Source organism: Rhinoderma darwinii, chromosome 10 (assembly GCF_050947455.1).
Source record: "Rhinoderma darwinii isolate aRhiDar2 chromosome 10, aRhiDar2.hap1, whole genome shotgun sequence".
Lineage (NCBI taxonomy): Eukaryota > Metazoa > Chordata > Amphibia > Anura > Rhinodermatidae > Rhinoderma > Rhinoderma darwinii.
This window is the reverse complement of record NC_134696.1, coordinates 99628185-99699581: the sequence shown is the minus strand read 5'-3', so window position 1 is coordinate 99699581 and position 71397 is coordinate 99628185. Positions and strand designations below refer to the sequence as shown.

At 39.9% G+C, this 71397-nt stretch overlaps 2 protein-coding genes across 2 annotated transcripts; both read right to left on the bottom strand.

Moving 5' to 3' along the window:
* Window positions 1-13724: 13724 nt before the first annotated feature.
* LOC142662689 (myelin-associated glycoprotein-like) lies at window positions 13725-27358 on the bottom strand. Its single transcript, XM_075840900.1, has 5 exons — window positions 27316-27358; window positions 26868-27233; window positions 24820-25107; window positions 16478-16644; window positions 13725-13754 (listed from the first exon to the last, which is right to left on the bottom strand). The coding sequence occupies exons 1-5, from the start codon at window positions 27356-27358 to the stop codon at window positions 13725-13727; spliced, it is 894 nt and encodes a 297-aa protein (XP_075697015.1).
* A 6993-nt stretch (window positions 27359-34351) lies between these two features.
* LOC142662688 (Schwann cell myelin protein-like) lies at window positions 34352-55796 on the bottom strand. The gene is made up of 6 exons (XM_075840899.1): window positions 55754-55796; window positions 55314-55679; window positions 51886-52173; window positions 50399-50611; window positions 42491-42560; window positions 34352-34559 (listed from the first exon to the last, which is right to left on the bottom strand). Exons 1-6 carry the CDS (start codon window positions 55794-55796, stop codon window positions 34352-34354), a joined length of 1188 nt encoding a protein of 395 aa, XP_075697014.1.
* Window positions 55797-71397: the final 15601 nt, after the last annotated feature.

The following is a 71397-nucleotide window of genomic DNA, read 5'->3' as shown; positions in this document are numbered from 1 at the left end:
TATGTCACAGGTGTGTCTGGTCTTGATGTGACAACTTAGACATTGAAGCAGTTGTTTGGTTTACAAAACCTATTTTCAAATACCCTATTAGAGAAATCTGAGTTATTAGCGGAGGGTCGTCTGTTCAGGAACCTCATTTAGCAGCCAGAACAGAGAGCGTCTGAAAAGAACATCTATCACTCTGGAGGATCATGTTTTTTCCATCCACATGGGCACTGTGTAATACTTTATCTGACCTGTGGTGGTGCTGCAGAGAATTTGAACACTTGCCACCAGATTCTCCCAACAGATTACAGCTGATCGCTGGGAAACCTATTATCAGATTTTGCTCAGAAAATGGGATGGTTCAAAATCCTTTAAAGGGGTTGTCTTGTCTTTTCATATATCCTATTAGGGTACTGTGAGATAATAGAGGAGGGTCATTTATTTAGGACCTTCATCTGTTAACCTGAGCAGGGAGTGGTTATAAATAGTATCTCTCTCTCTCTCTGGAGGACCCTGCATGCCCACACATAAAATAAATGACCCATTAATTTCAATGGCTACTTTGTAATGCTTCATTCCCTCCGTGGTGGCGCTGCAGGGAAATTCAACACTTGCCACTGGGTTCCCCCATAGGCTACAACAAAGGAATAATAAATTATCAGATTATCATCAGAAGAACATTTTAACAAAAAGGGATTACCAAAAGTCGACATCTCCTATAAGCTCTGTACATAGAAACACTTAATTAGTTTCTGATCAATAACAGCCTGGTATAGATAAACTTTAGTATTATGGTTATATACATTACAGTTGTAGCAGAGCTAAAATGTCAGATATACAGTGTAGTAGAGCGAAATTTCCAGATGTAGAAGAGCTCAGAGTTTGGTCAATTAATTATTGTCACATCTCATTGTGAGATCATAGATACATCTACTACATTAGTGTTCAGCTCTGCTACATCTGCACAATATTTTCATAGTATATGCCAATAGTCCCCAACCTGTGGCTCTCCAGCTGGGGAAAAACTGCAATGCCCAGCATGCCCTGACAGCCTGCAGAGTTCAGGGTATGCTGAGAGTTGTGGTTTGCATCAGCTGGAGGACCACAAGTTGGAAATCACTGGTATATACTGTTTTAATCCATATCATCGATGTGTTTATATCTCACAATGCAACAGAACAAAATAACAGCAAAATATTTACATTACCTTGCAAAAAAATGGAAACTAGAAGCGCACATCTTTGTCTCATGATTACGGATTTAGGTGAAATTCTGAGGGTCAGCTGCCACGATTCTCTAATGACGTAATAATTGACTTAAAACATGTGAAACAATATAAACAACAGTCTCCAAGTCTTGTACATTCTTATAACAAGTGATTAAAACATACTAACAAACATAAAATATAATAAAAAGCAGGAATACACAATAAAAACAAACACTCTGGATAAATAGAAAGAGACGTAGCAGAGCCTAGTTGATTTTGAACAGCTCAGTGTTATCATGATATATTATTTGGATTTAGATAGATAGATAGATAGATAGATAGATAGATAGATAGATAGATAGATAGATAGATAGATAGATAGATAGATATGAGATAGATAGATAGATAGATAGATAGATAGATAGATAGATAGATAGATAGATAGATAGATAGATAGATAGATAGATAGATAGATAGATAGATAGATAGATAGATGATAGATAGATATGAGATAGATAGATATGAGATAGATAGATAGATATGAGATAGATAGATAGATAGATAGATAGATAGATAGATAGATAGATAGATAGATAGATAGATAGATAGATAGATAGATAGATATGAGATAGATAGATAGATAGATAGATAGATAGATAGATAGATAGATAGATAGATAGATAGATAGATGGATAGATATGAGATAGATAGATAGATAGATAGATAGATAGATAGATAGATAGATAGATAGATAGATAGATAGATAGATAGATAGATAGATAGATGATAGATAGATATGAGATAGATAGATATGAGATAGATAGATAGATATGAGATAGATAGATAGATAGATAGATAGATATGAGATAGATAGATATGAGATAGATAGATAGATATGAGATAGATAGATAGATAGATAGATAGATAGATAGATAGATAGATAGATAGATAGATAGATAGATAGATAGATATGAGATAGATAGATATGAGATAGATAGATAGATATGAGATAGATAGATAGATAGATAGATAGATAGATAGATAGATAGATAGATAGATAGATAGATAGATAGATAGATAGGTAGATAGATAGATAGATAGATAGATAGATAGATAGATAGATAGATAGATAGATAGATATGAGATAGATAGATATGAGATAGATAGATAGATATGAGATAGATAGATAGATAGATAGATAGATAGATAGATAGATAGATAGATAGATAGATAGATAGATAGATAGATAGATAGATAGATAGATAGGTAGATAGATAGATAGATAGATAGATAGATAGATAGATAGATAGATAGATAGATAGATAGATAGATAGATAGATAGATATGTGATAGATAGATAGATATGTGATAGATAGATAGATAGATAGATAGATAGATAGATAGATAGATAGATAGATAGATAGATAGATAGATAGATAGATGATAGATAGATAGATAGATAGATAGATAGATAGATAGATAGATAGATAGATAGATAGATAGATAGATAGATGGATAGATATGAGATAGATAGATAGATAGATAGATAGATAGATAGATAGATAGATAGATAGATAGATAGATAGATAGATAGATAGATAGATAGATATGTGATAGATAGATAGATAGATAGATAGATAGATAGATAGATAGATAGATAGATAGATAGATGATAGATAGATAGATAGATAGATAGATAGATAGATAGATAGATAGATAGATAGATATGAGATAGATAGATATGAGATAGATATGAGATAGATAGATAGATAGATATGAGATAGATAGATATGAGATAGATAGATAGATATGAGATAGATAGATAGATAGATAGATAGATAGATAGATAGATAGATAGATAGATAGATAGATAGATGATAGATAGATAGATAGATAGATAGATAGATAGATAGATAGATGGATAGATATGAGATAGATAGATAGATAGATAGATAGATAGATAGATAGATAGATAGATAGATAGATAGATAGATAGATAGATAGATAGATGATAGATAGATATGAGATAGATAGATATGAGATAGATAGATAGATATGAGATAGATAGATAGATAGATATGAGATAGATAGATATGAGATAGATAGATAGATATGAGATAGATAGATAGATAGATAGATAGATAGATAGATAGATAGATAGATAGATAGATAGATAGATAGATAGATAGATAGATAGATAGATAGATAGATAGATATGTGATAGATAGATAGATAGATATGTGATAGATAGATAGATAGATAGATAGATAGATATGAGATAGATAGATATGAGATAGATAGATATGAGATAGATAGATAGATAGATAGATAGATAGATAGATAGATAGATAGATAGATAGATAGATAGATAGATAGATAGATAGATAGATAGATAGATATGTGATAGATAGATAGATATGTGATAGATAGATAGATAGATAGATAGATAGATAGATAGATAGATAGATAGATATGTGATAGATAGATAGATAGATAGATAGATAGATAGATAGATAGATAGATAGATAGATAGATAGATAGATAGATGGATAGATATGAGATAGATAGATAGATAGATAGATAGATAGATAGATAGATAGATAGATAGATAGATAGATAGATAGATAGATATGTGATAGATAGATAGATAGATAGATAGATAGATAGATAGATAGATAGATAGATAGATAGATAGATAGATAGATAGATAGATAGATAGATATGAGATAGATAGATATGAGATAGATAGATAGATAGATATGAGATAGATAGATAGATAGATATGAGATAGATAGATATGAGATAGATAGATAGATATGAGATAGATAGATAGATAGATAGATAGATAGATAGATAGATAGATAGATAGATAGATAGATAGATAGATAGATAGATAGATAGATAGATAGATAGGTAGATAGATAGATAGATAGATAGATAGATAGATAGATAGATAGATAGATAGATAGATAGATAGATAGATAGATATGTGATAGATAGATAGATATGTGATAGATAGATAGATAGATAGATAGATAGATAGATAGATAGATAGATAGATAGATAGATAGATAGATAGATAGATAGATAGATAGATAGATAGATAGATAGATAGATATGAGATAGATAGATATGAGATAGATAGATAGATATGAGATAGATAGATAGATAGATAGATAGATAGATAGATAGATAGATAGATAGATAGATAGATAGATAGATAGATAGATAGATAGATAGATATGTGATAGATAGATAGATAGATAGATAGATAGATAGATAGATAGATAGATAGATAGATAGATAGATAGATAGATAGATAGAGTTACTTTGGATTCAATAATATATAAATAACAAAACATACTGCAAGCTACAACCATTGGACTATTGAAGAATAGAAGATGCACTTACCGGGTTTTGTTGGGTATGCGTCTGTGGATCCCTACAGCCTGATGAAATACCTCTGCTGCCGGCTCTGCTCTTGCCTCACTTCATTTCCCCTGTGTCTTCATACTGTATAGATGATGCACTAGGGTAATTTTTATTGGGCTGTGCAATACATAGAAAATAAAATCAAGAAGCAGTTTGTGGAATTTAGGGGAAGATAATTAAATACAATTTGAAAATATTTTTTGGTCAAGTGTTAAGGTCCTTTGCACAGGCCAATGACTGGGTGAATGATTGTATGATCCCTTGCTCCCGATCATTGTCCTGTGTAAACAGAGCAGCGATCAGCCAACAAAGAGTGGAAAAATATATGTCATTTGAGAGGTTTAGACCAGTCAATAAGACACTATTTCTCTCATATAGAGGCACCTGAAGAGTCTGAGTTCTGTACGTTCAAGTTAAGAGTTTTAATTTAACACAGGGGAGTGCATACAAACCATGGAAGAGGAAAATAGCTGCTGCTATTAGACTATTATTGCTTCTATATACAAGACTATAACCACTATAATACTGCCCCCTATATACAAGAATATAACTACTATTATACTGCCCCTATATACAAGAATATAATTACTATAATACTGCCCCTATATACAAGAATATAACTACTATAATACTGCCCCCTATATACAAGAATATAACTACTATAATACTGCCCCCTATATACAAGAATATAACTACTATAATACTGCCCCTATATAAAAGAATATAACTACTATAATACTGCCCCCTATATACAAGAATATAACTACTATAATACTGCCCCCTATATACAAGAATATAACTACTATTATACTGCCCCTGTATACAAGAATATAACTACTATAATACTGCCCCTATATACAAGAATACAACTACTATAATACTGCCCCTATATACAAGAATATAACTACTATAATACTGCTCCTATATACAAGAATATATCTACTATAATACTGCCCCTACATACAAGAATATAACTACTATAATACTGCCCCCTATATACAGGAATATAACTACTATAATACTGCCCCTGTATACAAGAATACAACTACTATAATACTGCCCCTATATACAAGAATACAACTACTATAATACTGCCCCTATATACAAGAATATAACTACTATAATACTGCTCCTATATACAAGAATATAACGACTATAATACTGCCCCCTATATACAAGAATATAACTACTATAATACTGCTTCCTATATACAAGAATATAACTACTATAATACTGCTCCTATATACAAGAATATAACTACTATAATACTGCTCCCTATATGCAAGAATATAACTACTATAATACTGCTCCTATATACAAGAATATAACTACTATAATACTGCTCCCTATATACAAGAATATAACTACTATAATACTGCTCCTATATACAAGAATATAACTACTATAATACTGCTCCTATATACAAAAATATAACGACTATAATACTGCCCCCTATATACAAGAATATAACTACTATAATACTGCTCCTATATACAAGAATATAACGACTATAATACTGCCCCCTATATACAAGAATATAACTACTATAATACTGCTCCTATATACAAGAATATAACTACTATAATACTGCCCCCTATATACAAGAATATAACTACTATAATACTGCCCCCTATATACAAGAATATAACTACTATAATACTGCCACTATATACAAGAATATAACTACTATAATACTGCCCCTATATACAAGAATATAACTACTATAATACTGCTCCCTATATACAAGAATATAACTACTATAATACTGCCCCCTATATACAAGAATATAACTACTATAATACTGCCCCCTATATACAAGAATATAACTACTATAATACTGCCACTATATACAAGAATATAACTACTATAATACTGCCCCTATATACAAGAATATAACTACTATAATACTGCTCCCTATATACAAGAATATAACTACTATAATACTGCCCCCTATATACAAGAATATAACTACTATAATACTGCCTCCTATATACAAGAATATAACTACTATAATACTGCCCCTATATACAAGAATATAACTACTATAATACTGCCCCTATATACAAGAATATAACTACTATAATACTGCTCCTATATACAAGAATATAAGTACTATAATACTGCCCCCTATATACAAGAATATAACTACTATAATACTGCTCCTATATACAAGAATATAACTATAAATCTGTGTTCACACCTTTTTTTTTTTTCCATTAGGCATATACAATGGGAGATTCTCCTGACATATCCCGCCGATGTAGGATTGCAATATATCCCACTGTATAGGCATACAGTGGGATAAATCGCTAATAGGCTACTATATTTTAAGGACTTCTACCGCACGATAAACATTTTTTACTGTCAAACTTTGCATACAACTATACTACACTATGCCATACATAAAAAAAAAAACTATGCCGTGACATACTGGCCTGGCATATCCCAAAAGGACACTCTTTTGGCATACGACGGCTTATACGTCGGGATCATTCTTAGCACATGCATTGAACATAGGGCTAAAACATGATAGAAAATAGTCTAGTGCTGCCCCTATAATTATATATTAGACTCATTCACATACTGTTCTTATTTAAAATATTTATTTTATTGTCAACCTCCAATATCAGCCACCAAATGTAAAATTGTATAAAGTTTGATATATTATTGCAGGTACATAAATAAAGCAAAAGAAACGGAATATGTGGTAAATACAACAAGCGATGCTAATATTGAGAAATTGTACCAGCATCGCCCTCCGTATTACTTGAATTCCGATCAGAACCCATGGCCAATATCATCCTAAGTGTGTAGCCATCATTCCACCACTACAGTCATGTGGACTATCAGTCAAGAAAGTCAAATTCTTCGATCGAAAACAAATACCAACACGTATAACCATAGTAAATTCACAAAATAGTGTACAGACTTGAGAAACAATGGTATGCTGTATCTGTAAAGGGGTTGTCCGTTATGGACAATACACATTTTGGTAGAAGTTTCCACTGAAATTAAGATGATGACACTGATGGAACCCCAATGATCAGCTGTAATCTGTGGAGGTAGCAAGTGTCTAATTTCCCTGGAGCGCAACTACAGGAAAAATGAAGAATTACAAATTTTCATTGAATGTATAGACTTGTTGGGTCCTCCAAAGAGAAAGATGCTGTTTGTAGCTGCTCTCCACTCAGACTAGTTGATGAAAGTTCCAAATTAGTTTTCAAAGCCAGAAAATCTCTTTAATGTCTCAATGTTGCGTACTCCACATCTGCTGCCTGGCTGTCTCTGAAATTAGTTAGTCGATACGGGTTATGTTGTATATGGGAGATAGCAGAATATTCAATTTCATTCGATGGCTGCATGACCTGCAATATAATAATAATAAATAAATAAGTTGTCGTACACTATGTAGTTTTCCTGTCTCCAAAAGCAAAAAATAGTCAAAAGAGCTTTACAGTAGGTACACCAATGATTTGGGGCTTTGGGGCACCACTGGCACAAGCAGCAAGAGTTCCTAAAATAAAGTGCTAATCTTGGCTACCCATTGAGACGGAGAGTGGTTATGCCATCTTGACAACCTCTGTATAAATTAATGCGACCCTCTGGTCTCAGGACCAAATGATAAATGTGATGAAGTATATGGAGTAATATTACTTGGTGCTTTCTAGTTATACCTCTCTGCCGTAGATCTGCCATTAGGGTCCCCTCTGTGTTGTCAAAATGGCCACAGCACATCTTAGACTGAGTCTAAGACACTACCTCTATTCTCAGATTGGGCATCGCTCACGTGAGCAGCTCGAGCCAATCTGAAAACACAGAGAGGACCCTAACGGTGGATCCATGGCAGCTGGAGGGTGCCAGGTAATATTATTCCATATTCCGCATTGTATCTGAAATGTCGCAGGATCAGGCAACCTCTCTGTCTAGCGACTCTCTGCTTTGGCCCTCTCTGACGTCCATATAACTTAAAGTGAGCCTGCTAAGTTATATGGACGTCAGAGAGGGCCAAATCAGAGAGCGGCTCGACAGAGATGTTGCCTGATTCATCGGAACCTTTTATTATATGGTCGCCTATTCACTTGAATGGTGCAATGTAATAATCCAGCTGCTACAGGCGAAATGAGTGACTACCCATAGCTTCCCATGGCAATAACTGCTATTCGTCAGGAGAGCTTCCTTCTGAGAAGTGCCAACAGATTGGGGGAACCCTTTTAAGTGAAATTGAACTCTTTTGTAGAATTACTTACTTCACTATTGCTGTAAATCACATAGCTTTCGTCAAATTTCACATCCACTGATGGCCTAAAATTAATATAACAAAAACTTGTTAAAAAATCTCATTCAATATATACCTAGACATGGTATTGTAAGAACAATTGATTAACTGTCTTAGAATAGTGTGCCTGTGATTCTCCTTTTATTTATAGGGGTTATGACTTCAACATATCATCTGTGTGGGTCCACCGGCTGGGACCAATACAGATCATGAGAACGAAGGTACCGCTGAAATACCAGACATGGCACATGAACGAAGGTGGGACTGTGGCTAGTATTGCAGCCAGTCCACTTCAAGTGAATGGGACTACGCTTCAACTAAGCTGCAATACCAGACAGAGCTCAAGGGTGGAGTTGTGAATTATAAAAGCCAACAGAGCCACTGGGCGCGTGATTCCTGGTACTCCCAGCGGTTAGAACCCCAATGATAGCATATCGATGGCATATCTGAGCGATATACCATCAATAACTACTACCTTTTAAGTGTACTATGAGATAAACACTGACTCACGAGACTTTATCGTGACTCAACTTGTTTTTTGACCATTCTCAAGCTTCTGTGCCCCAATGCAAAATTGGTTACAGAGCCCCCACCTAACATGTGCCATTTATAATACTGGTGTCTTCTTATGTGACCGAGGGGTCTGTGGAGCCCTCAAGTATTAGGGCCTGGATGTCATTGGTACCTCTGCACCATCTACGCTTACACCCCATCTCTGGTAAGCCATCTTTGTCCAGTACTTGGTTTAATTATTACCAACCAGTTAACTTATTTTTGTTTTCTGAACTTCTGCTATGGCTTTCACTACTGATCTATAGCTTACCCTGTAGCCAATACACACATAGGCAGTACCCACTGTAGATAGTGCCGCAGTGCCTGCTGTAGATAGTGCCCATATAGATAGTGCCAGGCTTACATATATAATGTCCACTGTAGAAAGTGCCACAGTGCCCACATAGTGCCACAGTGCCCACTGTAGATAGGGCCCACATATAAAGTGCCAATGCCCAAAGGGTGCCACACACACACAGTGCTCATGTAAATAGTGCTGGTGTCCCCTGTTGATAGTACCCATATAGTGCCACAGTTCCCATGTAGATAGTGCCACCCCCCTGTAGATAGCACCCCACACCTCTTTCTGTAGGTGGCACTACACACCCCCGGTAGAAAACAGCACACACCAACTGTCAGTGACGTCAGGGGTTCAAAGAAGAAGAAGAAGAAGACTATTCATCTAGGCCACGTTTTCCATGAGGCATTGTGAATACTCCCTACATTTCATGCTGCACTTTTTCATGGAGACAAGTAAAATTTTTGGAAACATAATGAAATTAAATAAAAAGATTTATACATGCCAACAGAAACTCACTCTGATCTCATCGGAGGCAGTTGAGTGTGGCGATTAGTCTGGATATTTCCATACTGGTTTTCCTCCTTAGCTATCGTGTTCTAGAAAAAAAACCTTACAATATCAGAAGATTTCTTTTTGAAAAATGTTTTGGATAAAGAACATAGAAGTATTTTGCATTGGATTTGCTGGGCATGAGCACAGTTTACACAAGTTGACCAGATACTTTTAGACAATTAGTTTAGAATGACATACAGGGTAATAAGAAGGGTAATACAGGGACCTAGGCATTGGTCATGCAAAAACACTCACATTAAAAGTAATCCTGGCAGGTGCAGTTCCGTGAATTGGAGAAGTTGGGAGAGCGGACTTCTTCTTTTGTCTATTAAGAAACAATAAGATTAAAAAAATTTGGTGATTGTTTTTTTTAATATCCTGCAGAAGTAGAGGGCATCTTTAAAAATAAAAAGTCCTTAAGTTTATGTTTAGTTAATTAAGCTGGGACCTTTTCTGTCCCTTGTCCTCATATGGGAATGTCATGAAAAATACACACCTGTTTGTACAATTTTTTCTTACACTGGCTGAGAGGGATCATCTGATAGACCACATCACTCTACAGAACCAGGTAGTGTTCTTTTTTCAACTCTTCCTCATATAAATTCGGGTGGCTTTTTAAATGAATGTAATTACACTCATAATCGTGGTATTTCCATTAAAGGGGTTCTCCATTTTGAAAAATCCACACTCATTAGAAGGGTACAATGACAATTAGCAGATCACAAGACCCCCAGCGATCAACTGTCATCTGTGGGGAAACCTGGCAGTAACTATTTAATTTCTCTGCATTGCCACCACAGGGGAAATTAGGCATTACACAGCTCATTCACATCAATGACCTGCCAGTGTAATGGAGCACAGAATAGGTCCTCCAGAGCAAGAGATGCTCATTGAAACTACTTTCCACTCTGGCCAAAGTCTAGGCTTTTGTACAGGGGACCTCAGAGTTCTCTAATAGGGCATATAAAATGAGTGGTAAACCCCTTTACAGAATCACATTGATGCCCTAATTTAAGAAGTCTGTAATATGTTCCCTTTATTGTCAACTGCACCCTGGAAAAACTGCCTCTAATTACATGTATTTATTACAACAAACTTGTCGCAATTGTGAAAAAAAATGTGACATTTTGTTTCTAAGAAAAAAAAATAATTAAACCCTAACGTACTAACATATAACCAATTGTTATAAAAATTGTAAATGTAGACTTGGCCATGCAACGTGAATAATCGTTTTTAGAGATGATTCAGAAGAAGACAAATTTGAGATGATTTGCCAACCTCAGATCTCCTCTTGTTTTTTTTTACAATTCCAGAACCATATTTCAAAGTATGACGATGGAGGCCATTTATTTATTTCTGTTACTTAAATAGCAACAACGTATTCTGCCGGGCTGTACAGAGATTGTTACTTACTGTCCCATTGGTGATCACAATTTAAAATCCCTATTGATATGTTTTTGGGAGGAAACTCGAATACTTGGAAGAACCCACACCAACAAATGGAGAACACACAAACTCCAAGAAAATGTAGTCCTTGGTTGGAGTTGAACTCAAGCCACCAGAAATGCAAGACAATAGTGCTAACCACTGAACCACTGTGCTACCCATAATCACCATGCTGCCCAATATGGACCCATGGTTCAGCCTCCATCGTCTTATAAGGGGAAAATAAAGTCAATCAGCTGGCCAATCAACCATTCATATTATTGCAGACTGTTCCCCCAACCGTATCACAAAAAGGGAGTGGTATATGCAAATCTTGCATTAAAAGGGGCATTTTCAAAAATGTTAGGAGCATTCCTGATTTGGGATTTAAACATTGATAAGTATGTTCTTACTGTTACTTATTATTACCTGAGGTAAAAGATTATGACCAACAGAATAAAAAAAATTAGAAAGAAAACTCCAGCGAGTGTCCCCAAGATCAGAGGTAAATCCACTGTCTCACCTGTAAGAAAGTAGAAAAGATAAGGAGGCTGGTTGTAGAAAAACACATATTTTTTGAATAGTGGGTTATTATATATCTGCGAGCCTTCCTATATTAATTTCAACCTCAAATATTTTAGTTTTTTGGACTCATGTCATTTAATATGAGACACTAATTTATATATGTGGGAAGTCCTCTTGTGGATTCCATCATGCTAAATTGAGGCCTGTGGGCCACTTTCACTGGGAAAACAATATACAAATCCGTATGTTTTTGGAAAGTGGGAGCAAACCAAACAAAGTCAAAACCCATGTGAACTTGGGAGGAAAAATATATTAATCTTCTGAATGGATATAAAACCAAACGCATGCACTACAAGGCAGTAATGCTAAAGATTTGTAGAGATGCCAGGGCGAGATATCAAGGCCGGTGGAGTTCCATGGGCGAGTTTCCTGGGCAAAAAAAATCCCACTCCCCGGTAGCGGGACCTGACCACAATCTATTATGCATGATGGCAACCAACCTGTCCCTCAGTAGCTTGGGGAACTGGGTGATAGAGGCCCTTGAGCAATTGCCCCTTATGGTTTCCCTATAATCTGGGCCTGGGTCATACCAAAAAAGGAGACAAGATAAAAACATATCTTGATTTATTTTTGTTTTTTTAAGTAGATAAAGAATAAATGATTTACAGAATTAAAGAACCTTTCAGCCTCTTCAGATTCTATCAGGGTTTATATTGTAGACATAGAATTCTCTACTTCAACTTCATTTATCTTACCACCTTATCGTACGATTCTCCATGTTGAACCACTAAATTGCAGTGGCGTTATGTCCAAAACTCAGATGACGTGGTCGTTGTATGCAGGGTCGGACTGGCCCGCCAGAGAACCAGAGGATCCTGTGGTGGGCCCAGGCTCTAAAACAATAATGGACCCTAAAGGTCCAGCAGAAGACAAGCCCATTTGGAGGTGACTTTGGAGCTAATAACTTGCCACTAGGGTTTACTTCTTTTTGGAGGATTCACAAATAACCTATTAGACCTTATTGATGATATATCCCATGAGGACAATTATAACAACAAGGACTATGATATATATTATTGACATATAATTGTTCTATATAGGTGGCGAGTGGGCCCTCAGAATCATCTCCTCTGGTGGGCCCAAGGAACCCCAGTCCGACGCTTGTTGTATGTACTAATAACAGGTGCCAAATGCCAATGAAAGGCAAGGTACCATTTTTACAGTTATGGACTACCGTAATTCTCATCATCACTAACGTTTCATGTGGATCTCTTCCGAGGAGGCGTCCCCAGCACGGTTGTGAGCGATACATGAATACTGCCCGTAGCGCTCTTCATTGTTGTATACAGTCAGAGTTTTTTCTGTGTTATTGTATATCACAGATCCATCCTTCATCCAGGTGTAGTGAGATACATCAGGCCGGCTGCTTAAGAAATTGCATGTCATTTCAGTGGATTTACGTCCATTTTTCACTCTGATTTGAACTCCAGTTGCTGCATCTGCAGAAGGATAAAAACTTTTTAATGAAATATCGGAAATGACAACATACGGTAGGTACAAGCAATGAAAAACAGAACTATTAAATCCATGACCCACCGTAGTGTTGATCCAGAAGAAGGCAAAAACGAAACCCCTATGAGATTTTAGCCAGCTGCTTGCACTTTTAGGCTACATGCACACCTTGCGTATTTTGCTGCGGAAAATATGCAGGAAATTTGCAGGTAAAAACCGCACCTAATTGCACATTTTTTGATTCGTTTTTTTTTAATGCGTTTTTTACGTTTTGATGCATTTTTCGGCCCGTTTTCATGCTGCGGGTTTTGGTGCGATTTTCCACAGCACTAGGCAGATACAAATTGACTTACTGTAGATTCTAAAAGCTGCATTGCAGGTCAATTTCCGTCCTGAAAAATACTGCAGCGTCTACATGAGATTCCCTGACTGTGCTGGTACCGTATTACGCTGTGGATTTGCCGCACGCAAATCCGCACAGCAAAACCGCACGTAATACACATCATGTACATTGAGCCTAAGGTTAAAAAAAAATCCTTGGTGCAATGACCCATCTCCAGCCCTTTACTGCAATTTCCCTTAAAGGGGTCTTTCAGCAGTCAACATATGACCGGGGGGTTCTTGACGCCGCTGTAAAATGCCACTTTTTGGAATTCCACATTCTAAACGTAAATTTTATTTTTATTCCATTAGCTACTCCAACTTTTTTTTAAAACTTTTTTACAGGACAGAAAGGAATTTCTTATTGTACCAAATTAGCAGCTTCCGCATGAAATGAACACAGATCTCGCTTTTGGCCCTGTGTTCAGAATCTCTAGTAACAGGGAACTGATATTTTCAGTTCCTTTTCACACTACAAGGATTAGGCTGTTACAGATCCTTCTGATCTGGTTATTGACTACGCTTCTCCGTTCTCACGTGTCCTTTTGTCTAAGAAAGAGGGAAAGAAATCAAGACAGTGCAGCTTGGAGAGTCAGGGTATTGTATAGCACACAGGACTTCCTATAACCAATTCTGTACATGTCTTTATATGGCGGCCATTTAAACAGGAAGTCAAAAAGTTTCCAGGCAGCATAAAGCACCTGCATAAAAAATAAATATCCTTCTGGAAATGCTTGTAGTGAATGGGGCCGTGCTGCACTTCCCTACACAGCCGGTGGCTAAACATAGATATGCTTTCACTTGTGTGATGGGAATACCCCGTTAACTGCAAACTCACTAGGGGAATTATGTAAAGACTGGCGTGCCAAACAACTTATTCAAGTCTTAAACTAAATTACTGGAGATCGGGGGAAAAGGCATCAAATATATTAAGAGCTCCACACTTCGTAATATATTTGGCAAATCTTTTGCTGTCCATGCAACAGAAATGCAAATCTACCTCCACCATTAAGTAGGTGTAGAATTGTAGTTTAATTTACGCCAGTTCCTGGCATAAATTATGATAAATCTCCCGCTGTGGCGTAGGCCACACCCCCTTTAGCTAAACCACCCCCTTTTCAAGCCACTTTTAAAAGTGGCAAAAAAAGGAAGAAGTTGCAAATTTAAGTGCAACTACGACGTGCACCAAAGTATAAACATAGTGAGTCTCTCTTCACACTGGCATCTTGGCTTCTATTTATACGGATCTAAATGGCGACTGATGGTCCTCATTGACTTATACTTGTTGGGGTTCCCCAACAGAATTCCTGACAGTGGCACTTTGTGTGATAGGAATAAACCTTTGAGTGTTGTTAAGGTCGGGTTCCCATGGGATGCATACGCTGCTTAAAAAATCACGAAGTGTGTCCAACCTGGAACCCACAGGACATTCCGTCTGAAAAATCGCACCACATTGCGGTGCGATTTTTCAGACGGAAATTCCGCTTCGGAAGAAAACCGTCCATACTTACCTTCTCCCTCCTCTGATATCCGATCCGGCCTCCCTGGATGACATTGCAGGCCATGTGACGCTGCAGCCTGTAATTGGCTGCAGCAGTCACATGGGATGCAACGTAATCCCAGGAGGCTGGACTGCAGGAAGGAAGGCGTTCTGGGTAAGTATGATCTTTTTTTTCTAACGGTGTTGCGACTTCTGCAGTGTAAACGTTGTGATTACACTGCAAAAGTCGCAACACTTGGCTTTCTGTTCCAGGTTTTGCATCCCCATTGAATTCAATGGGGAAAACTCGCAAAGGAAAATCAACAAAAACACGGCATAAATTGACATTCTGCGGAATTAAATTCTGCACCGCAGGTAAAGTTATTACCGTTTACGCTGCAGTTTATTCCGCAGCGTGGGCATGAGATTTACTACATCTCAATCACTTTGCTGCTACTGTAAACGCTGTGGAATTTTCCTACACAATTCCGTTGGGGAAATTGCGCAGCATTTCCGCTACGTGGGAACCCGGCCTTAGAGGGTTTCACGTCCAAAATATGTGATCCTCCGGCTTCTCAGGCTTCCATTCCCATTTCTTAGTGCTTAATATGAGTTGGCCAAATCACAAGAAGCAGAGGGAGTAAAAGATCATCAATAATATATCAGCAATTATTATTTATGTTATATTCACAGATTTATATGATATCAAATATACATTGAATATCAGTTGTTGCTCCTGGCTGTATACATACATAGTACCGGTATCTCTGTCAGGGCGGATTCTCCTCTACCCACACGATTTATTACAGCACAGGAATAGGGGTCCGTGTCCCTGGTCACATTCTGTACTGTCATCTCCCGGCCGGTGTCTGGTAATTTGGTTTTGTCTTTCCCTTTGTACCATTCATACTCATATACACCAGGATTGGAGAAGCTGTTACATTGTAAAGTCACCTCTCTTCCTTCCATCACTTCATCAATCCCAATGACGGTGACGGACACGTTTTTTGGTGCATCTGTGGTAGAAAAATATTAGTTTTACAAAATTAAAACTACAAATACTTGACATCCCTGGTTAATTTTTTACAGGAAATGATTCATTACATTTGTGTAGAGAATTACATTAACCCTGCAGATAACAAATAATAACAAATTGGAAGAAAAAAATGGAAACATTTAAAAAAAAATCAGAAGAATAACAGCTCCTAAGCTCTTCTAGTGATGGCAGCATAAAGAGTTTTATCACTGGAGGTTTGTATCGGAAAAACGGACCTCTGACTGCTATAAAGATATACAATGTATTTGGAAAGTCTTCAGACCCTTTCACTTTTTTCACATGTAGTTATTTCGAGACTTTGTGCTAAAGTAAAAAAAAAAAAAATATTAAAATCCCCATCATTCTGAACTCAATAATATCCTATTGTATGTCCTTTATGTAAGGTTTGAGTCCTGAGTGAGCCCTCAATATATTTTCCTACCCCAGAAAGACAATGTACAGAGGCAGAAAATAAAGGCTCTTTGACATGGGCCAATAATCGGGCAAATGAGCGTTAATATGAACGCTTGGTCCTGATCATTGCCCTGAGGTTGCATCCATAGAATCTCAACTATCCTCGACATTACCCATTGAAACATTTACTATCCTTAAAGAGAAAGTGCAGACGAATCTGATTAACCATCGTAAGAGTCTGAAAAAAAGAAAAGAATAAAGTTTGTACGGGATACAGAAGATTATCAACCAAAACGTGTTATAGATGAGAAGATTATTTTCCAAGAGACTTCTTCTGATGTCGCTTTGTATCCCCAGATTCCAACCAATCCAGCTCAGACAGTAACAGAAGGAGAAAAACAGTTCCTTTTTTAGGGTCACAGAGAAGATTTCCATGAAGAAGAAGACAAGATGAGGGGGACAGTGCAATAGGAACCAATCGATCCAACATGACAACCAGATCTCAGGTATGGATTTACTATTGATAGTCAATATTTCTTCAAAGACTTTAAGTCTAGCACAAAAACACTAGAAAAGAAGGGACTTTCATGTTGCCCTACTTATTAGTTTGATACTTTTAAGTTGGGCATGGACTTACATCGATTTTACATTAATGTACTTCTTAAAACTTTTTTTGCTGATAGAATTTTGTTACCAGTATCTAAACCAATATCAACATTGATAGATTTATACAAATTTGCACTCAGAACTTAAAGTAGTTTCATACCTCTGAAAGAGAGTCCATTTATATCATTAGTTCAGATAGACATAGTCAAAGTCAATCTCAGAACTAAAGTTGATAGAGGTCTATTACATTGTCCAAATAATTTCTCTAATTTGGATCAGCAGGCCCTATTATCCTTAATGAATGATAGAAGCACGATTATTAAACCTGCAGATAAAGGGGGAGCAGTTGTGGTCATGGACAGATGGGAATGTCTAGAGGAAATAACCTTACAGTTGGATAATGGCACAGTATATCAAAAGTTACCCTCTGACCCCTCTAGGAATATAATGATCACAATTAAAACAGTCTTAGAATGTCATTTAAATCTACAAGTTATAGATCAGAAGGTAGTAGATTAAATCCAAGACCTATCACTCCAGAATTTTACACACTGCCAAAAATCCACTAAAGTTTAACAAATCCCCCAGGTAGACCAATTGTTGCATTCACCGACTCTATATTGTCTCCCTTATCCATCTTGTTGAAAAAGATCCTGACCCCTTTGGAGAAACTATCAAGTAATTTCCATTGGACACAAATTAATTTTTGAATGTAATACGAATTGTAAAAAAAAGTTAACAGAGATGCTATATTGGTGACTTGAGATGTTAATAGCCTTTACACATCAATAGAACATGACAAAGGATAAAAAGCACTTCATGATCTATTGAGCCATTGAGACAATGATGACAGTAACTGATTTTTGTATGGACCTGCTAACTTTGATTCAAGACTCCTATTAATTACAAATACAGGGGACTGCAATGGGGTCAAATGTCCCCCCAATATGCAAATTGTTACATGTCATATTTTGAAGATCATTTCATTTACAAAAGTCCCAACTTCCTTGAGAATGTTATCGTATAGAAAAGATATATTGATGACGTTTTTTAAACATGGTGGGCACATTGGACACCCTCAAAGAGTTCCAATTTGAATATAATTTGGCCAAAACTTCGATTTACAATGCACCACAATTTTTCTAAAATAGACTTCCTTGATACCACCATCATTACCTATGAAGGGGGATCTTTATCCGCAGATCTCTTTGTCAAACAATCTGACCGTAATAATCTCCTGCACTTTTCTATCTGTCACACAACAGCCACAAAAAAAATCACTTCCAACCTCCCAATTTAGAAGAATAGAACATATAGTTAGTGACAACACAATTAAAGACCAACGTTTCCAGGAGATGCACCAACAATTTCTCATTCGAGCGTACCACGAAAAATTCTTAAATGATAAACAGAATGAAACAGGTATTATGATTCCAAAGTAGAGTACCATTACTTCACTTATTTCACCAATTTAGATATAAAATCTCCAGAATGGGACCCTTAAACCCTGTTCAGCCGCTCTGTGTTGCGGCTGAATGAGGTGAATTCCGACCATAAAAAAGGTTATATGGTCGTGAGTTACGAAATCAGGGTAGCTCGCTGAGCTATGCTGTTTCCGTAAGTTCCATAGAACTTAATGGTAGTTACTGAAAAGGCATAGCTCGCATGCTACGCTGCTTCCGTAACTGCCATTCCCTACTATGGGAGTTACGGAAACAGCGTAGCTCAACAAGCTACCCTGATTTCGTAACTCCTGACCATATAACCAGGAAGTGGCTGGGGGGCAACGAGATCAAATAAAGCTAGAATGGTATTTAGGGGGGCAACGACCTAGAGATAGGTGCGGGTTCCAGAGGTGGAACCCGCATCTATCTAACATTTATGACATATCCTGTGTAACCCCTTTAAGGACAAACTGGTACAAGCAGATGAGGACTCAAAAATTTTAGTTTCAAAAGAGAGTTTTTTTTGAGAACTTCTTTTCATCCTTTGACTGGCAAGGCTTACCCTATAAAGGTTTTTCTTTACCTGTGACGCCTCCTTTATAATTTATGCCATAAAATGTCCCTGCGGTTTCGTGTATGTTGGAGAGATTACCCAACATATACAAGATTGTATCTCACAGCATAATTCAACCATAAGGTGCAAAAACCTGCTGTTCCCGCTACCATACCATTTTGATAAAATGGGGCACCCAGTATCTCAATTGAAATATCAGATTTTAGAAAAAGTAGCTTTACTACGACAAGGGGGAGATAGGCTCCAATATGTCGGCAAACATCTGCCCATTCATGAATGGGTTTGCCGATGTACAGTGCTGACGACCTTTAATTTTACGCGTCGCTGTCAAAAGACGACGCGTAAAATGACTGCCTCGGCAAAGAAGTGCAGGACACTTCTTGGGGCGTAATTTGAGCCGTTTTTCATTGAATCCAATGAAGAACAGCTCCAAATTACGCCCGTAATTGACGCCTCACAGAACGCGAGTACGAGCAATTACGTCTGAAAACAGCTCCGTAATTTCAGACGTAATGGTTGTTATCGTGTGCACATACCCTAATACATGCATTAGTGTTTATATTGCATAGATTTTCGTCTTATATAATTCATTCAATGGTACATTGAATATGTTTATTTTCTATTAATAATAGATGAAGCGGTTTCTTATTGTTAAAATTTGACCCAGTCAGGGGTGTAAATAGGAAAGACTGGGCCCCATAGCAAACTCTTGACTGGGGCCCCCCTTATAGTTAGTGCCCCCTGTAGATTGTGCCATACAAGCCCCTGTAGACAGTGCTATACAGCCCCGCCTGTAGACAGTGTCACACCCCACATGTAGATAGCGCCCCCCACCTCCTCCTTCTAGATAGTGCTATACAGCCCCCCTGCAGATATCGCCATGAAGCCCCCCTGTATATAGCACTATATAGCTCCCACTGTATAAAGTGCCACACATCCCCCTCTCTTGTATATAGTGCCACACAGCCCCCCTTAGTAGATAGTGCCACACAGCCCCCCATTAATTAATAGTGCCACACACAGACTCCTGTATATTGTGCCACACACAGCCCCCTGTAGATTGAGCCACAGCCCTCCCCCTTTTAAATAGTGCCACACAGCCCCCCTTAGTAGTGCCACACAGAGTCTTGTATATAGTGCCACACAGCTCCCTCATGTGTACAGTGCCACACAGCTCCCCCTTGTGTATAGTGCTACATAGCCCCCCTTGTGAATAGTGCCACACAGCCCACCCTTGTATATGGTGCCACATAGCCCACCCTTGCATATAGTGCCACACAGCCCCCAAGTAGTACAAGGCAATGTTGCATCCGGGAAAGTTGTATCAGCCAGGGGGATGTCAATCATACATGGAAAGGTGGGTTTGCAGGCAGGACTATGTGACTCTTCAGGATAGCGGCACCGCCCCATGACCCTTTAATGATTAATTAGCATATAGTGTGAGTCGTTTTAAAAGTTGATTCTAAAGATTTTGCTGCATCTGAAAAAAACATACATTTGGAAATATTGTCAGCTCATGTATTACTGCATGGTAGCGGTTCAAGGGGTTACAACTACCAGACAGGTTCCCATGAAATATACAATTTGCCCTGCAATTGTTTTATTATAAGTATATTCTATATAATTACAGCTCCAGAAAAAAAGCTCAATACATATTTACAGCACCAGAACAAAGCTCAGTACATATATACAACACCAGAACAAAGCTCTGACATATATACAGCACGAGAGCCAAGCTCAATACATATATACAGCACCAGAACAAACCTCAGTACATAAAAACAGCACTAGAATCTAGCTCTGACATATATACAGTACCACAACCAAGAGCCAAGAACAATTCCATCTGCCCTGCAATTTTGTTATTATAAATATATCCTATATAATTACAGCTCAAGAACCAAGTTCATACATATATACAGTACCAAAACCAAGCTCAGTACATAAATACAGCATGAGAGACAAGCTCAGTACATATATACATCCCCAGAACAAAGCTCAGTACATATATACAGCAGCAGAACAAAGCTCAGTATATACATACAGCATCAGAACCAAGACCAGTACATATATACAACACCAGGACAAAGCTCAGTACATATATACAGCCCCAGAACCAAGCTCAGTACATATATACAACACCAGAACAAATACAGCTCAATTTAGTGCAACTCCTGCCATATAGGTTTGTATGGCATAAAAATACAGCTCCCAGAATGGCCTGAACAATGGTAAGGATACGCTGAGAGATGTTTCACAAAAAAAACTCATACCACCCATCATCTTGCTGCAGATTATACAGTGACTACAGTACTGATTAGACGCAGAATAAACATTTACATTAAGGGACTCACCAGTGACATCTCAGATTCTAGTTATTTTTCTCTTTACTTCTCCCTCCCATCCAGACCTCTATGATGGATTTCTTCCGACCACAACTCATTTCTGCAGTTTTCCGCTCAGATATCTTCAGCTTCTCAATTTTAAAGCATTTCTGCACCTATAAACGAAGATAAATTTCTCAACACCTCTAAATATAATAAAGCGCCATACACGGCACCACTAACTATATTAGCGCCATACACTGTGTCCCTGATTATAATAGTACTATACACTGTGTTCCACACACACTGTGCCCCCTGTAGATAGTGCTCCCATAGCCCCCAGTAGATAGTGGCCCCCATAGAGCCCCTGTAGATAGTGCCCTACATGGTAGCCCCTGTAGATAGTGCCCCACATACATCCCTCTTTGGATAGTGTAGATAGTGCCCACATATGGACTCAAGAGCTGCAAGGCAATAGTGCTAACCACTGAGCCACCGTGCTTCCCTACATATAGCTTCCTCTATAGATAGTGCTCCACATATAGCCCACCTCTGTAGATAGTGCCTCACATATAGCCCACCCCTGTAGACAGTGCTCTGCATATAGCCCCCCTGTAGACAGTGTCCCACAGGTAACCCACCCCTGTATATAGTGTCCCATATATAGCCCACCCCTGTAGATAGTGCCCTACAAATAGCTCCCTCTATAGATAGTGCTCCACATATAGCCCACCCCTTTATATAGTTTCCCACATATAGCCCAACCCTGTAGATAGTGCCCTACATATAGCTCCCCCTGTATATAGTGCCCCACATATAGACGCCTCATGTAGATAGACCACCCACTGTAGATAATGCCACTCACAGATTTAGTAGAAAAAAAATATTTACATACTCACCCTGATCTCATTCCCGCACCGTCTGGTGGCAATGCAGATCTGCTCTCTTCTGAGCAGGTCTGCTGGAGCTGAACGACGCAAGCGGCACATCGTTGAAAAGAGCTGATTGGCAGGGCAGAATAACTTGCCCCGTCTATCAGCGCCTTTCAAGCACAGGAGCGGCACAATGACATCTTCGTGCCGCTAGCATCATTGTAAGGCGCTGAATGGTCGTCACGGAACAAGCCCGGCCATTCAGCGTTAATGCATGTATTTGTACCTGCGTGCTATAGATGCAGGTATAAATACTGCAAGAGGGGGTCGCTGTTGTTAGCCCCGGGGCCCCCTCCATTGCTAGCTATGCCCCCAGGTGTGAGAGGACCCGTGCCGCCCGGCCCATAAATCTGAGAGGCTCAACGGCGCGGGCCCCGTAGGAGCGTCGCTACCGCTGTAGCAGCCATAACGGCTGCTAACAGGGCCAATGGGCATATGGGGGGGCATGTCAGTGGGCAGCACGGGCCCCTCAACCCGTGGGCCCCGTAGCAGCCACTACTTCTGCTACAGCGGTAGTTACGCCACTGGACACAGTCATTTCTGGCTGCATGACCGCAACTTGTGATCCTACATAGTCACTTGTCCGTATGAGAACATTACATTCATAGGATGCAATGACGTAATTTACACCACTGCGATACACGCCGGACACATGTGACCGGACTCCAGCATAAAACACCCCGCTGTATTCAAAATAGTTGCGCTCACTCTCTCTCTAGCAACGAACATCGCAGGACAAACGCGGAAATTATTTACAACATACGCAATCCTGTAAGGTCTTACTTTCCATCACAGTACTATTATTTGAAATTCTTCATTGAACCACCGATCTATAGTTGTATGCCCCTTTTTGTTTGTTTTTTGTTACTGTAGGGGGAACTCTTCTTTGATGGGTTCTTCCCATATATTTTTTGACTGCACATATGTCTATTTAATATGGCGTATAACGGATAATAGTGATTACCTATAGTATTACCTAACTATATAATATGCTGATACAGTTGGTGGTTATATACACTAGTATTGTTATTTGTTTATATACTTTTTGGAATATATACTAAAAATATAAGAAATTGAGACATTATATTTTAGTTACTTATTGTTTATTTGCTAAAGTCTATTATTTTGATATTTTGACAGACTGTTTGAAAAGAGTCTTTGTCTGACCGAAACGTCACATACGTACATATGTTGGCTTTGGATTGCCAAAAAATAAAAGATTTATTTTTCAAGAGGAAATATTACCTGAGTGCCGGGTCTTACTAATTTACATTGCCGTGTGTAAACAGGGCAACAATCAGCTGATGAACGAGCAAACGCTAATTTCTTTGCTGATCGTATAATTTATGCAGTAGATAATATAATTGTTGTCGGCAGCACATCTCCTTATGTAAACAGGGAGACGCGCTGCCAACACGATGGTAATAAATAAGGATGAGCGATCGTAGTAACAAGCGCTGGTCTCCATACATAGCACCTTGTGGAAGGAGCAAACGAGCGCCGATCAGCAAACTGTCTCCTTGATTGGCGCTCGTTGTTACAGTCAATATTGGCCGGTGTAAATGGACCCTAAGAGTAGGTCCAGGGAAGCTTTATCTTATTATTTTACGATAGAGGGGATAGATTAATTGTCACTCTGATCTAAATGTCAATTTTTCTAAGGAGTTGACACAACAGCATAATAGGGGATGGTTGGTGACTTTTTTTAAAATATTTTTGGGAGACCTGTGTACAGATTATTCACTGAGATTCGAAAGACAGAAATAAATGGGGTAAAAGTAAAGGCAGCTGCTAAAGTTATCACATATATGAGCGAGTTCAAAATGTATTGTTCATTATATCCAGCCATATAATACGTACAGTGGATGTTCAGTATTTCTGATCTCCCAGTTCTTTGTCCATTAGGATACGTAGCAGTGCACCGAACAGGAGTCCCATCATCCACATATGAAGGAATATAAGTAAGTTCTGATTCTTCTCTCCAGGATCCACCAGAAACATCCACTGACTTCTTCTTAATGTGACCAGGTTTATTCCACTGTAGAGAAGGAGGTCGGGAGCCGCACGTGTGTTCTGCAGTACATCGTATAACGGTGGCTACTTCTTCAGTTAGACGTTTAGACATGGAAAACATAGTTGTCACTATATCTGTGGAAGTTTATATAAAAAATCAGAAAACGTTACTCCTTCTCAGTCCAGATTTGTTTACTAAGACTCTGCAAAGACTTTTCAGTAACCTTCTCTACCCTCAAGATCGAGGACAGTCCTGAGGTCATTAGAAGTCTGCTTTGATTGAGACATGACGTGGCCAACCGATGTGGTAGAGACCTAAATCGGCCGATGCAGCGACCGCCAATCAGTGAGACATCGTTAATCTGCGCTCATTTGCGCCTGTGACACGGAGCTATGGATGGGGACGAGGGGTCGTTACTCCGATCGCTCGTCCCCATACATTATTATCAGGTCGGCAGCGCGTATCCCTGTTTACACCGGGAGATTTGCTGCCGACAACAATAATATTTTACTTTTTTAAAACTATACCATCAGCAGATGATCGAGCTTGGTCATCTGCTGATCGCTGCCATGTTTACACAGGGCAATTATCGTCAACAAGCGTTCTATGAATGCTCGTCTGCCCGATTATCGCCCAGTGTAAAAACCCCTTTACTCTGGTGGTGCAGACTTTAATTTATTAATTTTTAGTAGTGTAAGGCTACATTCACACGAACATAGCCCACCTTGGATGTGAAAAACTGCAGTTTTCCACGCCTGGTTGGACCGGTGCGGGCCGCGATGTCTCGGATCCCCCACAGACTACAGTCCATGTAGGGATGCGTGACGCGCAATAAAATAGGACAAGGCTACTGAACAACTACAAGTGATTGTTTCCATTGATTGACCCTCCAGTCTTCACTCTGACTATACCTATGAGGGACAGTTCACACTCTGCATATTGCTGCAAAATAAGTCTATAGGACGGAGAAGGGTAATTTATGGATTTACACTTCATAGAGTAAAGTAGGAACTGAGCCTAAGTGAAGCAACAATCCCAGGAATTGACCCTGAATATGGACCATTTATTTGTCATTTTACTGGATTCTCTTTATTTTTATGGCTTAGAGGAAGATGTGATCACATTGTAGGTCACATTAATGCAAAACAAACCTAAAATCCTAGAACTACTGTATATATTTAAGGCTATGTACACAGCTGGGATTGCGCTTTCCATCGGGGACTCCTTTGACGTTTCTGTCAATGTAGTCATGGATGTAGTCCATAAGAGCGCAACTCTCATGGACTAGATAGTAAGTCAATGTCTCATTATGTAATCTGTACCAGTAGAATCTTTTTGATCTGTACACAGCTTTATAAATACATGTATATCTATCTATCTATCTATCTATCTATCTATCTATCTATCTATCTATCTATCTATCTATCTATCTATCTATCTATCTATCTATCTATCTATCTATCTATCATCTATCTATCTATCTATCTATCTATCTATCTATCTATCTATCTCTATCTATCTATCTATCTATCTATCTATCTATCTATCTATCTATCTATCTATCTATCTATCTATCTATCTATCTATCTATCTATCTATCTATCTATCTATCTATCTCCTTTTCAGACTACTTCTCCCAATCCGTTTCTTAAAATCACACCGATTTACCGAAAAGATTGTTGGTCTACCCAACCTGACACAGACTATCGCAAGGCGATCGGATCACATCTTTGCACTAACTCATCTTAGTATATATATACACACATATTATATACTAGTAGAACACAGTCACATACATTATATAGAAATAAGTACATAACCAATGAACATAATAATACAAGATAAATAAAAAGATTTCCAGAGGTTCCTGATATTAGTCATTTTATATATTTACCTGTGACAGAGAGATGAATATATCTATATTGTTCACTATATGCATTTATATCTCTTTTTTCTGCGATCCCGGGATAATATGTGTCTGTATCTTCTCTCCTCACACGGTCTATCCGCAGGGTACAGCTCTTCTCTCCTGGTACCAGTGAGGTTCGGTCTTTATATTCCTCCATTACTGAAGATGAGTCCTTGGTGTTTAAGATCTCCGGATAACCACTTGTAGCGTATAAGTACCATACAGTGCTGGACGTTCGTGAGATCCTGGTAGGAATATTATATGTGCAGGGAATCTCCACACAGGAGCCGATCAGAGCAGTTATTGTAGAAGGAAACGTCCAGTCCTGACATACAGAACCCAGATAGAAGCCTGGAAACAATCAGCAGGACATGAGGCGGGTGTCACAGAATCTCATTATAAATTATTATATTTTAGTTGATAGATTATTTACCTTGACAAATGAGCAGAAGATAAATCTGCTTCACGGCATCCATTCTGTATGAGGATAGTCGGTGACTAAAACAGGAAAACCGGTCATAGGTACATGCAAGATATAACAAATATTCACTAACATGTAACTGATATTAAATGTTCTATTTCTATGTTATACCCTGAAATGCTGTAATTAAATATTTTCTGCTCCATGTGATGTCTCATGCACACGACCGTTGTGCCACTCGGGCCGTTTTTGATGGCATCTGAGTGGCACCCGATAGTCTTCTCAGACCCATTCACTTTAGCGGGTAAATCAGGTCCGTGAAAAATGGTCCAAGTCTCCGATCCGAGGAAAGATAGAACATGTCCTATCTTTCCTCGGATCACTGACGGGACTCGGACGGCACACACGGTCACGTGCACAAGGTGTAAGGGTTATCCTCTGTATAAAATTAAAAATATTGTCTGCTCATGAATATTATTTAGGGTCTCCACCCTTTTACAACCTTTTGCAGCATATCCTCCATTCTAACAGCTGATTTGAATGTCATGTGACCTCACATATATGGATGAGTAAGGGTGAATGTCATCGGTCATGGCTCTTACGCAAAAAGTCATACAAAAATGTCACATGGATGTGTCACAATTTGATGATGCAAGTTCTGAACTTTTCTCAACTGACTACAATGTTCCTCTGGTCTGACCCGGCGAAGGCTGGACATTAAATACTTAATTTCTTAGGAACCTCCAATCTGGAAGTTTAGACCATTGATTGCCACAATTAGTCATGATCAATGGTGACACCCCCCTCTGATCAGGTCACTGGGTCTTCTGGTGACCCAATCAAAGACTGAAGGACTCCTCTACAGTCAGCCTAGGGCTGGGTGATTTTGCCAAAATATAGAATCTCAATTTTTTTTCAACACTATGAACGATTTTCGATTTGAATCTCGATTTTAACATTTTTGTTAAATAAACTGAAAAAAAATACCAAGACAGGGAATATATGGTACATTGCTAGTAAACAATGTACAGTGTATATGGTGTGGTGCATATATGAGCAGCAGGAGAATAGTGAGACCTGAGGTAAAACACACATAAGGCCCCATTCACATCCCTTTTTCCATACGGTTAGCGCGTACGCCTGTAAAGATCCAGACATACACGCGTAACGTGTCCTTATGTTACAATTAGCCTGGAGTAAATTATAATCAATTTGTGGTCACGCTTTTTCCCAGAGGTTTCTAGAAAAGTGTTGTGGGTGGCGCAAAGAGGGCAAGTGGCAATTTGGACAGCAAATTGTGACTTTTGGGCCGTATTGTGACTTTTCTGGTGTAGAAAGGTTGATGAATTACTCCCAAAGTCTGTATGTGATTTATGACTGTTCTTTGAACATAATTTGGCAAGTCTTTTAGCATTATTACCGGACAGTGCTACACAGATATAGTAAAACCCCCCATCATTGTATATCACCAGCACTGAGGCTCCTTCACTGACACTGCTCTCTGCTACGGCGTTATCAGAACTGAAGATAACAAAAGACACTTCAGTTACCCATTCAGTTCCTGCTGTATTTCAAGGCTTAAGAAGCTACAGGGTGGCTATACGGTGGCTATAGCTTCTTAAGCCTTGTAATACAGCAGGAACCTAATGAGTTAGGAAGCTGCCTGGGAGAACGGGACTCCATATAAAACAATCTCTGGACTCCCAGTATTACACACCAGTCCCCTCACTGCCGCTCCTGTTCATTGTCACCATTCTTTGAAGTAGATGCGCTGTGCAGCGCGTCTGCTTGTCAATAAAGCTTTTTCTTTTCTCTTTCCTGCTATGGTGCGGGTACGGGGCCTTTAACGATTTAACGATTCCGGACAAATCCAGATTGGTACTAACTTGAAATTGCTAATTATTCAAATTAATTTAATTAATCGCCCAACTCTAAGTCAGCCCTACGGACAGTCATTTATATGGACCCCCAAACTGCACTAGGAAGAAATAAACAAGGCCTCATACAGCCACGTTACTAAAAAAAATAGTTACGGCTGCTAAAATGCAGAGGCAAAAATGAAAAAATTTAGCTGGACATAAGGCCCAAACAGGCAAGGTCATTAAGGGGTTAATTCTTAAATGATAGTTTATTAATATGACAAATCCAACCACACTGTAAAATAGTAAGTTGTTGGCGGAGAGGACAGGAGGGCCCAGATCACATATGCTGTTATGATGCAGTTTTTGGTGCAGTTTTTCGATAAGATTTTTTTAGCCAAAGCCAGAAGTGGATCTAAAACGAAGGAAAAGTATAAAGAAAAGACTTAGACTTCTCTTTTTTTGTGTCCACTCATTTGTTTGGCTCATAAAACGGAGTCAAAAACTGCATCAAAAACTGCATAAAAAGTTTGTGTGTGATCCCGGCCTTAGAGTAATAGTCAACAGATTAATTTAACTGCTCCAAGCACTTGACTGTTTTGCCATTATAATAATGTACAGAATTACCGCAGCCAAACGGGAAGGACTTTTATAAATATTATAACTTTTTGTTCTTTTTGTGGCAGCCGTGGTAGTGTAGGTTGATATTAGTGCCACAGCCAAAAATTACCTGCATCTAAAAGATTAAATATATTATTATCAACACATCTACAAGTAATCCTGGATTTTTCCCTGATCAATATAAATAAAAATGAGAATATATTAGTGTGATACAGGGATGTAGCCATCTTTATCTTGACTCTGATAACTTACTGCAGTGAGATATCACACAACAAAAGCCATTGAAAAGTCAAGATAAAGGGTCTTGCCACTGTGTATTTAATGCACTAAAAGTCAAGATAAAGACGGCTACATCTGTATTAGATATGAGTTATTTTTATATTATTTATACTTTTACATTAAACAACAGTCAAAAATCAGAGCAAAAAAAAAAAATTGGCCGATTTTCAGGGAAAAAAATTGAAGCTTAATTTTCCATAAACGTCTCGGCTCCGTGCTGCACTGTGTGAACTGGAGTTTGTTTCACAAACCTAAAAACTACAATGTAACCTCCGGCTCAGACAGTTTTTATATTTTTTTGGGGAAAATGTACCCAATTTTTTATGTTGTTACAAGAGTTCTCCTAATAAAGTTAGCGGGAGACATTTTTTCTAAATGTGGTTGTTCTTTTATCTGACTCTTAATTAGGGGAATTAAAAAAGAAGAAAAAAGTTCCCCTTTATTAGCCATTATACATATATCCGCACTGTAAGGTCATCTCCTCGATTCCCCTCTTTTGTTACTTTACCTAATAATGAAGACAAATATAATAAAATGCTTACACTCCAAATTTTTTTCCCCCTTACACATTATGGCCAATTTCATCACAATGTCACATACAATGAGTATAGAACACGGAGCAGATACTGTAGGACTGTATTAGAAGTAGTCAGTAGTTACACATATGCCGGATACCACAGGACATGAGCTCCGCTTGTAGAACTGGTATGTAATATACAGCCGATAGATCTATAGGGACAATTAATGAAGAATTACTTACATGCCGAGTCCCCCGAGTACAATGAGACACAACTCTACTGTCTGCATCAAATATTTGAGGACGTGACTCGGTTATTTCCTGAAATGTGCAACATCCTCTATTGCAAAGGATTTCATTAAAGGTTTTTAGCTTCCAGCGAAGTTGTTGTGTGTTTATAGATAAGATGACTCTTTAGAGGGGGACACGGCACCTTGTGGTTGCTTTTTTGACACCTTGGTGTGCAGATAAATTAATTTGATTTCCATTGAGGTCTCTGTTCACACAATAAAGAGGTTTTCATCATAGACGTTGGTCTCCACTGATTGGACATGGCCGACAATGTCCTATTTTTGGTATGTAGTAGTTCAGAGCGCACAAGACCAGGGTAGGTGCACGAATAGGGTCCAATTTTATAGCAAGACGTATTCGGCACACAAGTAAGTCATTTTTGAAAATCTTGAATTTTATTTCATCAATCTCTTGCATCAACTTTTGATGAAATAAAATTCAAGATTTTCAAAAATTACTTACTTGTGTGCCGAATAGTTCTTGCTATAATGTCCTATTTTTGGGGGTGTGACCACTGTAACCCAGTGAGATCGAAATGGTGCTAGGAAAGACTGAAAAAGCTGATCCCCCCCTAATCAGACATTGGTGGCATCTCCTATTCCTTAAAGACTGAGTTAGTTATAGTTTTAAAAGACTATTCCCAGCTGGAACATTTATGGCAAATTTACAGGATATGCCATAGGTGTTCCATAGATGCAATGGCCACACATATTTCTAGAAAGATTTCTCTGGGCTTCGGCCACTGTTGACAAAACAGTAGAAATCAGCCAAAACGTGTTTTGCTACGCTATTTCTTAGAACTTCCGTGGAAGTGAATGAGAGTTCCGGAAACAGCATAGCAAAAGGCACTAGGCTGTTTTTTAAAAACCCCAGCGCATCGATAGACAGAAGCCAGAGCCCAGCGACTGCTGTAGAAGGTAGGACGGGGGCCAGAGGGAGATTGGTCTGGGTTCAAGAGTTGGGACCTGCATCTATCGGACGTTTATGGCATTTCCTGCAGATATAACATAAATGTCCGAGATAGGAAAACCCTTTAAAGACAAGAACGATTTTCCGTAGGAGCTTTTCGTTAGAACGAGACCCTGAACAGACACGAATTCACACAAACGGAAAGAGATTTACGTTTCCATCACCATTTATATGAATGGTGGCTGATCCGGTGCCTATTGCTTCCGGCAAAACGACGGGTCCAGTACACAACAGAGACAAACGGAAATCATGGGCACCGGATTCGTCACCATTCAAATCAATGGTGATGGAAAGAGAAACCTCTGGTTTCCGTTTGTGTGAATTTGTGTCTGTTCAGGGTCTCGTTCTAATGAAAAGCTCCGATGGAACGTCAGAACGGGTCCCCAACACAGATGTGAATGAAGCCTAACCTGTCTTATGACCAGTGACCACGGAGGGGATCTGGGAAAAAGGTAGTGGGTGGCCCCAAAGTGACCCACAGAGGCACAAATGGAAGAAGAGAAATAGCAACGTGATGATACCTACATAAATGTCACAATCAGCGCAGAACACACAATTACTCACCTCTCCACGCTCCAGCATCCACCCATGTCACTGACAAGACATCCTTTGATCCTGCTGCTATCCTCACTGAAAATTATAATTGTCTAAAGACCTTGGTCTTGTGACCACACCCTAATTGTTTCAGCACAGAAACGGTTAAAGAACTTTTATTTTGCATAGTAATACTTCTTGGATTTCCTAACATTGACCCAGCTTGTTCCCTGGCTACGTTTGTTGTCTGCTGACTGCCCTGACTTTTGCCAGTCATACCGCGTTGACCGTCATGTGCCTGCCCTGACCTTTAGGCCATTTTACCATGGCTTTTTTGGTCTCTCGTCTTGGATATATAACTGTCCCTACGTCGGATGTTGCCATTGGAGTCTACATCTCGGGTAGCGACATGGGATTTCCCCGCAGCAAAGACTAGATCCCTGGATAGGGGGTTCAAGAGTGAATATTCTTTGACTACTCTCCCAGATTTTTCCTGTTTATCCATATTAACCAAAATGGTCCACATCTACATCTACAGGTGCGGAACAATAGCACCAGGTTGGACTCCTATGAGCTTGACTTCCTTGGCCTCAGTTGTATACCACTTCCTCAGTTCAAGTGCCGGGTAGTGTGCAATAGTTTTTAAATAGAACAAAAGTGGAAGCAAATTTTGTGTATTCATACCTGTATTCCTAGCAAGCCCTGGTTACATGGAGCCTAGTTCTACTTAAAGGGGTTTTCCCACGAGGGACATTTATGACATATCCACAGGATTTGTCATAAATGTCAGAAAGATGTGGGTCCCACCTCTGGGACCGACACCTATCTCTAGAACGGGGCCCCTAAACTCCATTCTACCTCTATGTGTGTCGGCTGATTTCCGACCATGAAGATGAAAACAGCGTAGCTTGCTGAGCTATGCTGTTTTCGTAAGCCCCATAGAACTGAATGGTTGTTACGGAAACAGTGCTATTCACTACTATGGGAGTTACGGAAACAGCGTAGCTGAGCAAGTTACACTGTTTTTGTAACCCCCGACCATAAATTCAGGAAGTGGCCTGGAGTCAGTGATAGCAGAAAAAGCTAGAACGGGGCTTAGGGGGCCCCGTTCTAGAGATATGTGTGGATCCCAGAGGTGGGACCCACATCTATCTGACATTTATGACATATCCTGTGGATATGTCATAAATGTCCCTCGTGGGAAAACCCCTTTAACTGTGAAAACAGTTGTTTACTACCTATTAAAATCCATGTAGTATATGGGCATGCCAGGTATAATTGCACTTACAAAATGTAACCAGTCTAGCAAAATTGCACTTACTACCAGACTTGGTGCTAGCTGCCGATTCGCTAAGAGTTGGCGATCCAGCCCTGTAAATTAAGGAACTAGGGCCCTGCCTAAAGCAGATAAACCACCCTGATGAGGGTAAACCCACTATCAGGAACCTAGCTAGCAGACCCTGAGTGAACTCTGTTGGCGGAAAAGCAGCTGCTGGTAGGTGGAGCAAACAGGTAGCGAAGTCAGATTAGACAAGGTCAACAACAGAGCGGTAACGCAGTACAAAGTCAGTAGGCAAAAGAGAAATCAACACAGGTCATACACAGTATATTTACACAGCGGTATTAAATCAGCAGGCAAAAAAATGTCAAGTCAATACAGGTCATACACAGTAGCAATAAGGGAGAATGCAAAGGGGTAAACTGGAATACTCACAAAGCACATAACTAAAGAACCAGGTAAAAAAGTAATTACTGTCAAGGAGCCCAGAGTCAGGAGGTTTTATAGAGAACTGATCTAATTGATTGATTAAGGGGACTAGAGCAGCTGAGTAGAAACAGCTCCCAGACTTAACCCTCACCTTCCAGGTCATCCACAACGAGAAGTGCTCTATTAACCTTATATGTCCTGATAAGTGGACAACTCCTTTAAGGTTGTCTAACAATGTTGAATTTGTTACACAATAACTCACTTTAGGTATTACACTGTTTTGTCTGTCGCTTTCTCTACATTCGTTGTTACTTCGCTTTTTGCAGTTTCACTGTACGCGACCTGTAACGTTAAGGAGCTGCAACTTCCTCTATTATTAAACTTCTTTAGTGATTTCCAGAAGTTTTCTTTTCGGTCTGCAGTTGCTCTTTCTGTTTTTGGTACTTGTCCAATTGTAAGGACGGTGTCTCGACTACATCTGAGCAACAGAACAAAACATTAGTCTGAGGCTACTCGGTGAAGTTACCATGTGATGGATAAAGTTGTAATCACTGAGATTGTATAACAGATCTGCTGACTTGGATTTTCTGCTGTAGTTCAACAAAAAATATAATAATGAAAAGCAATGGACGGTTGCTTTCTCCTCCCACACCACAGGATTGTGGCTACATTGCGAAATCTTGTAACACTACTAAGATGCATACAGCCGGAGCTCACTACAAGACTCACAGCGTAACTCGGGCAAATTTAATGCAATATCATTGACTTTCACCTATTGCCGCAAAGCAATTTATCTTTTGTGCAACATCAGAACTAAACATTGATATGCATGGATTTTTTTGTACCTGCATTGACAACTGGAGTCTGATTTGTTGTTTTTCATCTTTACCTTTTTATACTTAAAGGATTTGTCCACTTTCCAATAAGTTATCTACTTTGTAAAATCCTATTTTGTTAAAATGATTTCCTGACAATAAGCTTATCACAAGGTGTCTCAGCACTCAGTGATCAGCTGTAATTCGTTGGGCAATCTGGCAAAAAGTGTTTGGTCTCCCTGCAGCGCCTCCACAGGAGAAACAAAGCATCACCTGTTCACATGGAAATCAATGAGCTGTCCATGTAAAATATGGATGTGCCAAGTCCTCCATAGTCTGACACACTTTGTATTTGTTCTTTGCTCTAATAAATGGTGGTCCTTATAAGGGGACATCCAACTAGTCATTTAAAATTTTCAATTAATTAAAAATGAATTTTTTAAAACAGACATCCCCTCTATCATAATTGGTTCTAAAATAACAAAAAACTGCTAAGAAGTGCTTCACGTGGCCGGTGACACATGTAAACGGTGTAGGCATTAAAGTATCGGTCACATGACTACATTACTACTTAAATCAGCATTTTGAGTCTGGCTTCACCTTCACTTAGCCCATAGTTTATGCACTACCTCTCCTAGGTCAGAGGGGCACTTGTGCAATATGGGTCCTTTTATTTATGAGAGTTTGAAGGTTTCTAACATATTTTAAGCTTTATATCAGTCCTTAGAACAACAAGTACTCAATGAGATCCAACAGAGATACCAGAAAATAAAAATACGTTCTATTCTACAAAAGTAAAATAACGGACACCGTGATTATCGCGGATGATTTTATTATCATATTTTGTTTTTTTTCAAATCTGTTTTTATTGAAAATAAAAATAAAGAGATTAATGGGTCACATAAGTAAGAACATTGTACAGTATTTGAGGTATTGTTAAGGTTGTTGCATATCCAACTTTGACTACTATAGTCCCATGGGTAGTGAATGAAGAATAATCTGATAATTTGTGATTTATAGAAGTAAAAAGAGAAGCAAAAGTATCAAAGAAAATAACCTTAAAAAGGTAAAATTAAACCAAACTTCTTGTGTGCCCTTAGTCAGTGGGTTTTTAAGTATCTTCATTTTGAGTTTTTTTAGGGGTCCATAGGAGTTTTAGTCAGCACCTAAGGATGTCTTTTCCAAATGTACAAACCAGTCTAGTATACCTGGGGAGCTTATGACTAGCCATCATTGTATATGTATGGATTTACATTATGAGAAATCAGGCCGTCCAAGTCCATCTCTATTCTTTTATTTTTTTTTGTATCAAGAACCTGTAAGGTAATTCTCGATCATTTGTTTCTCCAGAGAAAGTCAGAGAAAAGTTGTTTAATATTTGTGAAAAACGAGTCTGGCAAATGAATTGTAACCATGTATAGAATATACAGTATAATAGGCATAATGTATGTCTGAAAATGTTTTTTCCATCCATGAAAGATAAGGTCGATTGCAATAGTGAATCTGTGAAGTCAACTTCAGAATAGGTGGATGATAGTTGATAGTTGAGGTTGTGAAGGTTCTTTAAGTCTTTTGGCAGAGGTATATCTAAATATATATATATATATGGTTTTGTGGCCAAAGAAAAAGGGATTATTTTTTTTTGCCTAAGTGCGAGTCAGGAGGAAAGTCTAAAGTTCATGATTTCTGATTTCACATAATTTATTTTGGAGTTAAATTATTTTCAATATTCTTCAAAAATGTTCTGAATGTGAGGATCAGACTGTTGTCGGCTAATCACTTGTAAGAGTAAGGGCCTGTTCACATCAGCGTTGGGCTTCCGTTCAGTTCGACATTTCCTACAGAGGAACCGATGAACGAAAAGCCAAACGGAAACCATAGCTTCCATTTGTATTACCATGGATTTCAATGATAATGCTTCCGTTGCAGTTGGTTTCCATTTGTTTCCATTCTGTAAAGTTTCCCTTTTTATTTTTGGAAACAATAGCGTAGTCGACTACACTATTGTTACGGAAACTTTATGGATTGAAAACAAACGGAAACCAACTAAACTTCTAAACGCGTCAAAAGGATGCTCGGAGCTTGGTTCAATACTTCTGTGATGTTGATTGCTGTGGATTACTGTTTGGGTCTATAAAGCTCAGGAAACCAGTGTAACCCGTTTTCAACCTTTAGGCCGCAACCAGTTTTATTCTCATTTTAGAAAGAATTATTTTTTAAGGTTTTCATAATCATGAGCTGCACCTACATCTGATCCTAAAACACTGGCGTCTGCAGGGATCACAGGCTGTAAAATAAACCAAGATACAGTCAATGATATAATATAAATATTAAGAAATGAGGAGACTGTACAGGGAAAACAACAAAATAACCATAATTACCAGTAAACATTTTAATTATCGACGTTAAAATCAAATTATTGGAAATTTTGGGAAAATGCCCAAAAACTGCCAAGAAACATCCCTTTTAAAGGAAATACGCATACACTCCAACCATTTGCTGTCTAATCCACAGAAGAGTCCCAAAAATAGTCAGAACTGTTGGCAAGTATGAATGTTTAACGTTCTTCTACAATTCAGTATTTGATCATCTATATTTCACACAGGACTGAGGCGACTAAAAATTCAGACGACAGTCACATTTTACCAAATCCAATATTCATCTTACATAATATACAGTACTGTAAAAAAGTTTTAGGCAGTTGTGGAAAAATACTGCAAAGTAAGACTGCTTTCAAAAATAGACGTGTTAGTAGGTTATTTTTTTATCAATTAAAATCCTACAAAGTGAATGAACAGAAGATATATTTAAATCAAGTCAATATTTGGTGTGACCACACTTTGCTTCAAAACAGCATACATTCTTCTAGGTACACTTGCACAAAGTCATGGATTTTGTAGGATTATAGTCAGGTGTATGATTAACCATTTATCCAAACTGGTGATTATGATCATTATTATCAAATGTAGGTTGAAACACAGTCATTAACAGTAACAGAAACAGCTGTGTAGGAGACTTACAACTGGGAGAGGAACAGCCAAACTCTGCTATAGAGGTGAGGTTGTGGAAGACAGTTTAATGTCACAGGTTTTAAGATGTGCTGTTCAAGTTCTTATAAAGAAGCACAAAGAAACGGACAACGTTGAGGAACGTAGATGCAATGTTGAGCCGAGGACAATTTTTGCAGCAGATCAAAGACATATCATGCTTACTTCCCTTTGAAATCGGAATATGTCCAGCAGTGCCATCAGCTCAGAACTGGCAGAAATCAGTGGGACTCATGTCCACACATCTACTGTTCGGAGAATTCTGGCCAGAAGTCTGTCTTCAGGGAAGAATTGCGGCCAAAAAGCCATACCTCCGACGTGGAAACAAGGCAAAGCGACTCAACTATGCACAAATACATATATACACTGGAGAAAAATGGAGCATAATAGCCAATGGTAAAAAATGTATAGCTTTATTGAACATATAGAAACATACACAAGGGATATTAAAAAGGTACAAAACTGGACAAAAGGACTGTCCAGTTTTGTACCTTTTTAATATCCCTTGTGTATGTTTCTATATGTTCAATAAAGCTATACATTTTTTACCATTGGCTATTATGCTCCATTTTTCTCCAGTGTATATAACTATATATAGGAATTGCCTTTTCTCAATATTAGGGTAGTATGCTATACGACAAGCATCTAGCCCCACATTTGCTGTATGAGTTGTTTTGTGTATTCACAAATACATAAGAACTGGGGTACAGAAAAATGGCAACAGGGGCTCTGGACTGAGGAGTCACAATTTAAAATATTTGGCTGTAACAGAAGGCAGTTTGTTCGCCGAAGGGCTGGAGAGCGGTACAATAATGAGTGTCTGCAGGCAGCAGTGAAGCATGGTAGAGGGTCCTGGAGAGCAGTACAATAATGAGTGTTTGCAGGCAGCAGTGAAGCATGGTGGAGGGTGCTGGAGAGTGGTACAATAATGAGGGTCTGCAGGTAGCAGTGAAGCATGGTCGAGGGTCCTGGAGAGCACTACAATAATGATTGTCTGCAGGCAGCAGTGAAGCATGGTGGAGGGTCCTGGAGAGCGGTACAATAATGAGGGTCTGCAGGCAGCAGTGAAGCATGGTGGAGGTTCCTTGCAAGTTTGTGGCTGCATTTCAGCAAATGGAGTTGGGGATTTGGTCAGGATTAATGGTATCCTCAATGCTGAGAAATACAGGCAGATAATTATCCATCATGGAATACCATCAGGGAGGTGTCTGATTGGCTCCAAATTTATTCTTCAGCAGGACAACAACCTCAAACATCCAGCGAGTGTCATTATGAAAAATGTTCAGCATAAGAAGAATAAGAAGCCCTGGAAGTGATGATATAGCCTCCAAAGAGCCCTGATCTCAACATCATCAAATCTGTCTGGGATTACATGAAGAGACAGAGGGATTTGAGGAAGGGACATACACAGACGATCTGTGCTTAGTTCTCCAAGATGTTTGGAACAACCTCCCTGCCGAGTTCCTTCAAAAACTGTGTGCAAGTGTACCTAGAAGAATTAATACTGTTTTGAAGGCAAAGGGTGGTCACACCAAATATTGATTTTATTTAGATTTCTCTTCTGTTCATTCCCTTTACATTTTGTTAATTGATAAAAAAAAACTATTAACACTTCTTTTTTTAAAGCATTCTTACTTTGCAGCATTTGTCCACAACTACCTAAAACTTTTGCACAGTACTGTATATAAGCAGAGGATTACATTATAATAATACAGTGTCATCATAGTTACCTGCAGTTGATCATATGGACTTGTAATAACTGATATTATCAAATTAGTATATGTGACTTCCGCCTGCAGGAACAAAAAAACAAATCACCATTTTTTTTACATTTTGTCTCATTAAAAGAAATAAGGAAAAAAATAAATAACTTTAGGAACAGGGAACGTTACTGTGTTGGGTTAAACACTGCAATGGAGCCCCGGTGTCCTCGACTGAAAAAATACATACATGGAAACCTCTCTAAAAGACCAACTCTATAAGAAGATAACCCCTATATCCAGACCAGAATTATAGAGGCAGATTTTTAGTTCCACAACACTGTATATTGTTCTACCGTCTGTTAGAGGTTCACCCCTCTAGAAGACCATTGGTCAACACAATTGTCCTTGTCTCCTTGACTTAGTGCTTCCCTTCTTCTGCAACATTAGGAACGGCCATTTGACGTCTGAGTTATCTAAGTAACTTAACTAAAGTTTTAAGAATGTATAAAAAATATTAAAAGTAAAAAAAAAACTTTTCCCATTTAGCTCCTAAAGTAATGTAAAAAAAAAAAAAAGTAAATGGCATGAGTATCACCGCATTGGTTTAACTCCAAACTATTAGGGTATGTTCATACGCTTAGCAAAAAATGTCAGAAAATACGGAGCTGTTTTCAAGGGAAACACGAAATTAAATAAGCTGTGTGAACATACCCTCACAATAAAACGTTATTTGTCCCAATTGGTGATGGTGAGCACCGTAAAAATAATAAAAATCTAGAACGCTAGAATTGCAATTTTTGGTCACTTTAGGTTCTATCAAAAAATGGAATAAAAAGCAATCACAAAGTCGTATATACCCCAAAATGGCACCAGCTCACTTCACAGAAAACAAGCCCTCACACCGCTCCATCGAAGGAAAAATCAAAAAAGTTACTGGTCTTGGAATATGGCGACACAAAAATGTTTTTTTCACAACATTTTTTTCTTTGTCGAAATTTGGTAACACCGCAATCATATTGACCCACAGAATAAAGTTAACCTGTCTTTTTTATAGCACGCAAAAACAAAACCCCAAAACAATGGAGGAAATGCAGCTTTTCCTCCCTTTACAACATCCATAGGCCTTTTTTAGGCAAATGGTAAGGGGCTCTCTACATTATCTTAGCATGTCACATACCTCAGTTCTTGTCAGCATCTTTTGTCTTTTTCTTTGAAAACAGAAAACAATTATTATTGCTGGTGACATTAAACAGCAAGTAAAAAAAATAAAATATGACACAAAAATTAAAAAAAACATGTTTGGGGGTATTTACAGAATGTGTCACTTTTGCAAATTCTTCTAAAATTTTCAACAATCATCTTTAATCGGCAAGGGGAGAATCTGGCAGCAAGTGTTCATTTTTCCCACAGCGCTACCACAGGGGAACATAAGCATTACATGGTGCTGTTTCAAATTTTGTGCTATTTATGCAAGCCATCTACAGTAGATGCCAGGTACTCATGCGCAAGTGACGCTCTTTAGAGTCGGTCTCTCTGGCTGATGGAGGTTACAAATGAGTGAACCTTTCTCTATTTTCTCAGAATTCCCTAAATAGAATATTTGCATGTGTAGATTTCTAACGTTAATTTGCTTTTCCTTAGTCCTAACAGCAGCACAATAATGGGATATGTCAGCCCCTTTTTACTAGTAGGACAGATGGAAGTTTTAATTTAATCAAATTAAAGACAAATTAACTAGAGCCCCGTCCCCCTCTATAAGGACATCTAGCCCCTCCCACCTTGTGTTTATTATAAAGTAGTCACATTTATCAGGGCGGGAACCTTGTGCTGCTGTTAGGACTGAGGAAAATAGGTTAGAAATCAACATTTCCTTTAAGTCCTACCAGCATCACAATTATGGTGATTTTGCAAGAAGTAACCCCATAGGGAGGGCCCTTTTGTCTGGTGGAACTCAAAATTGACCATATAAGAGCTCTCTCCTCGGAGAACCAAAAATTCACCCTATAATGGTTGATAAATATTAAGTGGGAGCTCCAAGCTGCACAGCAAATCTGATCCAGCTGAATCAGACTTTATTCTGTTAGTTCTAACAACATAAGCCAGTCCAATGGCCTCTTCACTCCGTCTACCCAAGGTGGGTTTGGTGGATTTTAAGCATTGGTTTCTTTTAGGAAACAATTAATCAATTCTCAACCTTCCTGATCTCTTACTCCATGTCAAATAGATCTCAAGACAACAGCACATATCTAGGAATGGAGATTATATTCCTCATGCAAGGAGGACTCATTCCAGAACACTGGAAGGGAGTTGACATTATTACAGGTTACAAACGAGGGAACTTTGGGAGTGGTGTTTGGCAGTACCTTAGCAAGACCTTGTCATGGAGGAATCTAAAGTGTCGATCCACTGATGACAAGGCTTGAAGCGCCTCTATTCTCTTGACAGATGTTATGGTTAAGGGCGGTCATACCATATGTGTCAACCGTGCATCTGCACAGGAGCCAAGTACAATGCATGTAAGGAGCTGAGACTGTGCCTCACAGATACTGGTATATTGTTGGAGAGACACAAAGTGGTGTCCCATGATAAAATATTGGAGAGCATAGGGGCACATATACCCCTCCTGCAGGGGGGCTCTCCACCACCTGTGACCACCCCTGATTATGACCAGGAGGAAATTACCTTTTAGGATAAGTAACTATGTGGGACCTCTTCCAGAGGTTCTGAGGTAGATGAACAAAAACCTCTTAGGACTAAAGCAAGGTCTAATTTTGCCAGAGGTCTCATTCTAGCAGACCATTTCAGGAACGTTTTCACCAAGAGCTTTTACGACAAAGATCTTACCCAACAAGGCGGACCTGGGCTAAATTTGGACCTTTCAGTTCCATAGACTCAGTCCTTTTCTGTATCCTTCCTGCCGGAAATGTAGAATGTTGTTAATCCACGGGTTGGATCTATCCATTGTGTAAGTGAAGTACCAAGCGGAAAAAATCCATTAGACCCTTGTGTAAGCCTTCTTGGTAGACTCAGATCTGGATTGTGACCAGGTCTTCATAAATTAATTGAAGAGCCCTCTGGATTATAATAGGGGCTGGTCAACCTTCAGGCCGGTAAGCTGGGACTCTTGAGGTCCAGGCAGTGTTGAGTGCTCTGAGACGCAAAGTTCTGCATTGGGGGAAATCTCCAGTAACACCCTCAACTCAGCTTAATGAGTTGGGAATACCATGACCTCTGTGGCCAGAATGGTATGATGGCTTTTACCATGACCTGGTCTTGCCTGATTTTCATGAATACCCTCATACCAATTGGAACTGGAGGGAAAATATAAGTCAGCCTGAACCTCCTTGGGATTGACAAGGTGGGAGGGGCTCTACATCATTTTGTAGGGAGGGAGCTCTAGAGAATTAGTGTTTAACTAGATGAAATTAAAAATTCCATCTATCCTACTAGTACACAGGGGTAGAAATACCCCCATTATTGTGCTGCTGGTGGGACATACGGGAAATTGGTTTTCTAAGCCAGACATTGTATAGATAAAGATGTTATTGTGGCGCAATGATATTTAACTGTTTTAAATTTTCAGTAATGAATAAAAATTGATTGAGACATTGATAAACACTACCTCCAATAAGCATACACAAGCAATACAAGCAGTAGTAGGCAGATCACTCCAATAGTTGCTAGAAGGATACCATGTCTATGTATTTCGCTAAATGAATTGCTGGTTCCTTCATCTGTATGGGAATAGATACATATATTACAGATCGCAATATGAACATGACAAGAAACTATTCAACCAAAATGCATTTTTTTAAATAAATAATTTATAGCCCCACCCCCTGTTGATCAAAACAACATGATTCTCTCTCATTCCCAAACATTTTTTTTCCAACTGCAAAGTTTTAGCAAAATGTGTTTTTTGTGGGGGGATGGCAAGTAGAATGGAGGTTGTTTTCCCAACAGACATAAAGAAACATGGGTTTGGTTACTTGAAGTTTATTAGCTAAATGTACTTCATCTTCTGATTGGCTCTGACATCATGCCTGGTTTCACCGCAGAGAAAGTTGCCCAAAATGCAGAGCTACTAGTCTCACTGCCATTTTTAATTTTTCATGCTATTTACACAGTGTGAGAACAACAATAACAATTGTCCCACTTGTGCTGCTGTATTGGGCAGTCGCGCACACGGACACAGGGTAAACATAAACAGCGGGTACTTTTTATTTGCACCAAATAAACAGATCCTTCTGCACAGGGCTTGCCTCCACAGGGTAAAGCAAAAAAATGAAACAATATAACTTATGAAAAAACAATATGGAAAGTCCTCACCCTGTAGCCGCCACCACCTGGCCGTGCCAGTGTCCTTTGTTAGGTGTTCGTTGGAAGCAGAGTCTCCCTGGAGGAAAACCACTCTCCTTCCTTCTTACTCTCTGCCACACTTCACCACCATCACACTGTCAGCTTCCCTTTTAATCAGGGCCAGCTGAGACTGGAGTGGAGATATGGGAATGGCCATCCCACCCAGAACCTCTACAGCCATTCCTAAATCCCGGACCCTGAAATCCAGCTTAAAAAAACCCCCTGCTCACGAACTAACTTTGCTGAGCAACAAACTACACTGAGATTGACATCACTGAGATAAGAAACCTCGGTGGCACATACCGACCCTCTACCAGTCTTCCTACTGACTGTTTATACAATATAACATATTTATTTACTTAGCAATAAAAAAAACACAATACTATCTAATCTGTGACCTACCATTGTGTTGATCCAGAAAAAGGAAACACAAAACCCATATAAGATAACCAACTGTCCTTTCCTTATTTTAGATAATTTTTTTTCAAAAATATTTCAAAAGTGCCTTCCACACTACAGCAATCTACGAAAAAAATCCCTTATAGAGGTATTTTATCTGTTAACATATGGTTTTAAGAGCAGTGGTAAAATTTCCCCTTTTAAAATGCCACATTCTAAAGATGATTTTTTTTATTTTTTATTTATTTCTTTAGTTACATTATTGTATTTTTTACAATAAGAGACAAAATCTTTGCAGTTTTAAAATGTATATATGGGAAAATGGCAGAAATAAGCAAACAATTTTTCTACTTTTTTCTTTTTGTAATGTTTGTGGGTATTACTTATGACCTCTGCCATTACTATAGCATCCGAGAAAAAAATAATTCCAGTTTAGTTTTAATTGTAACTTCCCTGATCAGGGACTTAACTTGAGGATCATGGGCCAACAGGGCCCCTCAAATATCATGTGTATAACATATTTATTTACTTAGCAATAAAAAAAACACAATACTATCTAATCTGTGACCTACCATTGTGTTGATCCAGAAAAAGGAAACACAAAACCCATATAAGATAACCAACTGTCCTTTCCTTATTTTAGATAATTTTTTTTCAAAAATATTTCAAAAGTGCCTTCCACACTACAGCAATCTACGAAAAAAATCCCTTATAGAGGTATTTTATCTGTTAACATATGGTTTTAAGAGCAGTGGTAAAATTTCCCCTTTTAAAATGCCACATTCTAAAGATGATTTTTTTTATTTTTTATTTATTTCTTTAGTTACATTATTGTATTTTTTACAATAAGAGACAAAATCTTTGCAGTTTTAAAATGTATATATGGGAAAATGGCAGAAATAAGCAAACAATTTTTCTACTTTTTTCTTTTTGTAATGTTTGTGGGTATTACTTATGACCTCTGCCATTACTATAGCATCCGAGAAAAAAATAATTCCAGTTTAGTTTTAATTGTAACTTCCCTGATCAGGGACTTAACTTGAGGATCATGGGCCAACAGGGCCCCTCAAATATCATGTGTCGTTTATAGTACTGATCTCTTTATAAAAGGAAGAGTACCCCCTGAGGATCCCATTATGCTTCCTATGCACCTCTCTGTTTCATATGATCACTTGCAGAACACTTTAGGGGAAGCACAGAGAGGGCCAGACAAATTGGGAACGAGAGGAACAGACAAAAATTTGGGACCAAAAACAACTTTTACGTGTGAAGAATCCACGTATTCCTCATATTGTGGACGCATTTTTCCTAAAATTGGCACTTATACAAAATGCATCTGTCACACAGTAATGGCATGGAAGGGGCCCCATCATGTGCAGATTTATTTACTTTTACTATTTATTTTGTTTTTTTTTTTTTTTTAGTGGGGACCGGTAATCTCTGAACATTTTAGTCTTTACATATTTACTTTTTTTACTTAGTTTTTTATTTCAACCTTATTCGGGCTTAGGGTGGAGAATGATCAGTGTGTTCCCAACATATCCGTATATAAAGGTCACCGGTAATATTGATTTTATGGTAACTGTTCGATAGATCACTCTTATGTGTTCTGCAAACAGTAATATGCTGGGAAGACACAGATCACGTCTTCTCACCTTCCCTCATGGCCTCCGTTTCTCAAGAAAGCAGTGACATCATTTAAGGGAACTTGTCACAAGATTTCCGGGGCACTAATCTATTAGCATGTCGTTATACTGCTGGGGTTTAGCATCCTAAACATGCCCCTCCCAATATTGTCAGTTTCAGCATTTTTGTCTAAAAATATATAAATGACTGCATAAGAGCGCTAAAATGAGTCCAACTGTATCTTGCACATGCACAGTTAATCTGTGGCCGGAACACCTTGCTTTACTGCACATACGCAGGATGCCACTGGACTCAAACACTTCTCCCGAAATATCACATTTCTGTTTAGACAAAATGCTAAAAAAGACAGTTTTGAGATGGAAATGTTAAGTACGATAGACCGCAACAGTATATTGACATACAGATGATTCAGTGGCCTAAAATCTAGCGACAAGTTCCCTTTAACAGGGTGATGGGTCCTCATAGCAATGCCCAACCATGGAAAATGCAACTTCTGCTAACAGAAATACAGTACTCACTTTGAGCCCTGTGTCATGACTTTTTTTTTTATTTTATCATATTGCTTTTAATATAATATTTTCAAAAATTGTATTTAATTGTGTTCTCATGTTTTACTTTTTAATGTCTTCTGACTTTTACTTCCCTATGGGGGCTGCCATTTTTTTTTCATCTCTGTATGTGTCGATTAATGACACATACAGAGATGGAATACGGCACATACAACCCCATAGAGAATGCGAACGGGAGCCGTTCCATTCTCTGAAGCGTACGCCGTCTGTATGGAAACACAGACCAAAACGAAGCTCGTTCGTAGAGCGAAATCTGGCGCCATTTTCATGTGGACCGGAAACCGCTGCCAGACAGTAAGATGACGGCTTCCGGCCGCAGCTTCCGGCCATATGTTCAACGAAGCGAAGGCGCAGGGAAGAGGAGCGTAGACCAGCGAAGGCGGTGGCAGGAGCAGGTAATTTATGTTCGTGTATGTTCGTGTGTATTATGTTCGTGTGTATTATGTTCGTGTATTATTGTCTGCTGAGCCCTGTATCTAATCCTCCTAGCACTGTGCAGTCGCTCAGAAAATGGCGGCACACAGTGTAGGAAATTTGAAGACATTCAAACACTTCCTTCTCTTGGCACTAGCCAGAATAAGGGAGGGGTGGTTGTGTGAGGACACTAGAGGAGAGTGTGTCCACCCCAAATTTGCAGCATACATCAATGAGTTTGCTTTACCACAGTGACCATGCTGCAATTTTGGGAACTGCTCCCTCTAGTGGCCAGCACATGGAAATGTTATAAATTAGAATCTAATTTAAAACATTTCCTGACTTGTAATCTGGTCTAAAAAAAAAAAAGTCTCTTCTTATGGTTTTTTTCTGTTGCCTAAGAAAAAGGGACCAAAATCACATTTGTGCAAGATAGAGAGTCAAGATATTTTATAGCATTCAGAATGTCCTATGACTAATTCTCTACATGATGTTACATGTATTCAAATCCTTGCCACTCAAACTAGAAGAACAACAATTCCTCGGAAACCTACAGTACAGGAGTCCATTCTGTCGGGGTTTCCGTCCGTAGCATGCAGCGCTATTCTTGTCATTAAACCATTGAAGACCCAATAGACTCTTAACGGACCCCATTATAAGTTAATAATCCTTTGATCTCCATTTGAATCCTTCACACAATATAAACAGAAGCCATAACATTAATGTGAACAGAGCACTTATACTATGAGTATGCAGTTGAGTGTTCTTTAGAGCAGTGATTCTCCAACTGTGAGATGCCCCCCAGTTGTAGGTGAGGCGCTTCTAGGGAGGACATTTTGACAGAAGGAATTATATGCTGCACAGCATTGTTTCCTATAAGGTGCGCGGCTGCGCGATATACACGGGGCAGCTGTGTGGCTGTATATACAAGGGGGGCTGTGTAGCAGTATGTACAAGGGGGGCTTGGTGGCAGTATATACAAGGAGGGGCTGTGTGGCAGTATATACAAGGGGGTCTGTGTGGCAATGTTTACAAGGCCGCTGTGTGGCAGTATATACAAGGGTGATGTGTGGCACTATATACAAGGGGGGCTGTGTGGCACTATATACAAGAGTGGGGGGCTGTCTGGCGGTATATACAAGGGGGGGATTGTGTGGAATTATATACAAGGAGGGCTGTGTGGCAGTATATACAAGGAGGGGCTGTGTGGCAGTATATACAAGGTGGGGCTGTGTGGCAGTATATAAAAGGGGGGCTGTGTGGCACTATATATAAGGGGGGCTGTGTGGCACTATTTACAAGAGAGGAGGCCTGTGTAGCACTATATACAAGCCGGGGGGCTGTGTGACAGTATATACAAGAGGTGGCTGTGTTGCAATATATGCAATGGGGGGCTGTGTGGCACTCTTTACAAGGGGGGCTGTGTGGCACTATATTCAAGGGGGGCTGTGTGGCACTATATAAAAGAAAAGGGGCTGTGTGGCAGTATCTACAAGGGGGCTGTGTGGCAGTATATACAAGGGGGCTGTGTGGCTGTATACACAAGGGGGCTGTGTGGCACTATATAGAATGGTCGGCTGTGTGGCAGTATATACAAGGGGGGGCTGTGTGGCAGTATATACAAGGGGGGCTGTATGGCACTATATAAAAGGGGTGCTGTATGGCACTATATACAAGGGGGGCTGTGTGGCATTATATACAATGGGTGCTGTGTGGCACTATATACAAGGTAGTTGTGTGGCACTATATACAAGGGGTCTGTGTGGCACTATATACAAGGGGGGCTGTGTGGCACTATATACAAGAGGGGGAGGGTTGTGTGGCGCTATCTACAGGGGGTTGTGTGTGATGCTGTCTAAATGGGGGCTGTGTGTGGCGCTATCTACAGGGGGATGTGTGGGATGCTGTCTACATGTGGACTGTGTGTAGCGCTATCTACAGGGGGTGTTTGTGTGATGCTATCTACAGGGGGCTGTGTGTGACGCTATCTACAGGGGGCTGTGTGTGGCGCTATCTACAGGGGGCTGTGTGTGGTGCTATCTACAGGGGGCTGTGTGTGATGCTATCTACAGGGGGCTGTGTGTGATGCTATCTAGAGGGGGCTGTGTGTGATGCTATCTACAGGGGGCTGTGTGTGATGCTATCTAGAGGGGGCTGTGTGTGATGCTATCTACAGGGGGCTGTGTGTGATGTTATCTACAGGGGGCTGTGTGTGGTGCTATCTACAGGGGGCTGTGTGTGGCGCTATCTACAGGGGGCTGTGTCTGGCGCTATCTACAGGGGGCTGTGTGTGATGCTATCTACAGTGGGCTGTGTGGGATGCTATCTACAGGGGGCTGTGTGGGATGCTATCTATAGGGAGTGTGTGAGACACTATCTACAGGGGGGTGTGTGTGACGCTATTTACAGGGGGCTGTGTGGGGCCCTCTCTGCAGGGGTGTGTGACGCTATCTACAGGGGGGTCTGTGTGGCGCTCTCTATAGGGGCTCTGTGTGAAGCTATCTATAGGTGTTCTGTGTGGCGCTATTTACAGGGGCTGTGTGACGCTATCTACAGGGGGTCTGTTTGTGGCACTAGCTACAGGGGGTCTGTGCATGGCGGTCTCTTCAGGGGCTGTGTGTGGCACTATCTATAGGGGGTCTGTGTGACGCTATATATTGGGGTATGTGTGTGACGCTATCTATGGGGGGTCTGTGTATTGCTATCTATACTGACAATGGTGTAATAAGGGATTCTTTCATTGATGCCTATAATTGGTGTTTACATCTGTCTATTTTACTGCTGTACTTGTAACATTATAGTATTTAAAAAAGTAATTAAAACTAGTTAAAAATATGTTTTTTTTATTCTCTTATTTAGTCGCTATATTAGCTTTTACTGGGGGTATTAATTTTGGTCATCAGATCGCCCACCATTGATGGAGACTCGCCCTGCTCCATAACTGCTCCACTCAGGAGCTGCCAAGACTTAGAGGGAACATTGCTGCAAATTCCTTTCTGTGGTTGCACTAATCTCAGATTTAGCAACATAACTAACTCTTCGTGTGTATATTTTAATATTCTACTGGATTCAGGACACAAATCTTAAGATAAATTGAGGCAAATTTTTAATTTTTTTTCGTATACTATGACCAGTGGTGAAGCCTTAGAAATCTTCTTCTTTAGAAGATTACACAGTATAAAATATGAGGTGGTCAATCAAAAGAAGCAAAGGGGGTAAAAGAAACAACAATATATAAACAATTATTATTTATGTAAAATTTCCAGATTTACAGAATATAAAATATACATTGACTATAAGTTGTAGCTCCGAGCTGTATACATACATATTACCGGTATCTCTGTCAGGGCGGATTCTCCTCTACCCACAGCATTTATTACAGCGCAGGAATAGGGGTCCACGTCCCTGGTCACATTCTGTACTGTGATCTCCCGGCCGGTGTCTGGTAATTTGGTTTTGTCTTTCCCTTTGTACCATTCATACTCATATACAGCAGGCTTGGAGAAGCTGCTGCATTGTAAAGACACATCTCTTTCTTTCATCATGATGAAGGTGACTGACACATTTTTTGGGGCATCTGTGTAAAGAAAATATTATTATTATGGTTTATTTAGTATAACGCATAATTGGCATGCATACCTCCCAACCTTATTGGATTCAGCGGGACAGTCCCAGATTCTGGGCGGTGTCACACTATCCCAAGCAGGCCGGTGGTATGTCCTGGTGTCAATTGTATCTGCATCCTCAGGTAACCATGACCTCCCTGTTTCAGCATTCACTATATGAAGCGGCCATGAGCCACTCGGCATAGACAGGCACAATGCAGTGACATCATCATTGCGCCTGCCTGTGCCGAGCCACTCATAGTACAGAGCGTAGTAGCAGAAGGATCTCCTCCACTCGTCGAGGACTCCCTGGGCACAGCACTACTTTAAGCGCTAAGCCCGGGAAAGCCCTTGGACAGTGACGTCAGGGGCTTCTCCTGGAATGGAATCGCCGGCCATAGCGTGGCCAATGCTCTGAGTGGGGACCCCGCTCCAGGAATAGCCCGTGTTGTCACTGTCTATATAAGGACAGCGTTGTCAGTGGCTCACTCTAGGAGCTGAATCCCCAAGGGCACTATCTACAGGGGGTAGCGCTATCTACAGGTGGGGGGGTGCTATCTTCAAGCAGGTGAGGCACTATTTACATGAGCACTGTGGCATTATATGGGCACTATCAACAGGGGATACTGTGGCGCTATCTACATGTGCACTGTGTGTGGCACTATCTACATGGGCACTGTGGCACTATGTGAGCACTGGCACTTTATAGGTGGGCAATGGCACTAGGGACAGCTAAGGATATACTGTATGGGGGCAGCTAAGGCAGCATTATACTGTATGGGGCAGCTATGGGGCATTTTACTGTATGGTAGCAGCTAAGAAGACATGACACTGTATGGTAGCAATTAAGGGGGCATTATACTGTATGAGGGATGTTGTGTGGGCATTATACTGTATGGGGGCATCTGTGTGGGCGTTATACTGTAAGGGGGCATCTCTATTGGCTTTATACTGTATGGGTGCATCTATGGGGCATTATACTGTGTGCGGGCAGCTATTAGGCACTAAACTGTGTGTGGGTTCTATGGGGCATTATACTGTGGGGAGGCATTATGGGAGCATGATACTGTGTGGGCTGAACTAGGTGTGTATGGGCAAGGATTGGGCGGGGTTAAAGGCGTGACTTAGAAGGAAAAAAATTGTCACGCCACTGGTTGTCCCTCTTTGTGATGCTTGAAAGTTTGGCGGTATGGGCATGGAATGTAAAATGTATGGTTCATCGTATCCAGTCATATATAATACGTACAGTGGATGTTCAGTATTTCTGATCTCCCAGTTCTTTGTCCATTAGGATACGTAGCAGTGCACTGAACAGGAGTCCCATCATCCACATATGAAGGAATATAAGTAAGTTTTGATTCTTCTCTCCATGATCCACCAGAAATGTCCACTGACTTCTTCCTAATCTGACCAGGTTTATTCCACTGTAGAGAAGGAGGACGGGAGCGGCACGTGTGTTCTGCAGTACATCGTATAATGGAGGCTTGTTCTTCAATCAAATATTCAGACATAGAAAACAAAGTTGCCACTGTATCTGTGGAAATTTATTTTAAAAATCAGGAAATGTTACACCTTCTTAGTCCTCTATTAGAATATGTCATCGACAAAGATTTGGTTAGTAAGAATCTACAAAGACTTTTCAGTGGTCCTCAGGATCTCCTCTGATTGAGACAGGGACAACCGACTCTGATGGTGCAGACTTAAGTTTTTAGTGGTTTTTTTTTTAAGTAGAGTAACCCTATTATTATTTACACTCTGAATACTTAGGCAAACAAGTATTGTTGTCTATGGGATGGAGAAGTATAATTGATAACTTTAGGCCTCATGCACACGAATGTGTTTTTGTGTCCGCAGTTCACCCATGCACACGACCATGATTTCCACGGTCCGTGCACTAGCCGGGAGCATGGACCGCAAAAAGATAGGACAAGTCTTATTACGGGCTGCATTTGTGGTCCAGGCTTACTGAAATCAATGTGTGCACGGTTCATGACTTGCGGACGGCCCGCAGATGACACTTCGCGGCCGTCCGTGTTGCAATTACGGGCCGAGCATACAGCTACGGTCGTGTGCATGAGGCCTTACACTTTGTAGGGTGGCAAAATAAATTATTTTTTTTTGCGTCTTAAATTTATGCCGTTTACCAGGTTCTATAAATAACATAAAACCTTATCGTTACTATTACAGCAATTCATATATATTTTTTAATGTTTTACTACTTTTACTTTTTTAAGGTATTTGTTTTTGTGTCGCCACAATTAAAGAGCCATCATTTTTTTGTTTTTCCACTGATGTAGCTATATGAAGGCTTAGGCTGGGTTCACACGAGCACATTAACGTCCGTAATGGACGGACGTATTTCGGGCGGAAGTCCTGGACCGAACTCAGTGCAGAGAGCTGGGCTCCTAGCATCATAGTTATGTATGACGCTAGGAGTCCCTGCCTCTCCGTGGAACTACTGTCCCGTACTGAAAACATGATTACAATACGGGACAGTTGTCCGGCAGAGAGGCAGGGACTCCTAGCGTCGTACATAACTATGATGCTAGGAAACCGGCTCCCTGCACTGAGTTCGGTCCGGGACTTCCGCCCGAAATACGTCCGTCCATTACGGACGTTAATGTGCTCGTGTGAACCCAGCCTTATTGTTTTTTAAACATACCTTTTTGGAACCGTTGGTTCAGTTATTCCCTTGTTCTGCTCCTCTGATGGAGCAGAACAAAGGAATGGCACGACGCAGGTGTGAACCTATCCTTACTTGGGATTTTTAACTTATTTCTTATAAACTTTTTGAAACCATTTTTTTTTAATTTTTTAGTCTCACTAGCTGACGTTACTAAACAATCAAATTTGATCGCATTTATAATTCACTGCAATACTTCTGTATGGCAGTGTATTATGCCTTTGCCAGGCCCCAGGTTAACAAAAAAACCATCGGCGCACTCGTATTAATGTCATGGGTGTGCCAATGGGGTGAAAGATGGGGCCCCTTCCTCCAAAACTACTTAGATGCCGTGGTCACTATTGACCGCAGCATCTAAGGGGTTAAATGGGCGTGATCGATTTTAATCCTGCCTGCTAGAGCAGGTGCCCGGCTGTCTATAGACAGCCCGACAATTGCTCCAGCTGGCACAGGAACAGCCATGCCGAGCTTAAGTCATAATGACGCCTTTTCACGGTGCTGTGGCATAAGTACCCTTAATTAATCTATCTATATATCAGCTCCAGGTTTATGTGGGCCCTTGGGCGACACAGACTTAGTAGGTGCCTTTGCGGAGGAACTCACAGAGGCCGTAAAATGGCAGAAAACGTCACTTTGTGCCCCCATATAGATGTTAGGCCCTATTTATGTCCCCATTTAGAAGTTAGGCCCCCAGTTTGTACCCCCATAAACTGAGTGCCCTCTGTAGATAGTGCCATAGAGCCCCCCTCCCGGGTAGTGACACACAGCCCTCCCTTCCCAGGTAGTGCCACACAGCCCATCCCTTCCCAGGTAGTGCCACACAGCTCCTACTTCCTAATACTGCCACACAGCGCCCATTCCAGGTAGTGCCATACAGTCCCCTCCCTGGTAGTGCCACACAGCCCCCTACCTGCTAGTACCACACAACCCACTTCCCTGTAGGTAGCGCCTTTGGGGCTCCCTCTAGGAGTGGAATCCCCAGCATTGCATATGCTATGGCTGGGGATTCCGCTTCACTAAAATCCCCTGGTGTCATTGTCCATATATGGCCAGTGATGTTAGGGGCAACCCCAGAGCCAAAGTCCAGGGCAGAGCGCTACAAGCACTCTGCCTAGGACTCCTTCTTTCCTCCTGAGATCACTGCCCATATATGGACAATTATGTCTGGGGCCTCCCCAGAGCCGGAGTCCTGGCAGAGAGCTATTAGCTGCTTGCACTCTGCCTGGGAGTCTGTAGCTTAGTAAATGGCAGAGCGGGGAACACCTCCCTGCTCTGCCGTAGCGTTCAATAGTTACCACTGTAGTAACCATAGCAAATGCTAGCGGGGTCACATGGCATGGGGGGGCGTGACGGCAGGCAGCACAGGTCTCCTTATGTCGAGGCCCTGTGGCAGCCGCTATGGCTGCTACAGCGGTAGTTATGCCACCTCCTAGACAAGGCTCCGTCTAGAAGCAGAATCCCCGGCCAGACTCTGACCAGGGATTCCAGTCCTGGAGCAGCTATGAATGCAGCATCAGCACCCGGCGGCAGAGTGGGCCCACCCAAGGGTAGTGGGCTCCTGCATTTGCCCAGGTACGCCGGGTGCTGATGCCGGCCCTGTATCTATCTATCTATCTATCTATCTATCTATCTATCTATCTATCTATCTATCTATCTATCTATCTATCATCTGTCTCTTTCTAGTTTATATTCCTTTCTCTTGATTAAGTTGTTAAAATCCCACTGATTCACAGAATCAGTTTTTTGCTGAATTTCCTGTCTGTGGTCTATGTGGCCCTGTATAACCAGCTTATCTAACCTGACACAGATCAGCGCAATGCAATGACATCTTTGTGACATCACTACATACATGAATACACACATAACATGTACAAGTAAAATACAGTCTCATACATTATAAAGAAATAATTATGATACCAATGAATATAATGATACAGCATAAGGGAGAAGAATTCCAATGGTTCCCGGTATTTGTTATTTTAGATATTTACCTGTGACATAGAGATAAATATTTCTATATTGTTTATTTGCATTTATATATATATGCTCTGCGATCCCTGGATAATAATAGTTATTGCCATCTTCTCTCCTCACAGGGTCTATTCGCAGGGTACAGCTCTTCTCTCCTGGTACCAGTGAGGTTCGGTCTTTATATTCCTCCATTACTGAAGATGAGTCCTTGCTGTTTAAGATCTCCGGATAACTAGTTCTAGCGTATAAGTACCATACAGTGCCGGACGTTCCTGAGATGCTGGGAGGATTATTATATGTACAAGGGATCTCCACACAGGAACCAATCACAGCAGTTATTGTAGTAGGGAACGTCCAGTCCTGACATACAGAACCCAGATAGAAGTCTGGAAACAATCAGCAGTACATGAGGCGAGAGTCACAGAATCTCATTATAAATTATTATATTTTACTATTATACCTTGACAGATGATGAGAAGATAAACCTGCTTCACGGCATCCATTCTGTATTAGGATAGTCGGGGACTAAGTCAAGAAAAAAACCGGTAACAGGTACAATATAAAAGGTGTTATTGTCATTGTTCTATTTCAATGTTTTACTCCATAATAATGTAATATATGAATTCTGCTCCATGTGGGGGTTATTATTATCTGTACATAATAAATCAATTGGTTGCTCATGAATACTCATTAGGGGCTGCGCTTATTGCTCATATATATATTCATTAGGGGCTCTGCTCATTGCTCATATATATTCATTAGGGGCTCCGCCCATTTCTCATGTATATTCATTAGGGGCTCCGGCTATTGTTTATATATATTCATTTGGGGCTCCGCCCTTTGCTCATATATATTCATTAGGGGCTTTGCCTATTATTTATATATATATTCATTAGTGGCTCCGCCCATTTCTCATATATATATATATATATATATATATATATATATATATATATATACATTAGGGGATCTGCCCATTGCTGACATATATTCATTAGGTGCTCTCTCCGCTTCTGATATATATTCATTAAGTGCTCTGATCATTGCTCATGTATATATTCATTAGTGGCTCCGCCCATTGTTTACATATATATATATTCATTAGTGGCTCCGCCCATTGTTTACATATATATATTCAATAGGAGCTCCTCCCTTGGCCAGCCAATTTAGTGTAAACTATTTTGCAGCATCTCCTTCATGCTGACAGCTGATTGGCTTGTTGTGTGGCCTCACATACCCCGATGTGTAAGAGTAATTGTAATCTTTGAAAGCTCCTCCTTAACAAGTCACACAAAAAATTTACATGGAATTGTCACAATTTGATGATGTAAGTTCTGAACTTTTTAAAACTGTCTACAATGTTTTCCGGGTCTGACCTGGCGCAGGCTGGACATTATTCTTATTCTGTATTCAGTTTATTAATATTACAAATCAGCCCAGGAAAATGTAAAGTTCCCCTTTCTTCACCCTATTATACCCATTCTGCGCAGTTGTGTAAGTTCCCAAACTATTGTTACTTTGCCTGATAACGTAGACGAATATAATAAAACACTTACGGGAAAAGTGAACAATATTTCTACGCTAGTAATGTAGAAATCTCACAAACGGCCAAAATGTTTGAACAAATTTGACTTTTGGGTTGTTTCTCCTGCTCTCGCTAAAAAATCGGGCAGAGTGTAGTGGAATGGGGGACGCAACCGCAGCCTCTTAAAGGTAACCTGTCCCCTTGGATATAGTGTCCGATCTGGAGGCAGCATATTATATATGTAAGAGAATCTGCACAGGACATAAGAATACAACAGTGTCCATGGTAGAAGAAACTGCACAAGACTTAGAACTGTCTTAGAACTGTGAATTTCTGTAAATTTGTGTAACAAAAATTTTATTAATTGATACAAAAAAGTTACTTGTTTTACAGAAAATAAAATTGACGGCATTATTTTATTTTTTGTAAGAGAATGGAGCACACAAAGGAAAAGTGTAATATCCCATCCCATTTTTGGCCCAAGCACTCTCACCATTCATGCAGTTATGGGATAAGCTTTAATTCTGCCATGTTTTCAAACCACACACCCATGCCCTAACCCCCTCCTGACGCCTCCACCTTCAAGGCTTTGTATACTCTTAAAGCAATTTTGTTTAGATTTTTTAAAATAAATCAATGTTTTAAGTTTTTTGTTTATTTTTCTTTTTAAGATATAGCTTCTATATCCTGTATATATAGAAGTTGTAATGTGCTGTCAAAGCCGCAGCCGTCAACTCAGCTGAATTGACAGCTTGGCAGAAAGCAGGTCCTGTGTGTCTCTCTAACACATAGGATCAAGGTAAAAACAATCACATCTAAGTTTATGAACTTAGATATGCACAGAACCAGCTTTTAGCCAAGCCGGCAGTCCAGCTGAGCTGACGGAATTGGCTTTGATGGAAGGATACTGTTATGGAATAACGGGTTTGCGCAATTCCCAAAAGGCTGCTTGAGACTGTCGGGAGTAAGCGTGCAAATAAAACTGCAACCCCAGATCTGTCACAACTCTGATCGACAGAATCTAAGGCTACCCTGAGGTATTCACCAGAGTCCACCGCAAGGCGGGATGGTTTTTGCTGCACAGAACCCAGGGTGTTCTAACAGAGCTCAGTTTTGGATAAGGGGTGCAATGCAGGCTTTACCTGAACAGGTGTCCAGACAGATAGAGGGTAAACAGATAGTCCAAAACAGAGCCAGTGGAAATCAGGTACAGCAGAGGTCGGAACCAACCGGGAGCAGATAATCAAAATCCGTAAACAAGGGGTTAACGAGAGACAAGCCTAGGTCAGTTTCCAAGAAGTCCAGAAGTCTAGGGCACAGGAAAAGAGCTTGATCAGAACACCTAAGAAAGGAGAAAATTCACAAGCAAAGAAAGAGGGAGGAGGCCAGGTATAAATACCCCACCTTACACCAGACAGGAAGAAGACAGAGAAGTGGGATAGGCTCAGGAAGTAAACAGAACCGCCCAGAAGCCAGATCAGTAGTTATGATGATCTTAAAGACACAGACACTTCCTAATAGATACAGTTTCTATGTATGCAGTATACAGGATATATAAAAGCTGTATTTTTAAAATGAAAAAACAAATTGTGAAAATCTATTTAAAAGAGGTTTCAAATCACTTAAAATATTTATTTATAAAAAAAAAATCTGCTCTTTCCTCAACCTTGAGTCAACAAAAATGCTAGTACGTACTTTCATCATTTTCCACCTAGACTACTGCAACATCCTTCTTTGTGGCCTCCCATCTAGGCTGTCCACAACCTGTCCCCTCCATACATTTCTGCCCTAATCTCCCGATACCTCCCCGCATGTGATCTCCTTTCCTCACACGACCTCCTTTTTATCTCCTCACATCATCATCTCCAGGAATTCTTTTGCGCATCCCCTGTACTCTGGAGCTCTCTGTCCCAACACATCAGACTCTGTCCTACCAAGGAAACCTTCAGAAGCAACCAGAAAACCCTCCTTACTAGAAAACCTTACAGCCTACAAAACCGTGCTGCACTGTGTGAACAGAAGGGGATTTTTTTTAAATCACAAAACCTACAGGGTAACTACTTGCTCAGGCATTTTTTTTATATATTTTTGTGAAAATGTATGCAATTGGTCAGATTGTTACATGTTTCCTTTAAATTAAAATAGCGGAAGAAAAAATTCGAAATTTGGTTTCTTGTTTATCAGAATTTAACAGGAAAATTTAAAGTTCCCCTTTCTTCACCCTATTGTACCCAATCTGCACAGTTGTGTAAGTTCCCAAACTATTGTTACTTTGCCTAATAACATAGACGAATATAATAAAACACTTATGGGAAAAGTGAACAATGTTTCTACGCCAGTAATGTAGAAATCTCACAAACGGCCAAAAGGTTCGAAATTTTTTAAGTTTTGGGTTGTTTCTCCTGCTCTCGCCAAAAAATCGGGCAGAGTTTAGTGGAATGGGGGACGCAACCGCAGCCTGAGGCATTTACTACAATTTGCCAAAAACAGTAGTAAATGATGGCAAAAATCTACGTCAGGTCCTATCGCACAGATAGACGATAGTGCTGAAAATTTATTAAAAGACGTGTGTTTCTAAATTTTCTCGTGTGTTACTCTAGATTGCTATTCATGAAGGCTGGCACAGTCTGAATACATCTCCCCCTTTGAATCTATTTTTTGTTGTGATTCCAAAAATTCTTCCCCTTACACATTATGGTCGATTTCATCACAATGTCACATACAATGAGTATAGAACACGGAGCACATATTGTAGGACACTGTGTTGGAAGTAGTCAGTAGTTACACATATGCCGGATACCACAGGACATGAGCTCCGCTTGTAGAACCGGTATGTAATATACAGCCGATAGATCTATAGGGAGAATTAATGAAGAATTACTTACATGCCGAGTCTCCCGAGTACAATGAGACACAACTCTACCATCTGCATGTGGCATTTACAGAAGTTACTTGGTTATTTCCTGAATTCTTTAACATCCTCTATTGCAAATAATTTAATTAACCCCTTTGCGCACCCGGACTTGCCATTACGTCCAGGTGCGTGGTGTGATGTTTTGAGCGCACTCCATATGCAGCGGGTGTCAGCTGTATTGTACAGCGGACACCCAGTACTAACAGCCAGGAGCAGTGAATGCGCTGTTCCTGGCTGTTTAACCCCTCTAATGCTGCGGTCAATCGCGACCGCAGCATCTGAGGCATTGAAAAGAGGAGGCGGCCCCCTCTGACAGCCCATCGCCCCCTGCAATGTGTTTGGGGGGTAGCTATGGTTGTCATGGCAGCGCAGGGGCCTAATGAAGGCCCCAGGACTGCCTTTACTGTGGCAGAGCTTAACTGATGCCTGTAAAAATGACAATATATTTTTATATATCTAATAATAGCTGGTTTAAGTCCCCTAGGGGGGCTAATAAATTGTGTAAAAAAAAAAGTGAATAAAAAGTAAAGTCAAAATAAAATAAAAATTAAACGTTTTTGGTCAACGTAGCTTTCAAAATTTTTTTTATAAAAAGTGATCAAAAAGTTTTACGTACCAAAAAATAGTACCGATAAAAACTAACGCTCGTCCCGCAAAAAATATGGCGACACAATAAAATTAGTCAAATATTATAAAAACTAATTTGGTATCACTGTAATTGTATTAATCCACAGAATAAAGATAAGTTGTAATTTTTACCGCACGGTGAAAGCCGTAAAAACTAAACCAAAAAAACGATTGAGAAATTGCAGTTTTTTCCAACTTCAGCCCGCAAATAATATTTTGGCAGTTTCCCAGTACATTATATGGAAATATAAATGGCACCAATAGAAACTACAACTCCTCCCACAAAAAAATAAACCCTCACTCCGCTCTATTGACGAAAAAATAAAAAAGTTATGGCTCTTGGAATGCGGAGAGCGAAAAATTAAAATCAAAAATCAAAAAATCGCTCAGTCCTGAAGGGGTTAATGGTTCTCTGCTAGCAATGAAGCTGTTGTGTTAAGATGACTCAATCAGAGAGGACATGGCAACCAGACAAGATTTTGGGCACATTATAGTCAATAATTAAGATCCACCTGAATAAAATTTGGTGGAGTGGACAGTAGAAAAAGTGAGATGTGTTCTCCTAGGGCTGATATCACTTTATCCAAGCGATCAGTGTTGGTCACAGCGGTCAGACGTCTGGCGATCAGACATTGGAGGAATATTCTGTTTAAAGAAGAGATTTTTTTTAGACAAAGCCAGAAGGAAGGAAAAGTATAAAGGAAAGATTTCTACGTCTCTCTTTTATATTCACTCCTGTCTTTGGCTTCAATAACTGAATCAAAATCTGCAACAAAAACTGCTCGTGTGCCTCCAACCTTATACCGCACATATTTTTTAACTTTACCCCTCCCCATCGCTAATCTGTAGATTTACGTCAAGAAAGGGTATTTAAACATGGCGCCCGCTCACAAGCTGAGTGGGCGCCATAGCCACCAGGTCTCTTCTGTGTTACACAGCAGGGATCCAGTGGCAATGCTTGCGAGCAGAGACATCTCTGATCGCAAGCATTTAACTTATCATTTCAGATGTGACCACCGACATCTGAGCGGTTTCCACTTTCATTGTACCTGGCGGTTACCGGCTCCGGCGTGGCGAGATTGTGGAAGTCGGTGTATTCCTATATCAGCTGGGAGCCTTCTGTACGATCCAAGCCCATCTATAGGAAGATTGCTATTCAATAGCAATGTACTGATTTTGCCATAGACTGCAATACTGTGGTATTGCAGTTTATGGCTTAAGCAGTCTAATGATCGCAGGTTCAAGCCTACTAGGGGGCTAAAAAAAGTTAGAAACATTTTTCAAAGATATAGCAATTAAAATCACCCCCTTTCCCTAAATCACATTTAAAAATAAATAAACAAAAATAAATATAAACATATTAGGCATCCCCACGTCCAAAAATGCTGAACGATAAAAATATTTATCCAACACTGTGAACGTCGTAGTTGGGTAAAAGATCAAAATGGTGGAATCAGTTTTTTTGCCACTTCAACCCCTCCCAAAAAATTGAATAAAAGTGATCGAAATGCCAGACATTCCTCAAAATGGTATAAATAAGAACGGCATATATTTTTTTTTTACAAAAAGACGCCCTTCACATCTCTATACACAGAAATATAAAAAAGTTATGGGGTCACAATATGGCGATGCAAGCGTTTTTTTGTTTCTTTCAAACATTTACATTTTACTAAAACATAACTATAATTATACAAATTTGGTTTCCACGTGATCGTACTGACCTGCAGAATAACGTGTCATATTCACCGTACAGTGAACACCGTAAAACCAAAACCCATAAGAAAATGGCGGAACTGCTGTTTTTTTTCCAATTCCGCACGATTCCAATTTTTCTCCAGCTTCCCGGTACATCACACATAATATTAAATAGTACCATTAGAAAGTACAACTTGTCCCATAAAAAAGTAAGCCCTCATATGGCTGTGTCAACGAAAAAATAAAAAAGTGATGTCTTTTCGAAGATGGGGAGGAAAAAACAAAAGCATAAAAACTAAAATGCAACTGATCCTGAAAGGGTTAAAGAACAGACCCTTTTTACCTATTTAAAAAAAAAAAGAACAACATTTGTATTAAGATTTTTTTTTTTTGTCCAGTAAAGTGATTTTTTTTTTATGTACATTTTTTTAATAGGGTTTTAATATATATTTTTTAAAACATTTGTTTGTTTTTTTTGTCTAGTGAAGTATTTTTTTTTCATAGTTTTTTTAAAAAATATAACACGTATTGTTTTGGTTTTTTTAGACTTATTTGCTTATGTTGTGTTTCAAGCTAATATTTTATAATAGAGGAAATAACTTAAACTTATTAATTTTTACATTCAGAGTTATCTTCTTAGAATAACAAGTTCCCGTTGTTTGTGCTCTTTACATGGAACTATATCCCCCGGTTCATATTCTGGTTACAGTCAGTCATTTTCTTATTTTGCTTTTCCATAATGTCCCGCATCATTTTCTTCATGTTCTAGTGTGATTTGATAAGATCCACTAGCAGTTCATGTAATCATATTTGCCTCTGTACACAGTATCGGGCTGTGGTTCCGTTGGTCCACCGGAGGGGATGATTCTGAGGTACCCCTTTATCTATACAGGACGTGTGTATGTCTCCTCATTTTTCTATGTACACACAGGGCAAATCATCAATAAGGTCTGATTTTCGCGTGAATCATCCCATAAGAATTAGACTTGTTAGAAATCCAATAAGAAGATATTTGACATTAATCAGAGGGTAACATAAAGCAACTAGAAAAAATAACAAGAACTAATAAATAATAATACATTGATGATGGACTTGTTCTATGAAGATGTCAGAGATTCAGAACGTGGAGATAAGTCATCAGATCTACATTTGCCAATAATTTTGTATTTTCATTCAAAAATAAAAACCTTTAATACATAAATTTCTCAAAATTAAAGAAATTAAAAAAAATCTTGGTCTTGAAGTCTTCGTGGTTACATCACTTCTGCAGCTTCTGCCTCTTTTCTGAGGGCTTCCTAGTAATTTCCAGAACATTTAATTTTTGTCTGTTTTTCCAAAGGTAACAGAAGGACCTGGACCCTGGTGCCTGAGAAAGTCCGAAGTCTCCTCTACCCCATAAGAAGACGCCGGTATTATAAATGGTACATTGTAGGTAGGGGTCCTGTTACAGAGTTTGGATTGGGATTTCAGGTTATGCCTCTAGTCTTCCAATTGTCAGGACGGTGTCGCACTGGGATAGGCTGAGACTATTTGGTGACGTTACATGTGGCGGCTGCAGTTGTTATCAGTGAGATTGTATAAGGGCTCTGTGGTCTTGGATTCCCTTTAATTGTTGTGTAAGAAACAGAAAATACAATAAAAGAAAGCCAAGGAGGGTTATTTATTCCTCCCAGACCGCTGGGTTGTGGTTTCATTGCACAATCTTGTAACATTACTACTAGAGATGAGCGAACCGGGACAACCGAACCCGGTTTCAGTCCGAACATCGTGAAAAGTTCGGTTCGCAGCGAATCCGAACTTCACCGGGTTCGGCCGAACACGTTTTGACCGAACCCGGCTTATGAGTCATTGATTTTCCGGTACGCGACGTCAGGAGAAAGTCACTGTCCAGGGTGCTGAAAGAGTTAAGCGATCGGCAGTAACTGTTTCAGCACCCTGGACAGTGACTTCCGATCACAATATACATCAACGTGTAAAAAAAATAGAAGTTCCTACTTACCGATAACTCCCTGCTTCTTCCTCCAGTCTGACCTCCCGGGATGACGATTCAGTCCAAGTGACCGCTGCAGCCAATCACAGGCCAATCACAGGCTGCAGCCAATCCCAGGCCAATCCCAGGCTGCAGCGGTCACATGGACTGTTGCGTCATCCAGGGAGGTCGGGCTGGATGCCGAAAGAGGGATGCGTCACCAAGGCAACGGTGACACGTCCCTCTCTTGACATCCAGCCCGACATCCCTGGATGACGCGGCAGTCCATGTGACCGCTGCAGCATGTGATTGGCCTGTGATTGGCTGCAGCCGTCACATTGGCTGAAACGTCATCCAGGGAGGTCGGACTGGATGCCGAAAGAGGGACGCGTCACCAAGGCAACGGTGACGCGTCCCACTCTTGACATCCAGCCCGACCTCCCTGGATGACGCGGCAGTCCATGTGACCGCTGCAGCATGTGATTTGCCTGTGATTGGCTGCAGCGGTCACATTGGCTGAAATGTCATCCAGGGATGTCGGGCCGGATGTCGAGAGGGATGCGTCACCAAGGCAACGGCCGGGAGGCCGGACTGGAGGAAGAAGCAGGAAGTTATCGGTAAGTACGAACGTCTTTTTTTTTTTTTTTTACAGGTTGCTCTATATTGTGATCGGAATTCACTTTCCAGGGTGCTGAAAGAGTTACTGCTGATCAGTTAACTCTTTCAGCACCCTAGACAGTGACTATTTACTGACGTCGCCTAGCAATGCTGCCGTAATGCCTGGTGCACACATGTAGCCACCCGTCATTACGGGAGCTCCATACACGATTTTTATGTGATTTCTTGAATTACAGGTTCGGTCCGAACTAGTGCGGTCCGAATCGAACTTTTTCAAGAAATTTGGCAAACCAGCCGAACCGAACTTTTCATAAGTTCGCTCATCTCTAATTACTACAATGCATGTGGCTCTGAGATAACTCTACAAAACTGACAGTGTAGCCTGGAAAAAATGCAACACCATTGACATTTATACAGGGTGGGCTATTTATATGGATTCACCTAAATAAAATGGGAATGGTTGGTGATATTAACTTCCTGTTTGTGGCACATTAGTATATGGGAGGGGGAAACTTTTCAAGCTGGGTGTTGAACATGGTGGCCATTTTGAAGTCGGACATTTTGTATCCAACTTTAGTTTTTTCAATGGGAAGGGGGTCATGTGACACATCAAACTTATCGAGAAATTCACAAGAAAAACAATGGTGTGCTTGGTTTTAACGTTACTTTATTCTTTCATGAGTTATTTACAAGTTTCTGACCACTTATAAAATGTGTTCAAAGTGCTGCCCATTGTGTTGGATTGTCAATGCAACCCTCTTCTCCCACTCTTCACACACTGATAGCAACACTGCAGAAGAAATGCTAGCACAGGCTTCCAGTATCCGGAGTTTCAGTTGCTGCACATCTCGTATCTTCACAGCATAGACAATTGCCTTCAGATGACTGCAAAGATAAAAGTCTAAGGGGGTCAGATCGGGAGACCTAGGGGGCCATTCAACTGGCCCACGAGGACCAATCCACTTTCCAGGAAACTTGATCTAGGAATGCTCGGACCTGACACCCATAATGTCACCCATAACTTGTAAATAACTCATGAAAGATACATTTTAGGCCACGTTCAGACGTGGCAGAATGTTTCCACTGCAAATTTTGGTGCAGATCTGGGGCAATTACGCAACGAATGCACCAACATTTGCATATTTGACAGATAATTCAGACGTTGCAGATATCACAGCGGACATGCCACAGATTTCAGTTTTTGCCCTACAAAGGCTGAAATACGCCGTGAAATTCCGCTTCTTCTCAGCAACGTCATGAGCTGCTGCGGAGGGAAAATTCTGCACTGCAGCCTGATTTACGCACAGTTATTTGCTTCAACGTCTGAACTAACTTTCCTAAAAATGTATAGAAAGAAATGTAAAAAACGGCTACCGCAGAATTCCACTGCGGACTGTCCACAGCGCAATTCAAGAGCAATTCCGCCATTCCGCCGCGTGTGAATGTGCCCTAATAAGGCCTTGTTTTTTTTCAAAAAAAGAAAAGGGAAGGGAGGGTGGTTCAATGTATTGTAATTAAGTTCAGGGATCTGAGGATAAGTATTTGTTTTGGAGTCCTCGCTCACTTGCATATGCCCCAGCAGTATGGATAATATATACAATGTAAGGTAAATTATCTCAGATAAGGTTAACTAAGTCCTTAAATAAATCTGTAGCTTTAAAAACAAAAAAGTGTTGGCAGAAAAATCGTTCTTGTCTTTAAAGGGTTTTCCCATCTCGGACATTTATGTTATATCTGCAGGAAATGCCATAAACGTCCGATAAATGCAGGTCCCAACTCTTGAACCCAAACAAATCTCCCTCTAGCCCCCGTCCTACCTTCTGCCGCAGTCGCTGGGCTCTGGCTTCTGTCTATCTAGGTGATGGGGTTTTTCAAAAACAGCCGAGTGCCTTTTGCTACGCGCTAGGCAGATTTCTGCTGTTTTTGTCAACAGTGGCCGAAGCCCAGTTACAGCAGCAAAATTACAGGACGGGGGCCTGGGGCGGTTCTAGAGATATGTGTGGGTCTTGCATCTATCGGACATTTATGGCATATCCTGTAAAGTTGCCATAAATGTTCCAGCTGGGAATAGTCTTTCAAGACTAAAACTAACTCAGTCCTTAAGTCCTACGAGATGCCACCAATGTCTGATTAGGGGGGTCTCAACTTTTTCTGTCTTTCCTAGCACCATTGCGAACTGACTGGGTTACAGTGGTCACACCCCCAAAAATAGGCCATGCCCAAACAGTGGAGACCAACGTCTATGCTGAGACCTCTTTATTGTGTGAATAGAGACCTCCGTGGGGATCAAATTCCTTTATCTTCACACCAAGGTGTCAAAAAACAACAACAAGGTGCCGTGTCCCCCTCTAAAGAGTCATCTTATCTATAAAATCACAACAACTCCCCTGGAAGCTAAAAATCTTTAATAAAATCCTTTGCAATAGAGGATGTTGCACATTTCAGGAAATAACCGAGTCACGTCCTCAAATATCTGATGCAGACGGTAGAGTTGTGTCTCATTGTACTCGGGGGACTCGGCATGTAAGTAATTCTTCATTAATTGTCCCTATAGATCTATCGGCTGTATATTACATACCAGTTCTACAAGCGGAGCTCATGTCCTGTGGTATCCGGCATATGTGTAACTACTGACTACTTCTAATACAGTCCTACAGTATGTGCTCCGTGTTGTAGACTCATCGTATGTGACATTGTGATGAAATTGGCCATAATGTGTAAGGGGAGAAAAAAAATTGGAGTGTAAGCATTTTATTATATTTGTCTTCATTATTAGGTAAAGTAACAAAAGAGGGGAACCGAGGAGATGACCTTACAGTGCGGATATATGTATAATGGGTAATAAAGAGGAACTTTTTTCTTCTTGTTTAATTCCCCTAATTGAGAGTCAGATAAAGGAACATCCACATTTCGAAAAAATGTCTACCACTTACTTTCTTAGGAGAACTTTTGTAACAACATAAAAAGTTGGGTAAATTTTCACAAAAATATATAAAAACTGTCTGAGCCGGAGGATACATTGTCGTTTTTAGGTTTGTAAAACAAACTCCAGTTCACACAGTGCAGCACGGAGCCGAGCCGTTTATGGAAAATTAAGCTTCAATTTTTTACCTGAAAATCTGACATTTTTTTTTTTGCTCTGATTTTTGACTGTTGTTTAATGTAAAAGTATAAATAATATAAAAATAACTCATATCTAATACAGATGTAGCCATCTTTATCTTGACTTTTAACGCATTAAATACACAGTGGTAAGATCCTTTATCAGTTATCAGAGTCAAGATAAAGATGGCTACATCCCTGTATCACACTAATATATTCTCATTTTTATTTATATTGATCAGGGAAAAATCACGAATTTATCCCGAAGTGTTGATAATAATATATGTCAGCTTTTAGATGCAGGTAATTTTGGGCTGTGGCACTAATATGTACCTACACTGCACTACCACGGCTGCCACAAAAAGAACAAAAAGTTATACTATTTATAAAAGTCCTTCCCGTTTGGCTGCGGTAACTCTGTACATTATTATAATGGCAAAACAGTCAAGTGCTTGGAACAGTTAAATTAATCTGTTGACTATTACTCTAAGGCCGGGATCACACACAATACTTTTTATGCAGTTTTGGTTCAGTTTTTGACTCTTGTCTTTGGCTAAAAAAAACAGCCAAAAACTGAACCAAAAACTGCATCATAACTGCATATGAGATCTGGGCCCTCCTGTCTTCTCCGCCAACAACTTACTATTTTGCAGTGTGGTCGGATTTGTCATATTAATAAACTATAATTTAAGAATTAACCACTTAATGACCTTGCCTGTTTGGGCCTTATGTCCAGCTAAATGTTTTCATTTTTGCCTCTGCATTTTAGCAGCCATCATTTTTTTATTTTTTTTTAGTAACGTGGCTGTATGAGGCCTTGTTTTATGCGCGAGAAAATTAATTTCTTTCTAGTGTAGTTTGGGGGTCCATATAAATTACTGTCCGCAGTGCTGACTGAGAGCTGGACGATTAATCAAATTATTTCTAATAATTTGCCATTTCAATTTAGCATGATTCTGAATTTGTCCGGAATCGTGAAATCGTTAAAGGCCCCGCCCCATGGCAGACACGCTGCACAGCGCATCTACTTTAAAAAATGGCGACAATGAACAGGAGCGGCAGTGAGGGGACTGGTGTGTAATACTGGGAGTCCAGAGATTGTTTGTTGTATATGGAGTCCCGTTCTCCCAGGCTGCTTCTTAACTCATTAAGTTCCTGCTGTATTTCAAGGCTTAAGAAGCTATAGCCATCATATAGCCACCCTATAGCCACCCTATAGCCACTCTATAGCCACTCTATAGTTTCTTAAGCCTTGAAATACAGCAGGAACTGAATGGGTAACTGAATTTTTTTTTGTTATCTTCAGTTGTGATAACGCCGTAGCAGAGAGCAGTGTCAGTGGAGGAGCCTCAGTGCTGGTGATATACAATGATGTGGGGGGGGGGGGGGGGGTTACTATATCTGTGTAGCACTGTCCGGTAATAACTCTAAGAGACTTGCCAAGTTATGTCCAAAGAGCAGTCATAAATCACATACAGACTTTGGGAGTAATTCATCAACCTTTCTACATCAGAAAAGTTACAAAAGGGCCCAAAAGTCACAATTTGCTGTCCAAATTGAAAATTGCCCTTTTTGCGGCACCCACAACACTTTTCTAGGAACCTCTGGGAAAGAGCGTGACCACCGCGGCCTAACAAATTGATTATAATTTACTCCAGGCTAATTGTAACATAAGGACACGTTACGCGTGTATGTCTGGATCTTTACAGGCGTACACGCTAACCGTAAGGAAAAAGGGATGTGAATGGGGCCTTATGTGTGTTTTACCTCAGATGTCACTGTTCTCCAGCTGCTCATGTATGCACCACACCATATACACTGTACATTGTTTACTAGCAATGTACCATATATACCCTGTCTTTGTATTTTTTTTTCAATTTATTTAACAAATAAAAATCGAAAATCGTTCGTAGTGTTGAACAAAATCTAGATTCTATATTTTAGCAAAATCGCTCAGCCCTAGGCTGACTGTAGAGGAGTCCTTCAGTCTTCGATTGGGTCACCAGAAGACCCAGTGACCTGATCAGAGGGGGGTGTCACCATTGATCATGACTGACTACAGCGATCAAAGGTTTAAACGTCCAGGATTGGAGGTTCCTAAGAAGTTTAGTATTTAATGTCGAACCTTCGCCAGGTCAGACCAGGAGAACATTGTAGACAGTTGAGAAAAGTTCAGAACTTGCATTATCAAATTGTGACACATCCATGTGAAATTTTTGTATGACTTTTTGAGTAAGAGACATGACCAATCATATTCACCCTTACTCATCCGTATATGTGAGGTCACATAAAAGGCCAATCAGCTGTTAGAATGGAGGATATGCTGCAAAAGGTTGTAAAAGGGTCCAGACCGTAAATAATATTCATGAGCAGACAATATTTTTATTATATACAGATGATAACCCTTACACCTCGTGCACGTGACCGTGTGTGCCGTCCATTTTTCACGGACCTGATTTACCCGCTAAAGTGAATGCGTCTGAGAAGACTATCGGGTGCCACTCAGATGCCGTCAAAATCGGCCCGAGTGGCACAACGGTCGTGTGCATGAGACATCACATGGAGCAGAATATATTTAATGACATCATTTTAGGGTAAGACATAGAAATAGAACATTTAATATCAGTTACATGTTAGTGAATATTTGTTATATCTTGCATGTACCTATGACCGGTTTTCCTGTTTTAGTCCCTGACTATCCTCATACAGAATGGAAGCCGTGAAGCAGATTTATCTTCTACTCATTTGTCAAGGTAAATAATCTCACAACTAAAATATAATCATTTATAATGAGATTCTGTGACACCCGCCTCATGTCCTGCTGATTGTTTCCAGGCTTCTATCTGGGTTCTGTATGTCAGGACTGGAGGTTTCCTTCTATAATAACCGCTCTGATCGGCTCCTGTGTGGAGATTCCTTGCACATATAATATTCCTCCCAGGATCTCACGAACGTCCAGCACTGTATGGTACTTATACGCTACAAGTGGTTATCCGGAGATCTTAAACACCAAGGACTCATCTTCAGTAATGGAGGAATATAAAGACCGAACCTCACTGGTACCAGGAGAGAAGAGCTGTACCCTGCGGATAGACCGTGTGAGGAGAGAAGATACAGACACATATTATCCAGGGATCGCAGAAAAAAGACATATAAATGCATATAGTGAACAATATAGATATATTCATCTCTCTGTCACAGGTAAATATATAAAATGACTAATATCAGGAACCTCTGGAAATCTTTTTATTTATCTTGCATTATTATGTTCATTGGTTATGTACTTATTTCTATATAATGTATGTGACTGTGTTCTACTAGTATATAATATGTGTGTATTTATATACTAAGATGAATTAGTGGAAAGCTGTGATCGCCTTGTGACAGTCTGTGTCATGTTCAGGGGCGGACATACCGCATGTGCAGCCGGTGCAGCTGCACAAGGGCCCCGCGTGGGAAGGGGGCCCGTTCCTCTGCTGGCCGACTCAGTTCTCAGCTGCGCGATGCTGAGGACTGAGACAGAGGCCCGTGGACCACTGGCGTAGCTATAGGGGTCGCAGCGGTCGCAATTGCGACCGGGCCCCGAAGCCAGGGGGGCCCACGGCCCCCCGCACCACATCAATAAAAAGTTACTATAGTAACTCGGGCCGCGGG

Bases quoted from the DNA above. Each gene is read 5' to 3' on its own strand.
- LOC142662688 (XM_075840899.1), bottom strand. From the start codon at position 55,796: ATGGATGCCGTGAAGCAGGTTTATCTTCTCATCATCTGTCAAG. The intron at 52,174-55,313 runs GTAAATATCTAA...AAATTTCCACAG, and splicing joins TATTTATCTCTATGTCACAG to ATACAGTGGCAACTTTGTTT. The intron at 42,561-50,398 runs GTAGAGGAGAAT...CATTTCCGGCAG, and splicing joins CGCTGTAATAAATGCTGTGG to GAAGGATACAGAAAAGGACT.
- LOC142662689 (XM_075840900.1), bottom strand. From the start codon at position 27,358: ATGGATGCCGTGAAGCAGATTTATCTTCTGCTCATTTGTCAAG. The intron at 16,645-24,819 runs GTACGTATTATA...TTTCTACCACAG, and splicing joins AGAAATACTGAACATCCACT to ATGCACCAAAAAACGTGTCC. The intron at 13,755-16,477 runs GTACAGAATGTG...ATCCTTCTGCAG, and splicing joins ACACCGGCCGGGAGATGACA to ATGCAGCAACTGGAGTTCAA.